General features: G+C 36.5%; 1 pseudogene; it reads left to right on the top strand.

The window, feature by feature from the left end:
- The first annotated feature begins 32209 nt into the window (after nucleotides 1-32209).
- Nucleotides 32210-60685, top strand: LOC123953928 (annotated as a pseudogene).
- The last annotated feature ends 11404 nt before the right edge of the window (nucleotides 60686-72089 follow it).

The raw sequence follows: 72089 nt of genomic DNA, 5'->3' as shown, positions 1-72089 counted from the left end.
TTTGTTGATGTTGTGTGTTGTATTTTCTGATTTTCAACATTCAGCCAGATTTGCCTTTTTAGCAAAGTAAACCTGCATGGTCATGGTGTATAATTCTTTTTTATACATTGTTTTTGCTATTGCTTGCTTTACACATTGGTTTGCTGATGTTATGTTTAAGGAATTTTGTATGCACATTCATGAGAGTATTGGTTGGTAGCTTTCCTTTCTTTTGATGTTTTAATTTGGTTTGGGTCTTAGGGAAATATTGGCCTCAGAGAATGAGCATATAGTGTTTGAATGGCTGCTTTTTTTTTTTTTTTTTTTTTACAGAGAGATCACAAGTAGGCAGAGAGGCAGGCAGAGAGAGAGAGAGAGGAAGAAGCAGGCTCCCCGCTGAGCAGAGAGCGGGACACGGGGCTCGATCCCAGGACCCTGGGATCATGACCTGAGCCAAAGGCAGAGGCTTTAACCCACTGAGCCACCCAGGCGTCCCTGAGCATATAGTGTTAAGAAGAGTTCTTCTTAGGGTGCCTAGGTAGCCCAGTTAATAGAACATGTGACTCTTGATCTTAAGGTTGTGAGAGAGGGAGAAGCAGGCTCTCCAATGAGCAGGGAGCCTGACGTGGGACTCAATCCCACGACCTTGGGATCATCATCTGAGATGAAGACAGACGCTTGACCAACTGAGACACAGGTGCTCCCAAAAGACTTCCTTTTGCTTCTACTTTTTTTTTTTAGAAGAGATAATAGAGAATTGGTATCATTTCTTTCTTAAATGTTTGATAAAATTCATATATGAAATAATCTGGTCTTGGTGTTTTCCTTTTTGTAAGATTTCTTGGGCGAGTTTGGCAGTTTGTGTCACAATGAATCAGCCTGTTTTTATCTAATTTATCAGATTTGTGGTCAGAGTTGTTCACAGTGTTCACTTGTCACCCTCTTAATGTTCATAAATTAATATTGATAACCCCCCTTTATTTCCAATAGTTATAATTAGTGTTTCCACTGTTTTCCCCCTCTTGGTTGTCCTGCTTAACTTGTATTAATTGTATTGATCCTTTTAATAAATCACCTTTTGGTCTTATTGAGTTTGTCAATTGCTTTTATGGTTTTTTTCAATTCCATTTATTTTTTTTTACTTGATTTTATGATCTGTTCTCCTTTGCTTGCTTTTGTCTTAAATTGTCCTTTCTCTAGTTTTCTAAGATGGAAACTTAGATTATAGTTTTTAGATCATGTTTTTTATAACACTTTAACTTAAATTTAAATTTAATTAAAATTGTGACTTTATTTCACTTGCTTTAATTTTTAAATTTTTTTAAGATTTATTCTCAAAATAAATCTTGTCCCATTTATTACTTAGAAGTGTGTTCTATGGCCTCCAAATATTTGAGGATTTTTCAGGTATCTTTCATTTATACTTCTCTTTTAATTCCATTTTGGTAAGAAAATATAGTTTGTGGGATTTCTATTCCTTAAAACTTGTCAAGGCATACTGATCACTGGGACTGTTGTCTGTCTTAATGAGTGTTCCATGGGAGTTTGAGAAGAATATGTATTCTACTGTTGTTGGATGGAATATTCTATAAATGTCAATTTGATTGAAAGATAGTGCTGGTCAGGCCAACTATATCATTTCTGATTTACTGCCTGTTTGAACTGTCAATTACTGAAAGAGGGTGTTGAAACCTCGAACTAAATAATGGACTTCTCCATTTATTCTCTAAGTTCTATAAGCTTTTTCCCCCTCATATGTTCGTGCTTTTTTGTTAGATCCACACACATTAAAAATTATGTTTTCATGGGGAATTCATTACATTACCAATCTATCTATAGATGTAAAGATTTTATATAGATTTATAGATTTGATACATAAAAATATAGATATAAAGATTTATCACTATCTATATATAGACATGCTGATAAATGGGCGGATACATATATAGATATATATCACTATCTATGGATATAGACATATTTATCTGTATCTCCCTCTGTACACCTGATGCTTTCCCCTATTCTAAAATCCACTTCTTCTGAAATTTATGTACTGATTAAAAAGTTTTTTTATTATTAATATTAACATGGTACATCTTTCCCAGCCTTTACTTTTAATTTGAGTCTTTACACTTAGCTATATAGTGAATTATTTTTATATCCACTCTTACAATGTTTTAATGATTATACTTATACAATCACATTTAAAGTGATTAATGGGTATATATGAATAATAGCTATCATGTTAGTCATTGGTTTCTATTTATCGCTTCAAATTCCTCTACTGTCCTTTTTGTCGCCGTGCATAGAGCCCATGCTTTGTGATTATTTCATCTATAATGCACTTTCATTTCCTGGAGCTTTGGTGATGTGGTGGTAAGGTGTGAAGGGCCAGGGGAAGCGTTCTATAATCTTGTGATTCAATTCCAGTGTATGATTAATCTCTTTTCATGACCCTGTGTTCCTATTCTTTGACCTTCACAAATATTTCTTAGCTCCTCTCTCCCCTCAGGTGAGAGAGAAACCTGGTGGGAGCTAGAGTGACAGAAACGCCCTTGTCTCCAGGTGGGTGTGTCTCTGGTAAGGTCAGCTCCCCTAGAGAGTAAACATGGAGGCAGGCCGTTCTATGGGCCCACAGAGAACATTCTGGGTATCTGTTCACATTTCCTACTGCCAGAAATACAAGAAAACTTTTTTTTCTTTTTTTCTTCCCCCCCCTCTTCCTTTCCTCTTCTCGTGCTTTGGCCCTTTACCATGAGAACCTCCTGGGATTCCAGAAAGCAAATTCACTAAAGAATGCGGCTCCCAGGGCTTTGTCTCTGTTCAGCAATTCTTCCACTTACCTAGTCAGTCCTCCAGGCAAGCAGGTCAAGCTGTGACTGACTGGAATCACCTGTCTGCGGATTCTCAGCGTGGCCGTCTGTCCTGCAATATTCCCGACAATGTGGTCAGTTCTCTGTGTTGAAGAGAACTCAGTGATTTTTAATTTGTTCCGCTTTTGTTGCTATTATTGTAAGAGTAGGAGTGATAGCTTTCAAACTCTTTATACTATATACTATACCCCCCACCCCGCCTCCAATTTTTAGCAAGGCAGAGGGGGAGCATAAAATTGGCACCAGCTGGAAAGAAGAAGAAAGAAAAAATGGTGGTGCCCACCAACCTCTCTCTTTGGAGCAGATCCACAGGCCCTGACCCTCAAGCCAACGCTTTAAGGTTAGCAAATGGGTTTCTTTCATGTAAATTCTGGGTGATTTTCAAAGGACTGTCTGGCTGGGCCTTGGGGCATCTGGACCCTTTACGAGAAGTTTCTCAGTTCACTGCTATTTTGTGGGTCTTAAGGTGGTTCAAACAAAGTTGATGTTTGGGGCTTATCTCTCAGGAGCGGATCTTAAACGTTGGGGTGCTCAATATGCAGTTTAAGCCATTCACTGTTCAGGGAGAAGCTTTGGGTTTTGAGCTCCTTCCTGATTATGAGTTTCTGCTTTTCACTGCTGTTGTGTTGTAATTTGAGATTGTCTGTGGCTCTTGTAGTCCTAGGCACTGGTCAGCAAATCGTTCCTTAAAGGACCCAGGAGTAAACACAGCAGGCTTGCTGTCCATATGGTTTCTATTGCTACTTTTCAACATTCGCTTTCATAGAGTACAACAGTCATAGACAATACATAAATTAGTAGGTATTGCTATACTCTAAAAAAACCCTATTTAGGGAAGTCTGGGTGGCTCAGTGGTTAAGCGTCTGCCTTCAGCTCAAGTCATGATCCCAGGGTCCTGGGATTGCATCAGGCTCTGTGCTCTGCTTCGGGAAGCCTGCTTCTCCCACTCCCACTTCCCCTGCTTGTGTTCCCTCTCCCATTGTGCTTCTCTCTGTCAAATAAATAAATAAATATTGGGGGAAAAAAAAAACAGAAAACAGAAAACGTTATTTGTAAAATCAGTTACCTGGCCCTCAGGCCAAAGTTTTCCAGCTTCTGTTTTCAGGTAGTCTTTTGAAACCCACCAGGCTTTAAGCTATTATTAATACTTGACTGCTTTATGTAGGGTAGTGATTTCTTTTCAATGTCCTAACAGTTAAACAATATGTGGAATTTGCCTGGATTATGATGGGAGAACAGGGTTTGCATGGGTTCTATCATGTATGAACAGGTAATTTAAATTAAATTAAATTAAATTCTTAATTTAAATTCTCAGTTTATTCATGTGCAAAATCGAGTACAGTCCTATCTATCTGAGAATGATAGAATGAAGAAAAACAAATTCGATCGTCATAAGTTTTCTGTGCCAGTTCCAGTTCTTTGTAGGAATTCATTAAACACCTCTGCTTTACATAGTTGGTTATTTTAAGATCAAATCAGAAAATGTGTCAGAAAATATACTGTAATTATAAGATCCTGGATACTTGAGATTTATTATAATTATAACTAGCAAACAGAGTCTGTCCTTTATATCCAGGTGAGTATCATCTAAGCTTGGAATTGGACATATTCAAAGGGCTTGATGCACTACTTGGTCCATTTATTGATCAACAATTACTTTTTATTGTTGGTTCTCTGGTATTTTCATCCCTTCATGGAGATGCTCTTAGAGCACTGGCTTCATTGGTCAGCTTTGCTTTAACTTGGCTTGGTTCAAAGAAGATTGTATGACTTTGAAATAACCTACATTTTCACATAGAACTCCACATTTCATTGATAATTTCTCCCAATACAGCCATTCTTTTGAATGGACACTTTTGGTAGAGTGATTATCATATACAGCACTTCCCATAAGAAAGTGATCTTCTTTAAGTCGTGGCCATCCCTGTCATTTCTTTAAGGCAAAAGCCGGTAGATCATTTTGTTCTTTTATAATTTAACAGTGAAGTGAGTTTAATGCTTTACTAAAGAATTATGGAAACTTTTCTAAAACATGAATTTGTCAGGATAGAGCTACAGTATATTTATGGGCAATTTTATTTTGAAGCATAGTCCGGGGTGAATCAGCCTTCTTGATTTCAGAATTAATACCAGTGGACCATATTCCGAAACGGTTTTAAAACCCTGTTTCCATCCACATTCACTTTTTGAGAAACTTGGAAATGCGTAGAGAGTACATTTAGAAAAGGGATTAAATGCAAGTCACTTCATTTGCAAAGTCCCCTAGCGACACTTCTCAGGACATAGGAAGATATAGTGGTTACTTATCTTTTTATTTCTAGTTCACTTAGAGTTTTTTATTCATATCTGTTACTCCTTTCTGAATTGATCCTAATTTATCACACCAAAAAGTTATCTCTTTAGTAATCACGGGGCAGAGTACAGAGTTGAGTGCTTAATAGGTCATCAATGAAATCATAAATTAGGCTCTTAGGATAGGTATAAATTATCCTTACAAAATTCACTTATTCGAGAGGAAGAATGGTTAAAGCCGGGCTGAGAGAGATGATTGCTCTTTTTGGGTCATAGATGCCTCCTATTTCAAGTTAATAAGAATTAAATGAACTGCTGCAGCCCGAATGCTCTCATGCATTTATATTACATGGATTTACACCAATATTATTTTTATATAGTCTTATGTCAGACATAAGAAAAGTGCCAAGCAGGTGAAAGATCTCCTGTGACTTCTTGTAAATTAAAGTTTTGCATTTGACAAGTGTCAAAATAAACATAAGTAGTAAACTGGCTAAAATCACAAGGCAAAGACAATTTTTAACAGTATACAATTTATTCCTTCAGACTCTCAGTTTTATGTCATCTGATGATGTTTTAAAAAAATATCTTCTACCTTTTATTCAAAGTCCTGGGCAAACATTTTAAAAGTTTCAGGTTCAATGGTAATCTATGAAAAATCACTAATATCATACCTTAAGGTCTCAACTTGTGAATTCCATTTAGATACTCTCCTTAACAGGTAAACAAACATCTACAAACAAAGACACAGCACCCATATCATTCAGAGGAACCCATAAGACTATCATAAGGAACACCACCGTCAAGTTTGTGGTTGTTTTTTTGCTAATACCCAGATGGTTATTTACTGACTCTATGTCCTAATCTTGCGATTGTTAAATACAAGTTATAGGACTAGGTGATGAGTCTATGGAGGTTTCATTTGTATCACTCTGAGTAAGTTGAAGAGAGAGAAAAAAGAAAAGAAATCATTCTTTTCTGTAGATGAGTGTTTAGAACAGAGAATGTCATTCTTAAAATTCCTTTGGAGTGCCAGGGAGGACAAGGCCTGGAAAAGCATTCCTGACTCTCAATTTCCGTCTAACTTTTTAGAAAAATCAGTAACTTGCAGAAATGCAAGGAAACTTGTGACAATAATAGTAATTGCCGATAGCAGCATGCAGGGGAATTTTTAGGGGAACACCAGAAGAGCTTTGCAAATTATGCTTGCCAAAGCCCTGGCTTATGCCTGAGACCACTAGGGGAGAAATATGGATTTTAATCATCTTTTGCCTTCCAAATTGGCTTTGCTTTTCTGCCTTTCGAAGTTTCTCATTGGCAAAACCTCAAACCAGAATTGCGCTGTCAGTGATTTCAGTCCTAATTCGGGGAGCGACGGAAGATGATGAGGGTTATTGTTAGTTGTAATATATCCTCTTTCCCATTTCTCACTCATCCACAATGGGCCATCATCAAGTTCTGTTGATTCTACTTCTTAAACAGATCTCAAATGTATTCACTGATCTCCACATTTATCATTATCGTCCCGTTACCAGCCATTGTTCTTACCTGGACCGTTACGACTATTCTTAGCTAGTCTCTATACACTTCGAATACAGACTCTGTCTCCTTCAAATCTGCTCAGCTGGCAGAGTCCTTGTCCTCAAGTGCTTATCGCCTTATGTCCCACCACTACTGAAAGTAGTTCATGTCTGCCTTTGCATTTCAAGTATAAAATCGAACTCCTTAAAAAAGTGCCAGTAATAAGAACATTTGTTAAATTTTTATTATGTGCCATATTTGATATATTTATTTTATAACCATATGTACCTTCTAGAGCCACCATTTCAGCTGTAGAGAGTGTGCTGTGTTTTTGTAGGGGACAGACCTAGAGATGAGTTAGTTTGAGAATCTCTTGGGAAATAGGTGTCCGTATTCACCGCAAGGAGGCTTCATGGTGGTATTCAGAAAATGAGATATATAAATTTCCTTTTTTTCACAGGGGAAATAATTACTTATTAGTGACAGTCTTCAGGGTATGATCCCGAGAGTGGGCAGGTAAAGTGGAGAGAATAAATCATCTGTATTAAGATTTTAGACATTGATAATGAAGGTAAGATTTGGGTAGAGAGAGAGAGAGATGCAATGAAAAATGGGGGGACATGACCACGCTTGGTAGACAACAGTGAAAAAAAGGTGTGAGAGGTAAATAAGTCAAATCTCCACTCCAGAGAAGAACCTGGTACAAGAACAGAGTGAGAAAAAAAAAAAACAACACACACACACATACAACGGCAGGAAAAGAGATGACAATACGGCCATTGCAGGGGACACCCACAGAAGAACCATCCTTGGGCAGAAGTCAGATCTCAGTGACATTCAGGAAGAGAGACGCAAGTATTTCTGAGCAGCCTGGTAGCAGAGTTGATGTTTCTATGACACACAGACTAAAAGGAGACTGTGGACTCTCCCTGGATGATTTAAATATACCACAAATGGTCCGTCATCATGGATAACATGGATGTGAGCTTTAAAATCGGTGTGGAATAAATGCTGGATAAATAATCAATAAACTTACAGTGCAGCAAGGTTTTCCCCTTTAACCCAGTAATTTAGATTTATTCCTTTTCTTCTCAAAATTGTATGAGGTTAGCTCCATGAGAGTTGAACACTCTTTCTATATTTTATTAAGTATTACCATTGCACACATAGCTGAAAGCGTTGGGAAGTGGCCTGACTTTGGAAAGCTTCTAAAAGTGCTACCTGGTTTGTACAGTAGTAATGTTGACGATTCGTATTTAAATCGGGATTTCAATTTGAAGTTTGAAGTTTATCAAAAGTATGATATGCAAATTAATGAAAATTTTGTGACTTATTTAGCAGGATGAGCACATTCCTCATACCATAATATGTTATGGATATTGAAATGATTTACATTAGTGAATAGTTTTTCATATTTGCAGTGAAATGGAAAAACAGTTGAAACTTGGAGTCGATCTTTATTGAATTTCTTTTTTTCTTTATTGAATTTATTGAATTTCTCACATTCAAAACTTTAATGCACATGAGTTGCTATTTTAATCACATAAAAGGTATTGCAGAAAATGCAAAGTCAACAAACATATTTCTTAATTTCAACAAGAAGCATTCTACAAGATGCAAATTGGAAATACTTTCTAGGGCATTTGTGAAACCTCATAGCCTGAGTGTGAACCCAGCGCAACTATTTCTGGCTTCAGAGATTCTGAGCTTCTCTGTGTCCCGGTTTTCTCTATGTAGGAGGGAACTAATAATAAATCTGCAATCATTTAGTGACTTAATATATGCAAAACAAATAGTTCCTGGGGCTCAAACAATGTTTTATGAGCCTTGGTTATTTGATGTAGTCTTGAAAATGATTTATGTTCAAATTCACCTATATTATTGTTTTATTTGTGTACATTGTTTGAATATTATACATAAGGGACTATACTCCAAATTTATTCAGTAATGGAGCATATTTCATAAACATGATTGGACCATGTTGATTTAAACTAAATATTCATAGAGACTAACAGCTTGAAAGAACACTCAGTTTTAATTATCTGTGATACTTACCAAAATATGTAAGCCCACATGAAAATTAATCAGAACAACTTTTCTAGTGAAAATAATATTAAAAGTGAGAGATGTACACATAAATAGGGGAAGAGGGAACTAGAAAAACATGGGGATGGAATCTGAGTGTTTTTCAGATCTTACGCTATTTCTTTCAGTGATATAGAATATTTAATATAAAAGTTTCTTAGGTTTGTAGAAAAAATTATAATAAAGACAAAAAAAACTTTTAAAGTTGTATTATTTATTTCATATAAAAATTTAATTGAGGTCTGTTCTGAAAATACTGTCTAAATAGGCACACATTCCCTTCCTCTGAATGTGATAAATTTTGATAGTGTTATTCAAGTATTTCTAATAAAAACTGGTAAATAATTCATGGTATAAACCCTGCCAACTTCCAGTAATTGTCCTTTATCTCGAATTTATTTGCCAAGATGCTGAAAAGTTTGAAAAATTCTACCTCTGCCAAATACAAATTCAAGACAACAACATTAATGATTATCTTTCTTCTAATCATGAAGAATAGAGCCAAAATATTGTCACCAGTACCAACACATGAAGTTTGGATTTGGGACTTTCAGGAACAAGAGAGTAATCAGACAAATGTCACCATGTTAAAACTTCGAAGGCCAACTGAGTTAATAAAACCCAGTACCACCTGATTTACTTAAAGGCACATTAAGGCAAGCAGGTGGGCTGGGGTAGATCTTTTGTATGTGATCGCCCTTCAGACATGTAGATGCCACGGCTCTCGTACGCGATTTTCTCTTCAGATCAAGTTTTCTTTCCTGCTAATTAAGTGGGTCCCTTTCTCCAATCGTTTCTCACAGACGAGTGTTTTGATATCCCTCTGACTCTTGTAAATGAGCCGTGATCCTCTTTCTCTACAGCGGATCGTAAAAAATGAAACATGCAGCATAGGTATCATCTCATGTGTGGAAGGAGAAATGGCTGTGGCTTCATTCTATTACAAAAATGAAGGCAGACAAAAATCATTTTACTTTTCAGAGTCAGAGCTTATTGTCAGTTATTTTGTTGTGCATTGCAAGGAAAAGCACTATCTATTATTCCTGGGATCACACCTAAAACACATGTCACATTTAGTTGTAGGATGGTAATTGAAGGGAGTTAGAGTCATTTCTATTAATATTCTTAATACCCTTAAATATAATCCCTTTCTTATTATTTTATTCAATATATTTTTAAATCCCTTCAGATACCTTGTCCTCTGGAAATTTTCAGTTTCTTCCTTTTTAGATGATACATGAAAATGAAAATGAAGGCAGTCATCATAAAACTGTTCGTATTTGCAAATGGTGTGGCATTTTATATGGAAAAACCTATGAAATCTACAAAAAAAGCTACTGAAACTGAGTTAGGTAAAGCTGTAGAATATAAGATTAGTACACATAATCAGCTATATTCTATATATAGCCATGAAGAAACAGAAATTGTTACTAAATCAAAATAATTTATGATATCAAAAATCAAATTTGTAGGAAAAGTCTGACAAGAGTGAACTCTAGTGCTGAGAAATACTGAAGATGATCTGTGTAATTTAAGCCGATGTGTCCTATTAATGGATCGAAAGATCAAGTGCTATTAAGGTGTCAAATACGTAACAATTAAAATGAGATATATGTTGGTATCTTAGTCTGTTCAGGCTGCTATAACAAAATATCACAGTTGACATGACTTACAAATGATAAAAACTTATTTCTCTCAGCTCTGGAGGTTTGGGAAGTCCAAGATCAAGGTGCTGGCAGATTCAATGTCTGATCGGCGCTCCTTCATAGATAGCTGTCTTACTATACCCTCAGGTGGCAGAAGGGGCAAGCCAGCTCTCAGCAGTCTTGTAAGGTCCCTAATCCCAATAATGAGGGCTCCACAAAGGCTCTAATCACCTCCCCAAAGACTCTACATCTTAATAGCATCACCTTAGGAGTTAGGGTTTTAACATAAGGATTTTATGAGGATATGAACCCTCAGTCCTTGGCAGATGGAAATATATGTCATTTCTTCGGTCTTGTATCCAGGGATCAGATTGTCTCGCCATTATGTATCAATAAAATAATTTTTAATTTTGATAAAATTAGTGATGAAGAAATGTATGGCCACCAAAATTTTGAATAACAGATTTTGGAATGTTGAACTTTGAAGACAAGTTCAGGGATCAAATATTGTTCTGTACCTCCATTGCCCATTCTTGTTTGACATTTATTATTATCATCATCATTTTTTTTAAAGATTTTATTTATTTGACAGACAGAGATCACAAGTAGACAGAGAGGCAGGCAGAGAGAGAAGAGGAAGCAGGCTCCCTGCTGAGCAGAGAGCCTGATGCGGGGCTGGATCCCAGGACCTGAGCCGAAGGCGGAGGCTCTGTTAGGTGAAAGGAGATTTCGTAAACCTTGAAGGGCTTGCTCTCCTGGTGTTAGATAGTCCAGGAAGAGAATCTGCTTTAATTTGGCATGGTATGTGTAATCTCTTTTCTTCTTTCTGCTTTCATTCCTTCATTTCTTCCTTCCTAATGTGGGATCCAACTTTCTCTCTCCCTTTGAAAAAAATGTAAAAAATTGCATTTCTTTCTCCTAAAGGAGTAATATGCTTTGTGTGTGTTTGTGATTCATCCATATTGCTACGGTTTTTAGAAAATCAAGCAGTGGGGCGCCTGGGTGGCTCAATGAGTTAAAGCCTCTGCTTTCGGCTCTGGTCATGATCCCAGGGTCCTGGGATCGAGCTTGCTTCCCCCTCTCTCTCTGCCTACTTGTGATCTCTGTCTGTCAAATAAATAAATAAAATCTTAAAAAAAAAAAAATCAAGCAATACTGAGGAGGTGAGCTACGTCCTGAATGCCCCCGAGTAGGAGTGACATACCCCAGATAGGATGCCTTTTCCTCTGAAATGTTCCAAGGAGAAATGATCATCTTAGAAATGGGAGTAGCATTTGGAGAAACTGTTAAATAGTCCATTTTATGCTTATGGCTAAAAAATGACGACTAAAACTGAGCATTTAAGTTCACATAATAATGCCTTCAAATTGGAATGTAGTTGAAATGACAGTGTTTTTAAAGAGATTGGTATGTTTTGTGTAAAAAGAAGGAAATCACTGAGAAATAACAAAGGAAATAGTTTTGTCTTCATGTTTGTTGTTATTGTTTGTATTTTAACACAACAGTAAGCCTGAGTGTATGGAAGTAATACGTATATCATTGTTTCATGGAAATATTCCTTGTTGGTCTAATTTCCCCCCCTTATTTAGCACCATTCTTGTCTATAATTTAATCTCTGTCAAGGATTTTCTTCTGGGAGACAGTACCATGAATTAACAGAAACATGTCTCATTCTAAATTAAGAAATTAATCTTCCTTGAAATAAAAAAAAAAATCTTGGGATTTGGGTTCAATATGTTAGTCTTTTTAAACACTATCTAGATAAAATGGGGTAAATGAAACCATATACATGTGGATAACACTTGATTTGGTTTTGCCCCAGCATATGTATTCCTAAATTTTTAATAAAATCTGCCTAAGGGACCCAGCTTTTCTCTATGTGTTTTGATATCCCTTTAATTCCAACAACGTGTAATGATGTAAATTATAGATATCCAGAGATTTCTCCATATTGCTTCATTCTCATACTCCTGAGTTTATATTTGAGCTTCCTTCTCTTCCTCAGAATTAACTCATTCTGTATTTGTGTATGTGTGTGTGGTGGGGGTGGGGGAGTGAGTATGTGTGAATCTGATAGTGTGTATAAGGAAAAATAGTTACAAAGTTTTATTTCTTCTCCAAGTTGGGTAACCTTGTTTCAATGACATAGAGGTCATCTTTACCTTCAGTAGAAACAAAAATGATTCCCTATCTCGGCAGGTCATAGAACAGACATTTCAATGTATTACCGTGTGGGATAAGGTGGTGAAATTATAGTGCTTTTCGGGTACACTTAGTTTCTTTTACCCAGAATTCTGATGCTGACCCTTAGTTCATAATTAAATTCTGTTTTTCCCCATATTATATTGCCTCCTTCATAGCAACAAAAACCTTTTAGCTAATTGCAAGAAAATTACCAGGTAATTACTAACACTAGTTCCTTAATACACCTATTTGATTCCATCCCATATGATAAACAAATGAAAAGCTTAAAGAAATGTTTACATACTAGTAAAAAATTGTATAATTTTTAGTCATGGGGTTCGTTATTTGTAAATGAGGTTTTATGTTATTCAGCAGGGTAAATAGTTCCAAATGATGAAATTTGAATTGACTTACAGATCCTAACTCTCTCAGATGAAAACATTAATTACTGAAAGAGTGTATTTTGTCTCTTGAAGATTCAACTTTTATACCTCCTCCCCAAAAAACCAGGTTTGGAAAAGGAACTTTAAAATATTAGTTTAGAACAAGGCAAGTCAATTTCAGTATATTTGAAACCTACCAGTCAATTAGACTTAGGTTTGTTCACTGAGCATAAGTCTAGGGCACCCGTCCCGATGCATCTTTGAACAGTTCATATACCGTGAAGAGAAAATTGACAGTATTGAAAGTGCCAGATGATGTAGGGCTCCATAAATATTTTGGACTTTGTGTGTTCTCTTATTTTTTTTTCTGGCTTTGATAGTATACTTCGATTGAGGTAACACTTACATTATTATTTTCATATGTGTGATTAGTAGAATATGACTGTAGGAGCAAATAGAATGGAAAGAAACATCTTCAAGCACTTTAATATCATCCAGCTTGTATGTGAAATGTCACTTTCTAACAGTGTTCTGCTTTTCTGTCCACCTTCATGATTACCCTTTCTTTTTTTCCTCCTCTAGTATTGAGCACCTCAAGGATATAGATAAATGATAGATAGACGATGCTATAAAAATGCTATTTTCAAAACCCTATGATCATTTCATATAAATCACTGGACTGAATATATGGATTATCTCCCTTGCCTCAGAAAATCCCCTTAATGGGGCACCTGGATAGTGTAGTCAGTTCAGCGTCCCACTCTTGGTTTCAACTCAGGTTATGATCAGGATTGAGATGGAGCCTGAGTAAGGCTCTACTCTCTGCATAGAGTCTGCTTGAGGTTCTCTTCTTCCCTCTCCTCTGCCCTTCCCACTCCTTCTCTCTACCACTCTTAAAATAAATAAATAAACTTTTTAAAAAATCCCCCTTTAAAATGACAATATTGGGGATTTTAAAGAGATGTCTCCACAAATAAATGGAGCATATAAATGAAGAAAACAATAAAATACCCAAAGTTGGGGGATGCCTGGGTGGCTCAGTCAAATGAACATCTGACTCCTGGTTTCAGCTCAGGTCATAGGATCAAGCCCCCATCAAACTCCACACTCAGCACAGAGCTGCTTGGGATTGCTTCTCTCCCTTTGCCCTACCCCTCGCGCTCTCTCTCTCTCTCTAAAAATAAATAAATCTTCTAAAAAATTTCAAAAGTTGGGAGGTAATGTAATATGACAACTAATCTAGCAGATGCAAGAAAGTAGAACCCTAAATTCATAGAGAAAGAAGGTCAAGGTGCTACCTCAGTGAATGAGAAAACTCACAACAGGCTTAGGAATTGGTGGCCTCGGGTTTCCCTATACTTGAGGTTGAAATTGTGCAGAAAGATAAGGCAAATATCTATGAAGGCAGAGTTCAGGGCCTCAGATCCCTTGTCCCATTTGGCACCCTAAGGTCACTTCCCTGTACCCTGAGGACCCACAGGTTTTTCTCACAGAACACAGAAAGCAGTCTCTGGATTGGAGCTCCCAGACATGGTTGAGGGCAGAGTTACCATGCTGTACAGAGGGCAGGGAGTGTGTATCTGTCAGTTCAGATTCTGCAAGATAGGCCAACAGGTTTGAGACCCAGGGAGGAGTTGGTGCTGCCTTCCTAGTCCAAAGGCCGGCCGTCTGCCCATCTGCTAGTAGAATTCTCTCTTCCTCAGGACATCAGTCTTTGTTGTACGGATTGATGAGGTCAACTCATGCTATGGGGGATAATCTACTTCACTCAGAGTCTACTGATTTAAATGTTAACCTTAACTTATTAAAAAAAAAAACTAAATAGAACTATCTAGAATAATGTTTGACCTCAGGTCTGGGTACCATGGTCCGGCCAAACTGACACATAAAATTAACCATTCACATAGGGTAACACTTTCATGTTCAATGTTGTCATATATCATTGGTTTCTTGGGAAATTGTGTGAGGTACTATTCTAAGAAGCATATTTGTTAAAAATGAAAGAAAGCTATAAATATTTAGATTGAGAGATAATTATTTTAGGTTTCTAATAATTGTGTAGCCCATATGCTTCAGGTTGCTTACAGATAGGTACATTGTGAAATTGATGAAATTTATATTTGCCAATATAAATTTAATACATTTACTAACTGGCAGTATAGCGGGATTAAAGTTGATGAAACCTTCCTGGGTACCAATTCATTTAGAAAATTTGAAATAAATATTTAAAGTCTTCATTTTTTCTTGGCATTTTACAAATGGCATTTTGTGTAAAATTTTAATCACTATTATGTATAGCAAAGCCAAGTTTCATAAAAACAGAACAAAATAAACAATGTTAGTTTAGTTTATTTAAGTTACTTGAACACTGATTAATGGTAGGAAAATAAATCCCTAATAAATAAAAGGCAAAATGAAGAAAACATCAATACATCTTAGCCATGACTTTCAGCAGTACTGAGTATGAGAAAATACTGTAACATTTTGTATTTATTTTTATAAATGAATCCATACCTCTAGGCTGTTTTGAATTTGTCAGTAATTATTTATTTTTTCTAAATGAAAGTGTTACATGTATTATGGTACAAATCATTTGAATAAAGAAATACATATTATGTATATGAATATTTCTTGTTCCTGAATATTCCATTAAATATAATCATGAATTAATTATAACTTATAATGGGGTTTGATAAAATACTAGGAACTCATAATCAAAAGTTAATTGCTTAGAAAAGTTTTAGTCCATTTTTTTTTCTGTAGTTTTTAGAATATTATTTTGATACGGAATCTTCCACACCACCATTTCTATCCATTAATTTTAACTCTCCCATCTGGGATTTTATTCTACACATCTAATAACTCTCGCAAGACTACCCTTTTCATTATTTAAAAACAATTGTTGTGGGGTGCCTGGGTGCCTGGCTCTCTGCCTACTTGTGATCTCTGTCTGTCAAATAAATAAATAAAAATCTTTTAAAAAATCTTTAAAAAAATAAAAGCAATTGTTGTGCCCAGCCCCCTAATTTTTCTTCAACAGGCAAAATTCATTGCTCATACATAAACTTTTATTTTTTTCATGATCCCATTCATACTCTTTGCGGCACAAGCTATGTTAGCCTAACAATCATGTCGCAGCCTAAAATTCCAAGAATGAACTGATTCTCGTTTCTGTTCTATCTCTCTTGTACTTTTGAGCAACGCAAGGACTAAGGGCACTAACCCCCTGTGGAGTTGCAGATCCACATAAAAATTCCGACTCCCTCCAAACTTAACTCCTAACAGCCTACTTTTGACTGGAACCCTTACTGATAGCATTGTGTATTAATACACATTTTGTGTGTTATATGTATTATACACCATGTTCTTACAATAAACTCATCTAGAGAGAAGAAAATGTTATTCAGAAAGTCATAAGGAAGAGAAAATGATGAATAGTACTGTACTATATTTAAAAAAATCTGCATGAGTGGACCCATGCAATTCAAACCTGTGTATATGTATATGAATATATGTGCACATAGATACCCATTACAGATACATATATTACGATATAGTGTATATATTATATACTCTCACTCTCTCTATATTAAAAAAATTATTCCCATAGTTCATATCCAGAAGTTGAGGCAATGTATTCTTTTTATTAATTAGTAGAAACATTTTTGAAATTATTTAAATATCATTTCCCTTTGAAAAATTGTCTAGAAAGCTAGCATTTAGGTTGATACAGACCTTACATTGAAGTTCACCTTTTTAGTAAAAGTACTTAAATATTTACATTGGCTTTGGTCCCTTGATCTAGAATATTAAGATTCCCACCTGTGCTATAGGTGTCATTATCCTACAACAAAGAGAATGCAGCGATGTTGTCTCTGAGACACTCAAAATTTATTTTATGACACCTTCAAATGACTGGGGATTGATTGACTGATCATTTTTTGTGAGAGCATTTAAGCTCTACTCTCTTAGCAAATTTCAATCATACAATGTTGTCAACTATAGTTATTATGTTATACATTAGCTCCTCCAACTTAATTCATTTTATAGCAGGAAGTTTGTACCCTTTTACCAATTTTACCAATTTTCCCCATTCCCCCTACCTCCCATACTCTGGCCTGCTCTCTCTTTCTGTAAGGTGATTGATTTTATTTTTAGATTCTACATATAAATGATCCTATGTGGTGTATGTGGTATTTGTCTCTCTCTGTCTTATTTCACTTAGCATTATTTAGCATACTGTCTTCAAGTTCTGTCCATGTTGTTGCAAATGGCAGGATTTAGGGTTTTTTTTTTTTTTTCAATGGCTAAACAACATTCCATTGTATATGTATACCACATATTCTTTATCTGTTTATCCATAGATGGGCACTTACGTCGTTTCCGTATCTTGGCTACTACTCACGACTCACTACGACTACTACGACTCACTACTGTGAGTCGTGCTGCAATGAAGACAGAATGCTGACAGTTCTTGAGAGTACTGATTTCATTTCCTTTGGCTCCCCAGAAGTGAGGTTACTGAATAATATAGTTCTCTTTTTAATTTCCCAAGGAACCTCCAGACTCTTTTTCATAGTGGCTGTGTCAGTTTACATTCCCACCAACAGTACAAAGTGCTCTCTTTTTGAACTACCTCACCAGCATTCATAACTCTTACCTTTTTGATAACAACCGTTCTTAACCAGTATGGCGTGATGTCTTACTGTGGATTTTTATTGGTGTTTCCCTGATGATTAGGGATGTTGAGCTAGGTGTTTTAGAAGCCTGTCCCTTCAGTGGGAATCATAAGAGTTGAAACACAGATGCGGGATTCAAGCTCTCTACTCCTCAGGGAGAAGCTCAGAGCCGGGGGTTCCTCCTAAGGGCACAGTGCTGAGTCAGCACACACAAAGTGTGTGTCCTCAGCTTTTCCTACTTTTCCTGCTTCCTAGATGAGGGTTTATAGGAGTGGCTCCCTTCAGAGGAAATTGCTCCTCATGTGGCTATACATTTGATATGTTCCTGGGAGGAAGGGAACGAAGAGTGTTCTGTCACAATCTTGGTTGCCTCTGTGTTATATCTAAGAACGTACTTATTTAAATTGAACAAAGAAGTTCCGATTAAAAAGTGTATATTTTCTTTAAAGGTACGGAAACAACAATACATGTCTCTTTGAGACCACTTTCATATTCTCACATAATCCTTTATTTTCCCCCATAAGATAATTGGTCATTATCATGTCAATGATTTTGGCTGGCCACAGTTCTTCATACCATAACCAAGGTGTCGAACGCATTCATAGTCTGCTCCAGACCTGTGCTACCTGCTGAGATCACAGGCACAATCTGTCCTCTGGGAGTCGGGAGGTGAGCACAGAATGAGCACATGAATGAGTAACATCTCTATCACTTCATTTTGACATGAATGTATTAAGTAATTAATGCAATGAAATACACTGGGATGGTATTTTCCCTTTCTAAGAAATTCCACTAATACGTGAAATACCAAACGAAAACATTTGTCACAGTAAAAATTAAGAAAATTAATGGAGTGGTAGAGACTGTTAGCTGTCTGTCAACATTCTTCACCCACTCCCTTCATAATGGGCATGGAGTTGGATTTCATTCCTCAGACACCCTGTCATGCAGGTATGACTGTTGGAGAAGGACACAGAGTGTGGGCAGAAGTGTTTGTTTCTGACCGAAGACTTTTACCTCAGAGGCATGCTACCTCCTCATCATTTCCATTTGGCCTCCTGCAGCCTAGAGAAGGCAACCAGGTCTTAACCATATCAATAGTGAGTAAGCCCTAGGAGAGTATGGAGTAACCATAGAAAGGTCCCGAGTCTTCATCTGCAAATGAGAAGGAATTGCCCACTGGCAGAGACCATTCACCCTGAGGCATTATGTGTAAGAGAAATGAACGGCTATTTTTTTTTTTTTAAGATTCTTATTTATTTATTTACTTGACAGAGATCACAAGTAGGCAGAGAAGCAGGTAGAGAGGGAGGGGGAAGCAGGCTCCCCGCTGAGCAGAGAGCCCGATGTGGGGCTCGATCCGAGGACCCTGAGAGCATGACCCGAACCACAGGCAGAGGCTTTAACCCACTAAGCCACCCAGGCGCCCCTGAAATGAATGGCTATTAAGCCACTAAGTTGTTTGAGTATCTCATGTCAAATTAGCTTAGCACTCCTTCACTAATATAACATAAAAACAGCAGATTATAGGATAAACAAATAGTAAATTATATGATATGATTGTATATCAAACAATAGTTTCATCACTGGATTCTTGGATCAGTGGGTGACGTTAGCATTAGATGAAAGAACTGATTAATTGTAAGCGTGCACCAAGTACAGTTTCTCTACCTCAGGGCCACATTTCTTTTTATTTATTTATTTATTTATTTGACAGACAGAGATCACAAGTAGGCAGAGAGGCAAGCACAGAGAGAGGGGAAGCAGGCTTCCTGCCAAGCAGAGAGCCCGATGCGGGACTCGATCCCAGGACCCTGAGATCATGACCTGAGTCAGGGCCACATTTCTTAACGCGAACTTGATCATATGCACACATCTTGATTTTGGATGTGTGCCCAAAATGTCCTATAGGAACACTACGGATATTAAAACATGGGGAGTCCCATTTAGCCCAGAGTGAACAATGAAAGCCAGAGTTTGATATGGCAACCAAAGTGAAAATATGTAGCATTACACTTGGAAATAAACTAAAAATAGGAGTCCTCACAGTCCTCAGTGGGAAAAGAAATTCAACACACGAATATCATTAAAGTTCACACTAGGAAATCCCAATACAAAAATCTTTCTTAAGAAGTTTTTGATTACAACATGGTTTTCATCCATTAATTGTCAGTATATTTTTTTCATAGTTCTCCTAAGAAGATTTTCTTGTTAATGCTGTTTGAGGGACTGGATCCTAGAACAACCTTAAAGTAATTTTACTATAATTGTTCCCTTTATCTCTTATAAGATTCAATTTCATGTTTCATCTGCTTCCTCAATTTCCTGTTGTTAAATAGAAAAATGTATTCGGATCTTCTGAAAAAATGCATGGAAATGGACTTCACCAAATGGATAGTTTTGCTTAATAATCCACTTATTAAGGAAAAAAAATTAAAAAGCTGAAGATGTTAGTAGAAGTTTTTTAACTGCAGTGCTTTGTATCAGTTTAAAGCAACTTAGACAGTTGAATAAATAAGTCTATCTTATGTTGCTTCCTATGTTATATGCTGACGTGAACTATTTTGTAAACTTTTTATCTGGTAACTGACCCTACTGGTAATTTCTTCTAAAATTTTAAGGCTAGTTATTAATATTTATGTTCAATTATTTATATTCAACAATTCATGATAATAATAGAGAGATACTTTCATTCCAGGTGCACTCATAGCCATTTAGCACTTAGCACTCAGGCATCCCTGTCATAGATGTGACGGAAAGTTTAAAAAACTTACCCAACTTCACACAGTTAATAAAAGGCAGATTCAGACTTCAAGACCAAGAGATTTGACTCGTGAGCTCCTAGTTTTAAACTCCCCCATGAAGTTTCCCTAAACTGATTTAGGGCAAGGCAAATAATTTTTTTTTAAAGATTTTATTTATTTTATTTATTTGACAGAGAGAGAGATCACAAGTAGACAGAGAGGCAGGCAGAGAGAGAGGAGGAAGCAGGCTCCCTGCTGAGCAGAGAGGCCGATTCGGGGTTCATGACCTGAGCCGAAGGCAGAGGCTTAACCCACTGAGCCACCCAGGTGGCCCAAGGCAAATAATTTTACACAAAAGGAAATTAAGGCTCAAAAATGAAATATGACTTAGCCAAAAATAAGGAACAATTAAATAACAGTTTCTTTCTTTCTCAGGGCATTTCAACAGGTCTCAGGATCCTGTAATATAATTTTAAAATTCAGTATCCCTTTATTTGAGAAAATATTTTGATAATAATAAACAAAATGCTCGTTAACATCTGCTGAGGGAAATGCAGTATGAGAGATGGGATTGAAGTGTAAGTATGATGTAATAACAATATTCGCACTAAAGAACATGTAGTTTACCGTAAAATATGCAGTGGATGTGTCATAAGTGAAAGGGATTTAACTAGCAATAGGTGTATGAATTTCTCTTTTCATGTATATTCGTGTTATTAAAAGCTGAATACATAAGATTGTCCTAAGAGGCTAAGCAGTAAATGACTTAAGGTGTCTCATTAGAGAGCAGTAAGGTCTCACTAGAGGGTAACAGAAATCATTCTAATGGATTAAGAAACAATATATTGCATTACTCAACCAATGATAACATAATTGGATTTTTTAAAACAATTTTTTTAAGATTTTGTTTATTTGACAGAGCACACATAGGCAGAGCAGCAGGCAGACGGAGAGGGAGAGGCTGGATCCCTGATGAGCAGGGAGCCCGAGGAGAAGACTGATCGATCCTAGGGTCCAGGGATCATGGCCTGAGTCAGGGTGGATGCTTTACCGACTGAGCCACCCAGGTGCCCCTTAAAAACAATTTCTTCAAACAATTATGACTTCCTAATTTCAGAGTTTTTTGAGTCTTTTAAAAATTGGTAGTGAGCTGGTTTACTTAGTCTGGAGGGACTTAGAGATTTTCAAAGAATACAAAATATTTTTTCATTAGAATTGTTAAAGTTTGGGGATGCCTGGGTGGCTCAGTTGGTTGGGCATCTGCCTTGGGCTCAGGTCATAGTCTCAGGGTCCTAGGGTTGAGTAATGCATCGGGCTCCTTGCTCAGTGGGGAGCCTACGTTTCTCCCTCTGCCTGCCGCTCCTCCTGGTTGTGCTCACTCTCTGATAACTAAATAAATAAAATCTTAAAAAAAAAAAAGGTTTAAATTTGAATCATTCAGATTGAGTCTCCTAAAGATCCTTCCCAAGGTGATTAAAAATTATTCTCAGACATTCATTTTGATTGTTAGAAGTGGAAATACTTAAAGAATCTTATTGATAAGTTTTGCCTACTTCTATGTAAATAGGAGTGCCTATGGTTTTATTTTCTTTGCTCTTGTTTCCGTTTATACTGTGCACTTTTGTAAATAAATACGCTTTTTGAAAAAAAAAAAAATCTAGCAATTCACGTTTCACACAGTGAGTGCATGGGAAAGACTTCATTGTAAGATGGCATTCCACATCATCGATGACTAGACACTACATCGTGTCCAGACTCGTGCTCAGTATTTTCATTCATAAATGACCAACACAAGACTTTGATAGAAACAAATAGAAAATATTATTTCCACAAAAAATACATGAAATTTCTTGGCATTGATATAATATTTCCTTTGTCAGTGTCTCTTTTCCTACCTAGAACGTTCGAGAGACATGGGTCCAGTGCTTAAACATCTTGCTGGAGATGAACAGACAATCCCTGTGTTGGAAGTATATCACTATCTACACAATTCTATTTTAACCTGACCTGTTGGAACATTCCACTTCCACTCAACAGGAGAACAGTTTGGAAAAGTTGCAATATCTCAACTTTCCCAAAATGTACACTTCTAATTCTGTTGATATATTTGTCCAGTCACTTCCCTCTACAAACTAACTGCTCATGTGCATGGGTCCGGGGGAAGAACTGCACAATGGACATCTGACCGAGGTTATGGTTGGAGTAGGAGAGGTAAATGGCCTGCCAGTTAATAACCTTGGAAAACATTTTAACTATTTGCAACTCTGTTTAGGATGTACGATTATTAATGTTGTTGTTGTTATTTTTGGCAGAGTCAAGCATCCCCTCTGCTCATGACCAAAGCCATACAAACATTTACTCTCAATAACCTTCATTTTATAAGGTATGACAAAACATCTTGTTTGAAGTGTTTTCTAAGATCAATACTGAAGCCACTATAGTATTGGGGAGGGCCCCTGGTAATGATATATAAAAGATGCCAGGCGGGGGTGGGGGGGTTGCCTGGGTGGCTCAGTCAGTTAAGCTTCTGACTTCTGCTCAGGTCATGGTCTCAGAATCCTGGGATCCAGCCCACACGGGACTCCCTGCTCAGCAGGAGTCTGCTTGCTTGCCCCTCCCCCCATTCACACTCACTCACTCTCTCAAATAAATAAAATCTTAAATAAATAAATGAAAAATATATATATATATACTCAGGGTCTCAGGTACTTGGCTAGATGGGCTTTTCTCTGGCTGGGGCTCTGCGACCAGGAGGCTTCAGGGAAGCCCACCAGAGCCTTTCTTGTTAACGTACCACCTGCCTCTTTATTTTCACTGTCTAAAAATGAAATCGGGGAAGGAGCGAATTCATAACGTTAAAATTGATTCCACCCACATCGTCTCCCCAAGACGTCATCGCGTCCATCCCAGCATGTCTTCCAAATCATCCTGCTCAGTCACGGCCCAGGCTGAAGCGTCTCCGGGCTGTCATCGTCGGATGAACGTGTTCGCCCGTGTTGTCAGGGGACACATCAATCGGACCCCATCCCCAGTGGCTCTCTGACCTTCCAAAATCCTCCGCGGTCACGCTCACAGTCACAGTCTCTCATTTGCAAAATTAGCTACTCCCTGTGAATATTACTTCTTTCTCATAGCCCTAAAAATGCCTTTTTTCCCCCTTGTGTTACATCCTCTGCATCAGGTACCACAGGACATGGGATAAACGTCCTACTTGTTCTTCTGTGGGGTTCCAGGTGACCCTGTGTATTCCCTTCTCTCTCTCTCTCTCTCTCTCACACACACACGCACACACACACACACGCACACACACCTGTGTTACAGGCGACACCTCCTAGGAAGGACGATGTTTGCTCTGTTAGAGATGGTAATTTTGTGTGTTGGGAATTGACTTGATTTTTTAAAAACCTTCTTTTGTCTTTTTCTACATTCCTGAGTTCTTCAACTTCCTAATCATCAACTCTTTTCTCTTACAAAATCCAGGTCTCTGTATTCTTTCAAAAACCGACGGAGTACAAACAAGCTCAATGACTAACTAGATCGTCCTTCTCTGTGCTCGTGGGGGTCACCGGGTGCGATTTTTCATTCTGTGAGGGATCTTTTTTCCTTTTTTCCGTTCTGCGAGTTTTGAACAAATGAATGTTAATAGGCACAACGAAAATGAAGATTAATTATCTTAAAACTTACCGAATCTTCAGAGAATTCACTAGTCCCGTTGATTTATCCTTTGTGCTCTTCCATAATTTCAGAATGTAATAGAGCCTGCCATATTTGCAAACTTCTCTTTTTTCCAATCCCATCCATAATGGGTCTATGGCATGTTTCTATGTCACCGTTGAACTACAAAAGGTCACATACGTTAAAACAATTTTTTAAAATTTTGATGTGCCTTACGTAGGAATATTCATACTCCAGAGGCGCTCACGTTGGCTGCACGTGCACTAAATATTCAAGCGTGGACGACGGCAGGGCTGTGATCCGCACATGCCCGAGTTAAAGTGTGGGACCAGAGGCTGAACGTCTCCTGTGCTTGGCACATGGCATAAACATGTTTCACAACCACTGGAAGAGACTCTGACTCTTGCACCCACACTGACTGGGATAAATGCACAGCTCCCAACTGCTTTGCCTCTGAAGCCATCAAGCAATTTTAAAATCAATTTGGTATTTGACAGGGAGCCATTGCGGTTCCCATAGGAAAGCAGTGACATGCTGAGGCCATTTAGTGTGAATAAAATTCTGACAGCAGCTTTTTGCTGAAGTTGAGCTTTTGTGGCATTTTTTCCCCCTAAAAGATCATTTAAAAAAGGGCATGGTGATGGTGTAACTTAGAGGTTAAAACAGCAGAATCTATTGTCTCAACATCAGCAGGAAGACAGTTGGTGGATGTTTTCTATGTTTTAAGGCAATGATAAAATTAAATTCTTGTCTGAGATCTGAAATTGTGATTCAGAGGCAAAGGTTGATTCCAAATTAGATGTCAAATATTTGGCATAAGCACAATGACCACTGCTTTTAAATTTAGCAAAGACAGGAAGCTTCAGGAAATGACATATATTAGGCAGCAATTTTAATTTAACCCTTCAGACATCACCGTCTATTTCATTTAATATATATTAGTGATAATACTACATCAATGTATTTCATTTTACCTATAATTTTAAAAATCCATATAAATTTTATTTGCATTTAAACCGCGAGCTATATATTTCATAATCAATATTATCTGTTAAAACATTAATCCTACTGAATGCTGGAAATTAACCTGACCTACCCTAACCTTTGTAGTTCCAGCATATATTGGATACCCTTTCTTTACCACTTCTGAGAGGACCATTGTATTTCATCATAGATGAATGCAGTAAAACGACAACAGTAAAACCTTTTTTTCTATGGCTTTATAACCTTTGATTTTCATCCTCAATATTCTAAAACATTTTAAGATATAATTTTCTTTTGCAAACAATTTCTGATTTTGAATACAAATTGTGTTTTCACTACGCCAAACTAATGTTAATAAGTAGAATGCGATAAAGGGGTGTGTGTGTGTGTGTGTGTGTGGAGAGAGAGAGAGAGAGACAGAGAGACAGAAAGGAGAGGTGGGGAAGTAATTAGAAGTGTCTTTTAGCTTAAAAAACTCACAAGTCAAAAAACATCTCAGAATGGTTTCAATTTAGCTAATGTATATATTCTACACATAAATGATTTATTTTCTAACATTTCGGTCTCGATGAAGCAAATGGGCCCTGGTGGGGAAAATTCAGTGAAAATAATGTCTCTCTCTTTTTTTCTGTTTCTGCAAGTAAATAGCAGTAACATGATAGGGGAAGTAGCTGTGGGTAGTCACATGGTTGAATAAAAATGCATGCAGGTGAAATCAAGCTAATATGGGTTGCTGTCAGTATTCCTAATTAGAAGCCTACTCAATTTAGGGGCGCCTGGGTGGCTCAGGTGGTTAAGCGTCTGCCTTCAGCTCAGGTCATGATCTCAGGGCCCTGGGACTGAGCCTTCCATCAGGCTCCCTGCTCAGTGGACAGGCCTGCTTCTGCCTCTCACTCTCCCTCTTCTGATCCCCTTGCTTGTGCTTGCTCTCTCTCAAATAAATAAATAAATAAATAAAATGTAAAACAACAAAAAAGAAGCCTCCTCTATTTAAAACAGCCGGTGCATGATGTTTGTTATCACTCATATCCACTCTGAAGGGTCTGATTGCTTCCAAATTGCTTAGTTAATTTTGGAAGTTAAATATATTAGTTTGATTTTTTTTATTGACACTGATTTATATAAGTAATATTTTACACTTAAAAACAACCATTTCAAAGTGTAAATTTCAGTGGCAGTAATTCACTGGATTGTGTAAGACTCCTACATCAAGTTTCAAAACATTTCATCAATCCCCCAAATTCCCATAACCACTAAGCAGCCATTCTATGTTTCAAGCCTTTCTGAGCTCAGACAATCACCAGTCCCCTTTCTGTCTCTATTGCTTTATCTATTCTTAGTACTCATATAAATAGAATGATATGTGACATTTTTGTGTCTAGATTATTTCACACAGTATAATGCTTTTGAGGTCTAGCCATACTGTAGCATATATAGTACTTAATTCATTTTATGACTGAATAGTATTTCATTACATGGATGTAACGGTGTGTTTATCCATTCATCTGTTGATGAATATTTGGGTTTTTCCCCACCTTTTGGTTGCAGTCAGTAGTGCCAAATAAACATTTACGTACAAAGTGTTTGAGCTGTTTTCAGTTCATGTGTTGTGTGATCATTTGTATATCTTTTTTGGAGAAATGTCTACTCAAGTCCCTTGCCTATTTTTTTTAAAAGATTTTATTTATTTGTTTGACAGACAGAGATTACAAGTAGGCAGAGAGGCAGGCAGAGAGAAAAGGAAGCAGGCTCCCTGCTGAGCAGAGAGCCCGATGTGGGGCTCGATCCCACGACCCTGAGATCATGACCCGAGCTGAAGGCAGAGGCTTTACCCCATTGAGCCACCCAGGCGCCCGCCTTGCCTATTTTTTAATTGGATTGTTTATCTTTTGGATGTTGAGTTTTATGTGTTCTTATATATTCTAGATACTAAACCCTTCTCAGATCTCTGGCAAATATTTTTTTCCCATTTTATAAATTGTCCTTTCACTTTATTAATAATATCCTTTGATATGCAAACTTTTAATTTTATTATTTTTTAATAAGACATAGTTTCTCTATGTTTTCTTTGTGGCATATGTTTTTGTTGTAATATCTAAAATCCATTGCTAAAGCTAAGGTCATAAGGATTTACATCTATGTTTTCTTCTAAGAATTGCATGGTTTTAGCTCTTTGGTTTAGGTCTTTGATCCATTTTGAAGTAACTTTTGTTTGTTGTATGAGGTATGGGTCCAGAGTCATTCACTGGCAGGTCAAAACCGAGTTGATTCAGCACATACGTTGATGAGACCATATTTATTTGTTCAATTGTCTTGGATCCCTTTTGAAAATGAATTGGCCATATATATATATATATATATATATATATATATATATACACACACACACACGCATATATATATGTGTGTGTGTGTGTGTGTTTATTTCTGGACTATCAATTCTATTCCATTAGTCTAGTTGTCTATCCTTATGCTAGCACCATTTTATTTTGATTATGATAACTTTGTAGCAAGTTTTGAAATTAGAAGCTGTGAGTCCCCCAAATGTGTTCTTGTTTTTCAAGATTGGTTATTTAGAGCTCCTTGAAATAGCATATGAATTAGGAATTGACTTTTTCATTTCTATAAAAGGTCACTAGAATTTTTTTTTTTTAATTTACTTATTTATTTGAGAGAGAGACAGAGGGGTAGAGGGAGAGAGAGAATTGTAAGTATACTCCGCACTGAGAGCAGAGCCCAATGCAGGGCTCAACCTCACAGCCCTGAGATCACGAACTAAGCGGAAACCAAGGGTCAGACACTCAACTGACCATGCCACCTAGGCTCCCTATAGTCACAAGAATTTGGATAGGGATTTCATTGAATCTAGATCCTTCTAGGTATTACTGTCATCTTAATAATATTGTCTTTCAATTCATGAACATGGGATATCCTTCCACTTATTTGAATATTTTAAAATCTCTTTCAGCAATGTTTTGTAGATTTCAGTGTACAAATCTATTACTTCCTTGGTGAAGTTTATTCCTAGGTATTTTATCTTTTGGGTGTTACTGCAAATGAAATTATTTTCTTAGTTTCCTTTTCAGATAATTTATTGCTAATGCACTGCAACACAATAGGCTTTTCTATATTATTTTTTTTTAATCCTGCTACTCTACTAAACTAATTTTAGCTCTAATGTTTGTTGGTGGTTTCTTTAGAAATATATATATATATATGTAATCATGTTGCCTGCAAACAGTAACCCATAGACAGGTTAAAACAGACAAACACAATTATTTGAGAATAAGGTCTGTTCTGCTTCTTTCAGAATAAGGACCAGGGTCACACCCTGGATATATAGACTGATTTCTTCAATATCATTGCAAAGACTAGGAGAGTGTTTGGCAGGGGCAAATAAACACACCATTAAGTTCCCTTACCTTTTTAAGTGCTTTATTGTTGTCCAGTGTACATATATATGCTGTAAATGTTTGAATACTTTTTAATAAATCTTCCAAAGTTTGATACTGACAGTTTTAGCTCGAACTTGTGATAATGTCTCTGGGAAGTAGTGGTCCTTAGACTACCTACCTTTGTTTGATTTTTTTTTTTTTCCTGACAATCCAGTTAAATTTGGATAATAGAAAGCAAAATCAGGTATTTTCTAGAGTATCCTTTGGTTAATCAAAGGAGTTATTCTGTGAAAAAAAATGGCCCCACTAATTATCACAGAGAGGGAGAGCAAGTAGCTCTGGGAATCTGAAAAGCTGAAACAGGATTCATCAGGAGGGTGTTGCAATCATAATAATTCAGAACCAACTTCTTTACATCGAAGTATGTCGTTGCAATATTTAAATTCTAAGCATTAAGGATCTTTTTCAACTCATTCCTCAGGGGTTTTGGGGTAGTATTGAATGATTGATTCTCAGAGTAATTACATGGACTAGAAGAAAGAAAGTTGTCTGTAGGAAAGGATGTTGCTCAGAATTTTTTTTTTTTTTTCAAAAAAGTGAAATGGTCCCCAAAATATAAAGGATTAGGGATAGGGAAATATAGGCTGCACATAAATCCCCATTTCAACCAGGAATCTTCTGAATACATGGGTACAGTAACATTTTTCCAGTGAGTAGAGAACTGTTTAGAACCTTCTTCGGGAGCCCAGGAAGTGAAGGCTACCATCCCATTAGATTCTGAAGACAATAATCTTGTTGTTCTGAGACTCAGTGAGTGCCTCAAAGCTCACAGCAAGCTCACGGAGTGATGGTTAGACTGGCAACATTTTCCTAGTCTGCCCTAAAAACATCGTGTGTGTGTGTGTGTGTGTGTGTGTGTGTGTGTGTGTGTACCTAACAGAATCCTATCTGTACCATCCTGAAAAGATTGTTTTATTTTAAATTTTAATCCCTGAATTTTATTTCAAAAGTCTGCATGTTAATGTCAACTGTTTTTGTTATCAAATATAAACCCATGGTGTTAGTGTAAAGTAGAAAATAAACAAGAAAATATAGTCTTATAAAATGACTGAGAGAGAAGGATGAAGTGTCAACCTTTACTTTTAATTTTCCTTCAGAATATCCAGAATTATCATTTAAAATGTGTTGAATTATTCATGCTGTTCTCATGCTACTTATTTATTATTCCAGTATTTCTTCATTATAATACATTATTTTGGAGATGTTACTATGTCTGCACATGGGGCCTTGTAGATGTATTTTTCTTCATCTTTAGTACTTTTCTATTAATGCTTACAACAATTCCAAAGAAAATGTTTTTCTTTGTCATAGAGAATAAATAAAAAATTTCAGTTTCTATGTGTGCTAGCTACAGATTTATTATAGGAAAGAAAATACATTAGTTTCATGATGTTTGCCTTCAATATTTCATGTGTGTACCGTCCCACCTTGGATATTCATAATCACATAATTCAAAATATAATGAGAGAAAATGATCTTATATTTGGTTTTACTCTGAATGTATATTTTACCACACTCTTTGTACTTAGAACCATACCCACCAACATCTATCACCAATCATGATTATTGGAAAGATAATACAACCGGTATCAGTTATTTAAGAATTAAAATATATCAGACATACTAAGCAGTTCTAGTAAATAATAAACTGTTTCTTAAAAGACAAATTATGACTTTTATTTATGCTTAATTTACTCATGTCATAGATATTTTTATCTACTTAATGCAATTGAAATACAAGTATTTACCTAGGGTAATACTTTAAGAAACTAATATTAGAAGCTAATCCCTGAAAAAAATGCAAATCTAGGAGTAAGCTAATTAAGCTTCTCTACAACATAGAAATTAAATGCTACATATTTCATGTGTGTTACTGTCTAGTATAATTGGCCTCCTATTAAAGGACAGAATGTATTCTCTTCTGGTCAGCTCTTAAGTTGAGTATCTCAGGGATGTAGGAAAGATGTTGGTGTTTGGAGCTGATGGCTAAGAAAAAAATTCTTGAGTTGTCTTTGATGCAAAAAGAAGTTTTATTAAAGCACAGGGACAGGACGCTTGGGGAGAAAGGGTTAGATTTTGACTCTAAGGAGTGACCAGTCATTTGGGTTTTCTATCCTACAGAAGGGAAGATGATTTTGGCGCTCCAGGAAATTGGATCTGAAGGCTCCTAGAAGTCTGATTATTACTAAGATTGTGTTTTTCTTGTAAATCATTAAGACAGTTACAAACTATAGTGGAGTTTCATGTCCTGCATGACTGGGAGCTTTGTCAATTGACAATTTGTTTCTCCCCTGCCACTGTTCTTACGCAATCACTAGTTCCTGAGGAACGTTACACATATCCCACCTTAAGGGGGTGGTTTGTGGGGTGTCAGCTCGAGTTTTGCCCTCACCTTGCCTTTTGCTTTCTCATCAATTAGCAAAGGTCAATAAATCTTAAAAAAAAAAATTGTAAACTGAAGGTGATATAAATTACTAGAATAAATGCCAAAAAAGGAGAGTAGAAAGCATCTAGAACTATTTTGATAAAATAAAAGGACATCCATGGCAATAAAGAGAAGTCAATAGATACTGAAAGAGAAAACTAAAGATAAAAGGTGACAGCTGGACACAGACTTTCAACTGGATACAAGGAGACAATGAAGTCAATTTTTGAAGTGTTAAGGAAAACAAATTTAATTCTATAATTTTGTAGCCATTATAACATTCCGAGGAGCAAGCGCAGCCAAGATCTCTCTAGGCATATAAAGTTTCTTAACAGGAAGACCAGCTGAAAACACCCTTTGATGAAGCAATCCAATAATAACAAATGGAACGCTCAAGAATGCAATCGTGTATATTGGTTGTAAAGGGTGATTAAATGATCTAGTTGTTCAATAAAAAAAGCAAGGGCCACAAAAGGAAAACGATGACACCATCATACAAAAAAGTTGGGGGACCAGAAGAAGGAAGACATCCAAGGTGTGCTATGGGTACTTGCTTCTTTTGGGATAGCTGAGTGTCTTCGGTGGACTGTAGGTACAATAGCAGAAGACTGAGTTGAGGAATATGAATTGCCCATGTGAGACCACCTGCAGGTACAGGCATCACTGAGCAGGAGGAGGGTTTAGAATTAAAAGTGGAGGAGAGGCTGAGTGACAATAGATGACCATGACCAACCAGCAGTGAGGGTTGCAGCTTGGTCTCAATGATCTATCTCTTCTGAGTCTCCCCTCAGAAAGAGAGGTCCACCAGAGACTTGGAAGACCTCCTCCCTGTGCTGGAAAGAAGATCCATAGATTGCAGCCAGAATTTTCCGACAGGAAATAACTTGTCAATCAGTTGTGATGAGTGCAGTTAGCCTACAGCCTCTGGCTGAGGAGCTTTTATTTCCCATCGCAGCATTTGATCCTAGATCTTTGTAGAGAGCAGCATGGGGTCTCTCATGTCAAGCAGGAGCCCGTGTTAAGCAACGATATGAGTAGTTAAGGTCCTGCAGCTAGGAGATACTGCCGGGACCAACATCAGCCGACACCCCAGAACTGATAACAAGCAGAACCAGAGGAGGTCTGCAGGGACCCCAAACCAATTAAATCCCTTTAAAAAGGGAAGGACTTTGGCAACAAACTGTCAGACCTCCAGACATGACCCCTGCATGTCTGACCACTTTAAAGAGGCAACTGCACCCTGATTAATCTCCGAACAGAACCGAGATCCTTCCCTGCTTGAACATGAGAAGCAATGAGTGCCGAGAGCTGACCCGGACCAGACCTCGGCTTTATCTCAACCGTGCATGCACAAATGTACTTCGTGTTGGGTTTGTTACATTCCTGCACCCTTCTGCTCCCTGTTCGTTGTGTGGTTTGTCTTCTGTCTGCCATGTAGGAAGCCAACTTTAATCACATGGTGGAATGTCATTGAGTTTGGAATCCTGAACTGCTTTAAACTTGTGATTTAACTTTGCTTTATGATTGAGTAAAGCTGACACCATGGAAAGTCACAACTCCTCTGTGCGCCTTTGTAGTATGCTCGTGACAGTCTTCCTTTTCCCAGTGAACTTCAGCCACTGCCTGAGCAGGGCCAAGTACTGAAGTTTTAGACACATACCTAATGGTGTGGTCCACACCCTTACTCTTCAGAGATCTGCTTGCCTGGTCACCAGACCTTTCTTACATTAGGATTGCTGTACCTCCAATCACTTTGGGGCCAGGGAGGATTAGAGATGGCTAAGAGGTTCATCTGTATTCCACATACAGTCCTCACCGCCTTCATATGTAGCAGCAACACTAGCTTTTTCCTGGTGATCAGAGTTACCCTTGCTAGGATGGTGAATCCTTCCCATGTCTGCTGGTCCCAGGATGCCAGGAATCTAAAGGATTATTCAGCTGATGCTTGGTGGATGTCCACGTCTCCTTGGATATAGAAAGAACCTTTATTTATTATTATTATTATTAATTTTATTTTTAAAATTATTTTTATTTTTTTTGAGTGGGATTCACACGGAGTTCAATGTGAGGCTTGAACTCACAAGCCGGAGATCAAGACCTGAGCAGAGATCAAGAGGAGGTCAGTTAACTCACTGAGCAGCCCAGGAGCTCTATTCTTAAATGTGAAGTGTGTGTTGTCTCCATAACAAAAGAGGCTTAATAGATGTCATCATCTGTCTTTCCATGTGATAACGAATGTAAAAAGCAGGGGGGAGGACATCCCAGTATTCACCTGAATCCTAAAGATATTCCTAAAATGGATGGTCCCTGTATATTGATAGGGGCACAGTCACATTTTTATTTCTTTCACTTTTTTTTTTAAGATTTTATTTATTTATTTGACAGAGAGAGTTCACAAGTAGGCAGAGAGGCAGGCACAGAGAGAGAGAGAGAGAGAGGGAAGCAGGCTCCCCGCTGAGCAGAGAGCCCGATGCGGGACTCAATAGGTCTCCAGAAAGCTCGTCACCTCTTTGTCACCCTGCTCAATTAAAAAGACGCTTTCAATATAATGAATCAATACAATGTTATGAGTAATATCCTGATACTCATGACCTGTCCAGCAATCATGACAGAGAGTTGGAGAGTTAAAGCAGCATCAGACAGAACCGTAAGTGTGTATTTTGTGTATTCCTTGAGAGTGCAAACTGTTCTGGTTTTCTTTTCACATTGGGATAGGAAAAAATACATTTGCCCAATCAAGTGATCACAAACCTGAAGCCATATTAATCTGGTCTAACAAAGATTCCACGTTCAATGCTGCAGCTGCAATTCCCAGTTTTTGGTTGAACTTGAGGTAGATTACAGCCATTCTTCAGGATCCAGGAGCCAACTGGTTGATTAAATGGAGATATAATAGGGATCATTACCTTTGCTCCTTTTTCCCCCCTTCTTTTCTGTAGTGTCTGGTTTGCACTGTGACTGGAGGCTTTCCCTGATTGCTACTACTCCTGCTTCCCTCTACCATTCAGAGGAGTTAATACCAATACATTTGTTACAAGTCCACCTGGGTTTGACACATGCATTCCAGAGGACACAGCTGACATGGCTGGCACTAATGAGGTTCAGCCCTGAAGCACTAATGTGAGACATTACGACGAGTTCACTCACTTCCCATCTAGTTAGGTGAATCCTGTTGAGTGGTGTGTGGAAAGTTAATATCCCAGAATGCAGCATTACGTGTGGCAAACTCCTTGAGCTTGGTGTTTGGACCCTAAAAGGCTGCCACTTGGATAGCTAATAATCCTGAATTAAACCATTTTTCAGAGGAAGTGACTCAAAACTTTAAGTCATCTGACTGTAAAATTCTGAATCATGGATATTGGGTTCATATAATTATGTATGGTTCTATTTTTCTTTCAAACACAATATCCAGGAAAATCTCAAAAGTAATGATAGAATGGTAGAGAAGGACATGAAGACAGTATTTTTTTTCTTGTGCTGGATGGTAAATGAATGGATATTATTATAATTTATTAAGCTATATATCTGTTTCCCATATTGTATTGCATTTCTCAGTACAATGTTTTCAAGTAATAATAAATAAGAAATGTAGAAGAAAACAATATACATCTTTCCAAATGCCCATGTCTGAGTCATGAAGATAAATTGTATATTTGCTCACTAGAAAATTCTCAGTAAGTCCCCCAAACTAGAAATGACTATTTTTGCATTCAAAGAAAGAAAGAGTTGAAACTGAAACATAAATTTAGAAGCAACAGGTAATTTCATTGTGAAATTTAAAAGCTCTGCATAAAGTAAACAAAGCAGAAAAATCTCAGGTCTATGGGGAAATACAAACTGAGAAGCATGATTTCAAAAATTTAAAAAAAATAATGAAAAGATCTCGTATTAGAATTTCTCAGTAGAGCTAAAGCAGTAAGTGGCTTGAAACATGCCATTATGCATGTGTTTGTTTGTGTGTTTATAGCTTTAAACACTTCTTAAATGAAATACATGAATTATTTACCCAAAGCTAGAACATATTTAAGAAAGCTGTTCAAAAGTAGAAGTAAATAAGAAGCAAAGATAAAAAAGTTATTAATGGGGGCACCTGGATAACTCAGTTGGGTGTCTATCTGTCTCTTGATTTCCATTCAGGTCATGATCTCAAGGTTATGGGATCCAGGCCTGCATTGGGCTCTGTGCTCAGTGTGGAGTCTACTTGTCCCTCTCCTTCCCCCCGCTTGTGCTCTGTCTCACTCTCAAATAAATAAATAAATAAATAAAATATTTTAAAAATAATTAATGAGTTAGAAAGCAGGAAAACTGTTGATATACATATAAATGTGAAAGTTTGCCTTTAAGGAAAAGTCAGTATAAGAAATGTAATTCTCAATGACCTAATCTGGAGACACAATAAGAAATACAAACATACAAAATAAGAAGTAGCAAAGGAGAAATGAACATCAAAATAGATGAAACTTTAAACAAAAATTCAACTTTTCACTGGTCCCTGCAAATGTGTACAAAAACCCAGCTTACATGTAATTTACCAAAACTAATCTCAGATGAAGTAGAAAAGTTCAAGTAGATAATCTCCATTCATAGGATAGAGAAAGTTTTCTAACACATCCCAAAATACTAAGCTCAAACAGTTCCTCGGGGGAGTTTTCCAAAAACCCTAAAAAAAAAAAAAAAATTCAAAATTCATAAAGTTATTTCATATCATACAAAAATAAGAAAAATTTGATTTTAATTAAGTAATTATAACATTGATACTAATTATTTGAAATTTATATTAAGAAGTGTCTAATCAATCATGCTTAGAGATATTAAGGAAATATCAAATGCATAAATATTATTGCAGAAATCCTAAGAAAGTATTTGTAGATAGAATCCAATGTCATCATCAAAAAGTAATACATCAGACTCAATTAGAACTATTTGTAAGGATGTGTATATTATAAAAATTTGGCAACTATTAATATAATGAATCATTTTATTATTTTTAAGGGGACATGTATCTCCATATATGACGAGAACAGTGAATAACAGGAATGGAAGAATGGTTAGTTTAATAGTTTTTTATGAATATAAATATATAGAAATACATATAAACACCCCAAATTCTCCATCTTCTCTGTATGGGAATCAGTAAACACATTCTTTGTATGATTAAGAACAAGAAGTCATGCTTATGACCATCACTTATATTTATACTTAAGTATTTATACTTAATTATTTATACTTAATCACTTACACATCAGTAGATAGGAATTTGAAAACAAATAGCAGATATAATGGCCAATTGGAAAACTATTGCAAACAATAGGAACATTCTTAACTTATAAGAGATAATATTAATGTACAGACCTAGACTTTATTTCTACCAACAAAAGACAGAACACATAAAATGCTAAAGAATTACTTTAACAAATGCCTAAAATGTAATAAGAAATCTCAAGGTACTTGTGAAAGGCTTAAAAGTAAACTAGAACAAATAGGAAATTATATTGTGTTCTTGAAGTGAGGAACTCAACATCATAACAATATCTCCAAGTTAAATGTATTAATTTAAAGCAACTCAAATAAAGATACAGTCTGGTTTTACTTTCCTGGAATCATATAAGTTTCTAAGGTCTAACTATAAATATTAATGAACATTAATAACTAGGAACATTCTAAAAACAGAACAGTTGAGTCTAGACCATCAGATAAAAACTGTTCTAAAACTCTAATAATTAAAACAATATGGTATTGGATTATAAAAAGTAGAGCACAAAGTAAACAATTCTGAAAAAACCCCACATATACAGAAATTTAACACATGGTAAATGTGATGTCTATAATCTGACGTATGTAAAATGGGCTTTTGATCAACAGTAAAGCAAGCAGAGGAATCATTTCAAAATAAACGTTGCATCCATCCCATACATGAGGCCACAATAAACTCCAAATGCATTAACGATTGAAATGTAGAAAGGATTTTCTAAGTATTCCAGAAGAAAATATTAGTTAATTTGAAAGTAAACTTGAAGTTAAGAAAACTGATTTTTGATTTAAAGTATTTGAAGGAAAAAGATCTGAACCATATGTTTTATATATATATATATGTTATAGTCTTATCCATAGTGTTCCAAAAACATGTCACAAATCATCTGGGGATACACGTAAATAGGTCAAAAGAGAAATCCCATGTGGGGCTGCAAACATATGTTTAACAAAATCCACAGGGCCATTTAACATGAGTCTTACACAATACATAATGACCCAGGTAGAGCAACGAAATAGAAAATCAAACTTTCCCTACTTTGTGAGTTATAATCTACAATATCAAAAATTTATGACTTTAAAAAATTCTTTTATCCATACGTTCAAAAAAAAAAAAAATTCTGTTATCCATGTGACCCTAGAAGAACATGAGTTAGAAATGCCTGGGTCGTCTACGGCCATACCACCCTGAACGCGCCCGATCTCGTCTGATCTCAGAAGCTAAGCAGGGTCGGGCCTGGTTAGTACTTGGATGGGAGAAATGCCTGGGTCTACTTATAGACAGACTTTTTCAATAAACAGAGTGTTGCTGATAACCTGTCTTTTCTCTTCCTTATGACTTTCTTAATAATGTTTTCTTTTCTCTTCCTCCCTTTATCATAAAAATACAGTATATGACACATACAACATACAAAATAGGTGTTAATCTAATGTTTATGCTATTGGTAAGACTTCTGGTCAACAGTAGGCTAGGAGTAGTTGTTTTGGAGAGTCAAAACTTTTCAGTTTTTCAGTTGCCTGGGGTATTGGCAGCCCTTAATCCCTGCATTGTTCAAGGGTCAAATATATATTTTTGTCATTTCATTTAGAGGCAGCTTTCTCTATTCCTAATCACACTCTATATTAAAATTATTCTCAGATATTTGTAATTTATATACTAATTATTTATACTTTTATTCAAAACTAAAGTTTGCCATATATGAGTTCCGATAAGAGAAGGCAACTATGCTGTAGAAAAAAAATACCTGGCTGATAATGAAGTCTTGGAGGATTTTCAAATACATGTGAAATAATGTATATCAGGGTAAAAATATGTGAGAGCATAAAAGTATCAATACCAGTATTCTTCAAGGGATCCACCTATCTCCAGAGAATGGGTTTTCATTTTAATTTCAGCATATAATGTTGCAGTAAGTAGAGAAGAAAACTTGGTCTGGCTCGAATACTCAGTCTGACAGTGTCTGGGCTGTCAGGCTGGGGCGGAGGAGAGGAGAGGAGAGGAGAGGAGAGGAGAGGAGAGGAGAGGAGAAAGCAGACTGGAACAGGACATTGCCTAAGTGACTCAGCAGCTGCTGGAAAATCCGGGACCAGTCAGTAGCTGGGAAATCATCCCTGGGTATCACTACCACATGCTTAATCACCAGCCCTATTCACGGGACTCTTAAACTATGATTCCAAATCCAGAGTCCGTTGATGAATCTGTGACCTTAAAACAAAATAAAGCAGATCTATAAGACTCACTACCTTGGAAGTTCAAATGTTCAAAAAAGAAAATATGGACAAAATATTTGTGGTTCATGTCACAATGGCTTAGTGTGTGTGTATATATACACACACACACATGCACATACATATATATGCACACACACACACACACACACACACACACACAGGGCCGTCTGGCTGGCTCAGTCAGAAAAGTGTGCAACTATTGATCTCAGGGTCTTGAGTTCAAGTCCCATGTTGGGCATAGAGATGACTTAAATAAAAAAAACCCCAAAACCCTTACATACACACACAGAGACATGGATAGAGATGTAAAGATATGATATACATATGTGTATACATATACAGCTAACACAGGTTGTTCCTAGTCATTGAGAAGAAATCGTTTAATGCAAATATGGTACATGTACAAAATGACTCATTTATCCATGATTATAAAAGTCAGAGATTGGAAATAACTTCACATAAAAAAACTGAATGAAAGGGGCACCTGGGTGGCTCAGATGGTTGGGTATCTGCCTTCGGCTCAGGTCATGATCCTATGGTCCTGGGATTGAGTCCTGCATCGGGCTCACTGCTTGGGAGGGGAGTCTGCTTCCCCTTTTCTCTCTCCATTGGCCCCCCCTGCTCTCTCGATCTCTCTGTCAGATAAATAAATAAAATCTAAAAAAAAAACACAAACAAACAAACAAAAAACTGAATGAAATTTGTAATTTTGTACATTTGGAGAAAAAAGGCAGTTCTGAATATACAGAAATGCTGACACCTTTAGCTTGTATTGATAGGTGACCAAAGTAAGGTGTCGCAGAATGCATGTAGGATACTACTATGTGTGTAAAGACTGACAGCTTGATTAGACAAAGTTTTGGTAATGAGACATCTTATACATACTTTGTCCTAACCTTTCAATTTTTGGAAATTGAAATATGTTATCGATAGATAGAAAAGAAGAAGAAGAGAAAGGAGAAAAGTGGGAAAATATAAAATTTTAGATGAATACAGTACATAAAATAGGTATGTAGAAACAATGACCACCATGAACTACTGTTTACCAATAAATCAGGAAATTTAAAAGTGCTGGAAAGTACTGAAAATTTTCTGGAAAATCCTGAATCATTGATAATAATGAAAAACACATAAATGATAAAACACAAGCATTATTAACTAACCCATATCAAATACACCCTGTGTGTGTATGTGTGTGACATATGGCTTTATGGGTAAGTTATACAAATATGTCCAGAAAGCAAAAAATTCTCTTGTAGGAAAGTTTTCTTCAAAATAATAAAAAAGGAATGAGATGACCAATCCATTTCATGTATCAAAAAAATAAACCTGATGTAGTAGTTAATTTTATGGGTCAACTCATCTGTATGACAAGGTGCCCAGATACTTGGTTAAACATTATTTCTGGGTATGTGAGGATGTTTCTGGAAAAAATTAACATTTGAACCAGTGGACTCAGTAAATCAGTTTGCCATCTCCTGTGCGGGTGGGTCTGGTCCAACCCACTGAGGGCCTAAATAGAAGAAAATGTCTGCGAAAGGAAGAATTTGGCCTTAATGACTGACACCAATCTTCTGTTCTCCACATTACTAGTTCTCAGGCCTTCAGCCTTGGATTAGATCTACATCAGCCTCTCCCTTGGCTCTTTGGCCTTTCAGTGCAGACTGAATCACACCGTCCACTTTTCTGGAATCTCCAGCTGGCAGGCAACAGATGAGGAGACTTCTTAGCCTCCATAATATGAGCCAATTCTTCCTGATAAATCTCTTCTTATATACACATACCCATCTTAGTGGTTCTATTTCTCTGGAGACCCCTAATACATTTGATTTCCAGAATGAGTAACAACAGTATGAGAAAAGAAATATATAACTTTTTTTAAATTAATTAATTTATTTTTTCAGCAAAACAATATTCATTGTTTTTGCACAACACCCAGTGCTCCATGCAATACGTGCCCTCCCTATTACCCACCACCTGGTTCCTCAACCTCCCACCCCCACCCCTTCAAAACCCTCAGGTTGTGTTTCAGAGTCCATAGTCTCTTATGATTCGCCTCCCCTTCCAATTTCCCTCAACTTCCTTTTCCTCTCCATCTCCCCATGTCCTCCATGTCATTTGTGATGCTCCGCAAATAAGTGAGACCATATGATACTTGACTCTCTCTGCTTGACTTATTTCACTCAGCATAATCACTTCCAGTCCCGTCCATGTTGCTACAAAAGTTGGGTATTCATCCTTTCTTTCTTTCTTTTTTTTTTTTATAAACATATAATGTATTTTTATCCCCAGGGGTACAGGTCTGTGAATCACTAGGTTTACACACTTCACAGCACTCACCATAGCACATACTCTCGGAGTTGGGAGAGGGGGAGGGGGTTATGGAAATATATGACTTTTAATTATAGCTGTTGACATATCTCGAAGAAAGTAGTAGATGCATGTGTGTGTCCGCATATACAGACGTTGCCGTAACCGAGTGTAGTATTTCCTAGGAAGGCAGAAGAGCCCGATCAGAAAATCTGTCCAAGTAATTCATGATCTGTGTCAGTTAAACCTGAGAGTAGACAAAGCTTTCTAGTTTGTTTATGAAAACATATGTTTAGTTCAGTGAATTACGGGGTAGCTTGCTTTAGGTGGGGGTTCCAAGAATAATTGTCAGAGCGACATCCTGGAATTAGTCCTCTGAGGAAACTGTTCCTTCTGCCATAATTGTGAGACTGGAGATCCAGAAAGTCTAGCTGGTGTCAGAATGCTCCTGCCTTGCTGGCCATGTGGAGTGAAAGAATGGCGTGGCCACAATACCTCCTCTCTGATCCAGGCACAAAGATTACACGCGCAGGCCTTGCTGCCCGACAGCCACAACATTAGGAAATAAATACATTTGCCGACCCCTGCGGCAGGAAAGCCACCTCTCAGCCTCACTCCTTTTCCAAATCCCGTTCTATGAATCATCTGGTTGGAACCCAGTGGCACGCGTGACACAAACCATGAGCTACGTTGCAAGCAATCGGTGGACCGGACTGGAGTTGAGGAACCAATACTTTTTATATGCCCTCAGCCTGCCTTTAACTAGTCAATCTGTATAAACAAAATCACATCGTGTACTGAATCTTCACCTAATATGATTTAACTACCCATTTATCAAAAAACAAGCACATGAATGAAACACGGTTTCTAGTGCTTCCCTAAAGGAGAGTCACGCAACCTCACTAATCAACGGTGTCCATTTCTATATAAAATCCTTTTCTTTTCAAGTAGAGGAATTTGAGAATTCTTTCTGAGGCCTACGGGGTCAGTTGGTTCCAATCTTGGCAGCTGCCGGATATAACATTCATACATGTTCAAACAGGCTGATTTTGTTTACATTGCTTTGAATATGCACATGTTTATGCATGAAGAAGGATTGATTATAACAAAAGCTCCTTTGGTGAATTATAACACATGTCTCTTTTTAAGTTTTTGTGATTATTCTTTCTAATGTCCAGACGGTTGAAGTTTCCCCCTGCTGTCTGCAGAGAAATAGATCTACTACTCAGAGTTCTTAAAGTGGATTTTTTCCAATTCAATTATTTTTTATTCTGACTCGTGATTCTCTTTGCTTCATGGGAGCCTGAGTTTCAATTACCATGACTATTATTTTCCTTTTTTTGTTGAAGATTATATCCCTAAACGTCATAGGAAGTCATGCTAGATATTTTCTTCTATTATATTTTTCATAGTACAGGGTGTTTTGCTGTCCAAGGAAGGCTTTATAAGCCTAGTTTCCAGTATTTAAATTTGCTATGGTAGCTTAGATCATTGTTCTTTATTTATTCCCTCCTAGCTTGTTACACTGCAAAGTAAGAAATTATGCAGAATGTACTTCCCCATACATTTGGCTCAGCAATGGGATTTTTTGGGTCAATGGAATTGGTAAAGAAATTGCAGTCTTACTAGTTCTGAGCTAAGACTTCAAGAGGTTACCCATGCTTCTGCCTTGTCTCCTGGTCTCCTGTGCCCCATGATGAGAGAAATGTACACAAACTAGCTGCTGATCCAGAAATGATGTGGAGCCAATACGGAGCTGATCTAAATGGATCTAAATGGAATTTAGAGCCTAAAGTCAAGGCCAACAGACTGCAGGCCTGAAACAAATCTTCTCTATTCAATCCACAGAAAAGTGAAAGGAAAAAAAAAAAAAACACAACAAAACGCTTTCAGGGTGTTTAGTTATGCAGCATGGATTTAGCAAAAACCGAGTTGTAGAGTTGGATAAACAAAACCATGTATTGGTTCTTCATTTGGAAATTTAGGCAGGAACAACCGTTTTAGGTGAAATTTTACACTCAGTTGTGATAATAAATGGCCTAGGAGCTATGTTGTCAGACGTAGTTGATGTTTTGGGAATCACAAATCTTAGCAACGTAAGTCAAATTGTAGGAGAAATAATTTGAAAGAAAGTTGTTCAAAATCACATCATTTTGTCTATATGACTGGGTCACTTTCCCAGAAACATGACACACAATGATTATGCACAAACTAGGAGTAACTGTCTTTCTGCCACTGGTGATATTCTGCTATTTCAAAGGCTCTTAGTGAACTAAGATCAAAAACCAGATCATGAACCAGCAAAAATGAGCTTATTCCTAAAGAAATGGGAGATGGACTTTTTTTTTTTTTTTTTTCATAAAGTCTGGTTTGTCACAAAGATGCAATTTATTTGTATTTTTAAGGTGGAGATGGTCTTGGTCAAGCTGGGAAATATTCTTGAAAGGTTTTCAATTTAATTTGTTCATTCGATAATTTTTTCTGGTAAGAATTTCCTTATGGTCTGATCAATTCATCTAGAAATTTTAATTATCACAGAGCAGTGTACAATTTACTCAGGGAGTGGACATTCTCTGAAGGGTAGGTGATCTGATTTAGTAAAGCGATACTTGCTAAGATTTTAGGGAACTCATTGAGATGGTAAATGCTAAGGAAAAATTAAACTGCTGATGACAGGTGGGCAGGCTAACATTCTTGGTACTACTTAGCTTTGCAATACAATGTATGTAAAATGTCAATGCTTGGCATCCTCAGTGTGGCCAGCCAGAGGATTTGGTGCAAGTCAGATATTTGCATTCAGGGCCCATCACTTAACTGAAAGAATGTGTATCTAGGTAAACAGAGCACTGGGAAAGAAATGTAGGCAGTAGAAAACGATCAAACAGGTATGTTTATAAAGGCACTCATAGAGCACAGAAAAATCATTTGGCAAACTCCCATTTCATCAGAAAAGAATGAGTCTGTGAATTGGGAATCCAGAATCTCAAAGAAAAATAGTCAAACAGAAAGTCACTACTTATTAGGAGGAGGATGAGTTCAGTTTCGTTTTGTTTATTTAATGCTACACAATATCTTTGCTATGTTTCACCTGGACCCAGTTGGCCAGAGTAGCTGGTAGCCAAGGGTAGTAAGGGGTCTGGAAATATTTTTCCGATATATGAATAATAAGATTTTACATTGTATGCAAGTTATAAGAACTTACAACATACTTATCATAATTTAAGATATTACATAGAATGAGAATTGATGAAAATAATCTGCTGGATTTTCCTACTCATGACTTTGTGTGGCTCAAATGAGTACTTCCTGTTATGAGTTTGCTCTCATTCTCCTCAGGGCAAAGGAGATTGCCTCGGGTAACTAAATGGCATATTCTTTACCTAACATATATTATAATTTAATTTCTTATTCTTATGCATCTGGACTCTGTGATGATAGAAAGACTGAACAGATTTGAATCCATAAGAATTTGGTGCCTTATAAATTTTACATTGAAATGTATCTAAAATGTCTTATATAAGAGATAATGTTCCCTTTCTACAAAGAGCTTAGACAGTTTGGGGGTGGAGGTAGGGGGGATTGAACTTGAAAGCAGATAATTTTCTTTTTTCACAACATAGATTAATTAGCCTAATGTCCATCTGCTTGATACGATTTTCACACCGGAGCAAGGAGATCTAAGTTCTAGAAACAGAGATGGAAATGAGTTTAAGATGGATTCTCTTTTTAGACTGTGCTCAAGTATTCAAACTTGACAAGTCCTTCATGGTTTTTTTTTTTTCCCCCACAGAACAGCTTTTGGAAGTGTTTGACAAAAATCATTTAAAACACTGGGTTTTCTAGTGTCTCTACTGCTTACTGTATTATTAGACACACCAAAAAGTAAAATCCCATGAACTAGTTTTGACTTTCTTATACTGACAGTTCCTCCCTTGATCCTGATGGTCCCACATTTTTTTTTCTTTATAATTTAGGAATGCTAAATTGAGGGCCATAAATTTTGAGTCTGTATCATCCCCATTTTTTGACTGACAACTTACCCAGTGATCAGTCATGTGTCTCAGTTCGTGCAGAATCTCTGCATCTCAGCTCTGCTCACTAAAGTGATTTAAAATTGCTTTTGAACTTCGGGGTGGAGGCCATGGACAAATATGGCCCCGAAGAGCATTTTCTGTGGTTTCAATTCCCAAATGACATTCAAATATGTTAGTCATTCTCCGAAGCCACTCACCTACTCTTTCACCTTTGCTCAGTTTACGAAAGTTTATTTTTCTCAGTCTGACCTACTGGGCAAAATGCAGAAACTGCCTCTACCAATTTTTCTGAGACGGTCCTTACAAATTTCTATTTTCTAGAAAACTCGGTGTACCTATGCAGTCGGCTAGTGCATGTAGACAGCCGGGGCATGCAGTAGGCTTGTGCGTGCCGTTTACAGAGTTTATCTGCTGGGAAGCCCAACCAGAAAAACAGGTTGAAATCCTGCCAGTCGTGTTTATAACAGTTATAAGCATGGAAAATATATCAGAGAATCACTAGGACTTCCCACTGGAAGGAATCTGACCTGGGACTCCTGACAGTTTTTGCTTGAGTGGTTTATGCCCATTTGTGAGCTGATGGCTAACACCCCTGCCATGTTTTCAGGATCTGCTGGGCATTCCCATCTAAGATGAAACTAGGATTTGGGGTCCCCTTTCTCAGAGTTTGTGTTTGCAGGGATGAATGTGCAGTAGAGTCCCATGACCAAATACTGAAAGGTGGGATTTGAGGGCTTTACACATAGAATTCAGCCTTGACTCAGTTTACAATTCTTCTGCAAGATCTAGGGCTTAGATTTGTAGTTGAAGATTAAGAAAGTTGGGGGCACCTGGGTGGCTCAGTTGTTAAGTGTCTGTCTTTAGGTCAAGTGTGATCTCAGTCTCCTGGGATTTAGCTGCGCATTGGGCTTCTGCTCTATGGGAAGCCTGCTTCTCCGTCTCCCATTTCCTCTCCTTGTGTTACCTCTCTTGCTGTCTCTGTGTCAATTAAATAAATAAATAAAATATTTAAAAAAAAAAAAAGATTAAAATGGAGAAATTATGGCTACTATATACTAACAAGTGCCTTTTTTTAGGTATAATAATTCTAGCTTCTATGAATCTTTAATATTTCTAAATTACGATTCTGTATGTTTTTCACTATGAAATGGGAGTCCAGCGGTACAGCAGCCAACCAAAATTTTATTTTATTTTTAAGATTTTCTTAAATCTTACTGAAGAAGGAAAGGGCGGAGGGAGAGGGAGGGAGAGAGAGAAGCAGACTCCCTGCTGGGCAGGGAGTCCATCACGATGTGAGGCTCAATCCCAGGACCCCAAGATCATGACCTGAGCCCGAAGGCATATGCTTAACACCTGAGCTACCCAGGTGTCCCCAACCAAAATTTTATATCCAGGGCTTTTACAAAGCCCTAGAAGCCCTAGAAGTAAGTGTGCTGACTTAAAGCAAGTGTGCCAATCAGTACAAACAACTATTTTGTTTTCTTCTTATTATGCCAGGTATCACATTTTTTATTACATTTATATGTACCTTTTCTGTAACTCTGTAAGAAATCAGCAGGTATTGTAGAAAAAAAATGGATGACACTTATTAAAGATGTGAGGAAGAATTTATTCAGAACTATTGTGATAGGTATAGGGGCCCTGCAGTACAGTTTTCCAGTGGGGAAGAGAGACTGGGCTCCGCTCCAAACACAGCATGGGCAAGTGGGAATTTATAGCCAAGAGTAAGGTGGAATCAGTGCATAGAATATTACTAAGGGGAAACTTCCATGGTGGATTCCGGTTAAACTGACTGAGCAGGGTACTTACTAAAACTGGGTTTTATAAGAAAGTGCAGAGGTGGGCTCCAGAGAACTTTCCAGGGGCCTGACTAAAGTTTGAGTTTTCGCCAGTCTTCCCTTCCACAGAATTGTAATGCCTTGCGATTTATTCTGCATTTCCTGTATGTTTTAATTTATGTGGTTGTCATTATATATAAACAATTCAGATTTATTTTAGAGCTTTAACCTGACGTCATTCTCTGCAGAAAGAGAAGTTGACTTTACACCCAAGTATGATAACAATACCTCATCAGAGACTGGTACCTACTTTTGAATTTTTCTACTCTCAATCATGAGGATTTAAAAACAATCACTTAATGACTTGTTGGCTTCCCAACCTAAAAACAGTTGTCAAATATGCTATTTCTCAGTGGCTTTTACAAACTATTTTACTATCCCAAGGAACTTTCTATTTATAAAATCCCCCTGAATCTGACTGATTTTACAAGACAAACACGCTGGGCAAATTCATAAACCTTTATTTAAAAGAGAACCACATGGTACCTTGGAAGTGGTGTCTTATACAAAGTACCGTTCATCAAAGTGGCACCCCATCGCAGTGAGAGTCCTTTTCCTTCTTTGAACTTGTACTTAGAATTTCTCTCTCTCTTTTTTAAAGGTTTAATTTATTTATTTGACAGAGAGAGAGATCACAAGTAGGTAGAGAGGCAGGCAGAGAGAGAGGAGGAAGCAGGCTCCCTGCGGAGCAGAGAGCCCGATGCGGGGCTCGGTCCCAGGACCCTGAGATCATGACCTGAGCCGAAGGCAGCGGCTTAATCCACTGAGCCACCCAGGCGCCCCGTACTTAGAATTTCTGAAGAAAGTTGGTAGTCCATTTTTTTGCTAGCAGTGGACACTTACCATATGAGATCATGGATCAATTAATTATGGAGACACAACTGAAGAACTTGCCTGCTCAGTTAAGCTGTCTGAAGTCCTGCCATTTATTGCCACGGTATTGCCAAGAGTCAATCAACTGTGTCCCCAGGGTCCCAAATGCATGGCGCACTACTGTCTGCAGGCAGCCTTACAAATTTAGATTTCACATCATAGACACAAGAAAATATGCACACTAAAATTTCATTTTCACATAATATACCACCAATATCCAAAATACACAGAAATACTCTCTGCAAAATCAATATTTTCCACGATTTCATTGAAGAAGAGGGAGCATCTGACTGGTCGGTTTCTTAAAATATTTTAAACTTGTCTCTCCAAAGTTACAGCATATCACACTGAAGTCAAGATGCATATTTTCCACAAATTTGCCTATCAGTAATCCCAAAATATTTCACAATCAACAATTTACAACCATAATTTCCTTTCACGTATTAGTACAAATTACCTGTTAAGTGGTAACTTGGAGTTGATAAAACATGGCATATGAATAATATTTAAATTGTTGCACAAATAAATTGTCAACCAAAGGTCTCTGATATGGAATATATGGTATGCTGGCCAGGGAATGCTAAAAGTAGATGAAAGGAAACTTCTTGGGAATTCTGAAATTTTTAATGGACATTAAAAGCATCATTGCTGTAGAATACAGGGGTCTCTCAGATTCTTAAATCCATCCATTTTAGCAGTATATATTTTGCTCAAGCATGATATACATGGCAAACTGTGAGTCATAAAGCCTGGCATATCAATCATAATACCTATTAGCATAAAGGTTTTTTTTTTTTTTTTGGCTGAATCATTCATCTCAGTAAACTAAATAAGCTTCTCCAGGATTTCAAAATAATAAGCAGAAATATGATCTTTGGATTATATAGATATGTCTTCCTTGCCATTGACAGAAGCATTTTAGAGACACATAAATTCAGGAGGTAGTCTCATATGCCTAAGGACTTTAGGGTCCCAGCTAGAGTGAAGAAAGGCCTTTGTTAGAAAAAAAATCAAAAGCTAATGCTATAAAATTCTGTATTTGTATCAATTTTCAGGAGAGACCCAGGGAAAATCATGACCTGGAGTAACAGAATATAGGTGTAGAAAAAAAAGACCTGACTCTGAGTATAGCTAACATAACAGAATCCTGCAAATTATAAAATCGTCTCGTACAAGGCTTCGGGTATGTTTCATCGAATAAGATGTTGCATCTGATTGAAGCCCCAATAGGAGTAACACAAACACACACAGTAACACAAACACACACACACACACACACACACCCAGCAACAAAAGAATGTTGCTTTCATTCATATATTATAATGGAACATTGTCACCAACAAAATAAATTTTTCAGGAAAAAGAATTATAAAACATAACACACAAAAAGGCAAAAAAGAAAAATAGCATCTCTCTATGCATGTATGTATATATGTATGTGACTTTAAATTGTGATGGAGTAGATGGAAACAGATTAGAGAAACTCTTTCTTCTTTATATCATGTAGTTCTTTTAATAACTGCCTGATGGAGCTCTTCTCTCCTAGTATTTGTTTGCTTTTAACTGAGTAGTTATATATTTTTACTCTATTGTTCGATGGGTTGATTCTTCCTTTCTTTAATCAAATAATATAGAAAGATTGCCCATTCTCATAAACGGTGCTAATGCTCTGTTCTGCCTGGGATGGCTAGACTGAGACCAGCCTTTTACTTGGGTGAGGCCCAGGGGCTGGTGTTTATTAATGGAATGTGGACAGAAGTGGGTCAGTGAAGAGTGGGGGTAAGAACTCACTTGCCCTTCCCGCATCTACTCTCTAGACACAGAGGTTCCCCTGGGCAACTCTGAGTCCATAGGGTTTTGGGAAGAACACCCGTGGAAGGAACCAAGGTCTCTGACCCAAGTTATCTGCTGAATGTTTGCACTGGAATTTATTAGGGGGGAAAAAATAAAGGCTGATTTATTTTAGATCACTGGGAGATTTTTGGTAGCTTAACCCAACTAATACAAACATTAACTTCAAGTAAGGCAAAAAATGCTATTAGTTTACAGATTGGTACTTTAGAGAAAACATATATTTTCTGACTGGCAGCCTTTTAAGATTTTCTTTTCAATATTAGTTTTCTGATGTTACAGTGAAATAGAACTAGGCCTGGAAGAACTTTGGGATTCTTCTAGTGACTTGAAATTGAATCAAAGCAGAAATCTTTATAGACTTTTGGACTACAACAACTCAGAAGATTACATATCATTGTTTTGCACAGTTTTCTGAATTAATGCGCAGTTCCTTCCTCCCAAACTCACAAATATACGTTGCAAAGGTACAAAAAACAGGATAACTATGTGAGGTGATGGATGTATGAATTGACTTGATTGTGGTAATCATTTCAAAATATAAGCCATTCCACTGTACACCTTAAATATATACCATTTTGTTTGTCAATATTACCTCAATAAAGCTGGAAAAAAGCTAAGTCAGTGAAGGAGTTTAAAGTCAGATAACTGTGTTCTAAATCCAATGCTTTTATTTTTTTCAGCTTTATTTATGTTGTTTTCTCACCTTGACTCTTATGAATAAAGCCACAATAAATGTGGCAGGGCAACTATGCCTCTAAGATAGTGATTTTGGTTTTCTAGGTATGCCTTGAAGTGGGATTGCAGGGTCACGTTTTAGTTCTACTTGTAATTTTTTAAGGAAACTCTATCGTTTGCCGTAGTGGCTGTACCAGTTTCCATTCCCATCAGCAGTGAGCAAGGGTTCCCTTTGCTCCACATCCTTGCCAGCATTATCTATTTCTTTCCTGTTTGACAGTTTACATCCTAGTAGGAGTCAAGTGATATCCTGTCATAGTGTAAATTGGCATTCCCCAATGATTAGTAATGTCCAGCAAATTTTCATGTATCAATTGTTCATTTCTATGTGTTCTTTGGAAAGATGTATATTTAGATCATTTGCCCAATTTTTAAATGGGTTATTTGTGGTTTTGCTATTTGGTTGTTTGAGCTCTTTGTGTATTTTGGATATTAACCATTTAATGGATATGTGGTTTGCAAATATTTTCTCCTATTTTGTACGTTTCCTTTGCATTTAGTTGATGGTTTTGTTTTCTGTGCAGATTTTTAGTTTGATATAACCTCGCTTGTTTATTTTGTTTTGTTTGTCTTTGCTTTTGGTATCAAATTAAAAAAAATAATAATTGCCAAGACCAAGGTCAGGGAACGTACTTGCTAAGTTTTCTTCCAGGAGTTTAATGGCTTCAGGTCTTAGGATCAAGTCTGTCATGGATTTTGAGTTGATTTTTGTGTATGGTATGAGATGAGATCAGTTTCACTCTTTTTATATTATTGTTCATTTTTCCCAGCACCATTTTCTGAAGATACTATCTTTTCATATTGTATATTTTTGACTCCTTCATCATAATTTGATTATATAAGCCTGGGTTTTCTTGTGGACTCTTTATTCTGTTTCATTAATCTGTATGCCTTTTGGTATGTATGTGTCCTAATTCCATACTTTCTTTATTATTATAACTTATAATACAGTTTGAAATCAGAAAGTTAAATATCCAGATTTGTTCTTCTCTCTCAAGATTACCTTTTATTTGGGGATTTTAATGGTTTTGTATGTATTTTAGGATTTTATTTTTTATTCTTATGGAAAATGCCATTGGAATTTGATGGAAATTGTGTTGAATCTGTAGATTGCTTTGAGTAATATCATAAATTTTGGAAATTTTTAACAATATTAATTCTATCATTTCATGAGCATATAATATGTTTCCATTTGTTTATTTTTCCTTTAATTTCTTTCACCAATATTTTATAGTTTTTAGTGTATAGAACTTTCACTTCCTTGGTTACATTTATACCTAAGTGTTGTTTTTTTTTTTTTAAAGATTTTATTTATTCATTTGACAGACAGAGATCCCAAGTAGGCAGAAAGGCAGGCAGAGAGAGAGAGAGAGAGAGAAGGAAGCAGGCTCCCCGCCGAGCTGAGAGCCTCATGCGGTGCCCGATCCCAGGACTCCTGGACCATGACCGGAGCCAAAGGCAGAGGCTTTAACCCACTGAGCCACCCAGGCACCCCATATCTAAGTGTTTTATTCTTTTGGATTCTATTAGAAATGGGATTGTTTCCTTAATTTTGTCAGTATAAAAATAAAAGAGGTATTTTTTGTATGTTGATTTTGTATCTTGCAATTTCACTGACATTATTAGTACTAATAGTTTTTTGAACGAGTCTCCAGTGTTTCTACATATAAGTTCAGGTCATCTGGAAGCCCCTTTTCTATTGAGATGTCTTTTATTTATTTATTTATTGCCTAATTGCTGTGTCAGGAATTCTACTACTATGTTGAATAAAAGTGATAAGAGTGGGCAGTCTGGTATTTTTCCTGATCTTAGAGCAAGAGCTTTACTTCTTACCATATAGTATAACATTAGTTTATCATACATGGTTATACTGAGGTACATCCCATATATACTTAATTTGTTGAAAATTTTATCATGAAAGGAAGTTATGTTTTATTAAATGCTTTTTCTGTACCTGTCGAAATTATATGATTCTTATCCCTCATTTTATTAATGTGGTATATCAGATGTGGTATTTGCAGATGCTGAACCATTTCAGAATCCCTAAAATAAATCCCACTGATTGTGGTATAAAGTCCTTTCATTGTACTATGGAATTTTATTTGTAATATTTTGTGAAGGAGTTTTATATTTTTATCTGTTTTCTTATTACTAATTTTTATCCTTCTATTTCTTCTTGGAAAACTCCTCTCATCATTTTTTGTAAGACTGGTCTAAGTGATGATAAACTCCTTCAGTTTTGTTTCATTTTTTGTTTTTGTTTTTGTTTTTGTTTTGACTAGGAAACTATCTCTCCTTCTACCCTGAAGGGTAACTTTGCCTGGTAGAGTATTCTTGGTTGGCAGGTTTTTTTGTTTTTTTTTTTTTTTCCTTCAGTACTTTGAATATATTTCCCTATTCCCTTCTGGTCCACAAGGTTTCTGCTGAATAATTCTCTGATAGTCCTATGGGTAAACCATTAATCTATTACATAAATATTAGATCTGAAGGTTTTTTCATGTTATTTTTTTGGTAACAAATTTCCTTTTTTTTTTTTTTTAAACTTTCTCTGCTGGTTTCTGAACATTACACAGAATACCCACCTCTCTCAATCTTGACAGATTATTCTTATCATCTACTTGGTCCTGGCTCCTGATTATCTCCCAAATCTTTTTGATTATTCATGCTTCCATCTGTTCTTAGTAGCTCACAGTGGTAGAGTGTGCCAAAACCTGTCAGTTTTCCCAAGGGAAAGATTATAATCTGCACCCTGTATGAAGGCTAATTAGAAGCTGGACCCTTAAGCAGCACATGGGAAAGTAAGCACTCAAACTCCTTCCAGGGAAAGCTTGGAAGGTGGGCATTTTGGCCTGTTTCCTTTTCCTCTGTGCTAAGCCCTGCACATTTAGCCATTGAATGCTTCTGTGCCCACTAAGAACTGTTTCTTTATATGCTGTAGTGCCTGTGGGATTCCTGAAGCCAGCCCCACCAGCTCTCAGATCTAGGTGATTTTGGGGGCCCATCCTTCAGGTGGCAACCTTAAAAGTTGGGTGCCAGATGTGTGGTCCAAGCTCGTTGTTCCTCAGGAAGAAGCTCAGAGATGATGGTTCCCTCTGATCTGATGATATTGAGTGTGGGGTCTCTGGCTGGTATTTTGTCAGTCACCTAATATGTAGTATTCCCTTAGCTACTTTCTGAATTTCTTTCAGAGAGAATTGATCCACGTGTAGCTGTACTTCAATGCACCCACAAAGGAGGGAAATTCAAGAGCTTCCTGTGTTGATTGTAGTCTAGGCCCCCAAATGGTCATTAACACTGTGGCAGGGTGCTTCCATTTCCCAGTCTGTAATATAAGATAGTTGAAGTATAGAAAGTTGTTCTGAGGTGAAATAAGATAATGCACATAAAATGGAAAGTACCATGTAAGTACCAGTAAGTAGATTTTATTTGTGTCTACTTGACTTGAAACATAGTCTCTCTCAAAGAATGTCACAATTAAACATATAAAAACAATGTTTTAAACTCTAATAATGTAGTCCATTTTTTTGAGTAACAGTTTTAGAATTTATCCAGTCTTAATGCTGTCAGTTATAATTAATATCATCTGACTTTATTTATGTCAGTGACCTTCCTAATTTGGAGAGACATGGAGACACAATTGCTTTCAACATCTGTCCAAGCAAGAGAAAGAAGACCCAAAGTGTCTGGACACTGTGAATATTTTGTAGCAGAAAAAAGATAATACTTCTGGTTTTGACCTTCCAAAGTCTGGCATTTGCTCCTCAATCCATGTTTAAACAATGCCTCCTACCTATTATGTAATTTATAATTAAGAGAATTTCGATATTTTACATCTCACATATCATCATATAGTCTTTTTCTTTTTTTAAAAAATATTTTATTTATTTATTTGACAGACAGAGATCACAAGTAGGCAGAGAGGCAGGCAGAGAGGTGGTGGGGGGAAGCAGGCTCCCCATTGAGCAGAGAGCCTGATGCGGGGCTCCATCCCCAGACCTCGGGATCATGACCCGAGCTGAAGGCAGAGTCTTTAACCCACTGAGCCACCCAGGTGCCCCCATATAGTCTTTTTTTCCTCCTCTGCAGACTCTCCTGTCTTTCAAGCTATCTTTCCTATTGCTGTAAGAAATATCCACTAATCTCTGTTTAAGATGGTATTAGCATTTTTTTTTTAAGTCATGGATCTGTTTTTATGCTTGTGTTTTGATCTTCCAGCATATTCAAATGATTTCTAGTTGTCTTAGCTTAGTGGAAAATGCTATTCATAATCTGGTGTTAATTTGTTGTCAACAAACTAAAGTCAGTTTCTTGGTTACTTGAAGCATGATTGGTTCTTTTAAAGGTTTGATATCTACCAAAATATACTGGATCATTTAAGGGCAAAATGTTAAAAGAAACTACAGAACATGATTCTTGAGAAGGGTCCAGGAATAAGACTTTGGGATTCCTGGAATTTGACAATAAGAAAAGTGATATGAGTGAAAAAGAATCTAAGAAGGCAAGGTAGGATGTGTGGGAAGAATTTTAGTGAGGGACCAGCATTAATGTATCAGGACATATCACATTTCTTGGACATTTTGGACATTTTTATAATCCAAAAAGCCACTAAATCTATCCCCAAAATTGATGAGTATTCTGTCCTTGCCAGCTCTCTAGAAATAGTAAGGCATTGAATAAGTATTTGTCAGAATTTGCTTCAGGAAACATTCTTCTTCCACCGGCTTTTTTCTTGACTCTAGAACGCTGGGTATAGAACCGTGCTGTTCTCCAGTACTTTTTAACCGTTCCCATGTTATAATAATTCAACGATACATGTAATAAATAACTTATCTATTCTACAGTGTGACCATAGGTCAGTTGGTCACTCATCTGAATGCCTGAGACGTAAAATTAAAAGACACACAGGGCAATAGGGAAAAAAAAAGAGACTCATACTGAAGAGAATAATAAATGTATTGAAATCATCCCACAACTGACTCAATTTCAGAACTAGCAGACAGGGACATTAAATTTTGTTATAAATTTAGTGCAAATTTATGAAGATATTTGTTACATAAAGGATAATTTGCTGAAAAGGGAAGTAGAACAATTGAGAATTCAAAAGAAGAAGAAGAAACAGATTTCAAACTAGCTCCTGATCAATAGTAGACGTAACTATAAAATATAATTCTGTAAATACTCTAAAAGAAAAATGGTAAAGGGATAGAAAGGATAAAATTATTGTGATCTTAAGCTCTGCAAAATTATTTTAGATGTAATACTAAAAGCAATCATAGTTACTGGCATCCAGTTGGAATCCACTAGGATATTAAAAAAAGGCAGGATAATGAAAACTATAATTAGAATATAAAATAATAAGTTAAAATCAATTTAGAACAAGTACAGATGTTAGAATCAGTAGTAAAGAAACTTTAAAAACTTACTATAAATATGTTCCAGATATCCAAATAAGCAAAGACCCAGTAAATATAAAAAGTTATAGAAATCAAACTTTTAGAAGATGAAAAATAAGATGTTTCAGATGAAAATTTCACTAGATATGGTCAATAGGAAATTCAATGTTTTAATTAGGAAATCAAAATAAGAATTAGAAATTATTTTAAACTGAAGGATCATAAAGCAGAATATGTCTGATTTTGATATTAAAAATGTTAGAAAAAAAAGCATTCCTCAATTAAATTTGACCTCAATTTCCTCCTTAGCAAACTAGAAAAGAATATTAAATCTGAAATAAATACAAGAGCCAAAAGTCGATGAATAGAAAACAGAAAAAATATAGAAAATATCAGTGAAATCAAAGGTTGGTTCTTTGAAATCATTAAAATTGATAAACTTCTATCCAGACTACTAGGAAAAAGGAAAGATTACACAAATAACCATTATTAATAATGAGAGAAATAGAATCAGTACAGGTTCTAGAGATATTAAAATGAAAATAAGAATATATTATAAATAATGTTATGCCTACAAATATATAACTTAGATAAAATTGGAAGATTTCTCAAAAGACAAAAGGACCAGTACTCAGTGAAGAGATAACCCGACTCATCCTATATGTGTGGGGGGTTTAGATTAGTCACTTTCCCTGACAGCTCCTCCTGCAGGTCTGAAATAAACATATTAATATAGACAAGTGAATAGTAACAAATAATTGAATAATGCCATTACATCAATTATTTTCTGCAATTTCAAACACTGTCTTTCCCATCAGAGAAAATACAGCGTGTTTTGACTGTATTGTTTACATAGGGAGCCACAAAAGAATTTCAGGTAATATAGATATTAATTCTGTATCGTAAACATTGCTTCTGACACATTTTTTGCAGAGATGTGAACCCAAGAATAAGACTTTGTTACTATGAATAAAACATTCCTGAGAGAAAGGGCTAGCAGAAGACACATTACAGCAGTTTGATAGTTTATTATGTGTAACTGCTCGAAATATTTCATGAATATGTTTCAAACCCCTATAGATGATCATGATCAATAAGTGAATTTCAATTTGAGGAGTAGTCACAAAGGAAAAGTAATTGAAACATCTCTGTCAAGAAGTACAGGTCAACCTGTCAAAATGGGCCAGGAGATGTTTTATTTCTATACCTAATGCTTGGTGGATGTGAGAGCATGGGCAAATTCCAGTTACTGTATGATGCTAATACTAATTGACAGAAGGAATATTCACAACTGAAGCAGCAACCTGAAGGTCAAATTGACTTGTGGGACTCAGACTGCACATACCTAGAAGAAAACATACCTATTAAAGTCTTCATTATTAAAGGAAAGTTATATATTTCATATCTTACTACTTAAAATTTTATGATAGTGTGTGTGGTAAGAGACAGGGTGATACTTCCTTTAATTTCCAATGAGTAATACAAGAATGATGATTCAAAATCTCTCTCTCTCTCTCTCTCATGAGGCTACCTAAAGTCAATAGTGCTGTGGAATTCACACACAGAAATTGTATTTTTCTAACACAACGTGAAATTGATGTATCATTTATATTAGAATAAAATACAAATAAACTTATAAATTGTGCCTTATATAACTCTGTTTCAATTACTCATGTACCATTTGACTCAGAATTTTCAATTTATAAATACATACCTCTCCTTAAAGCTCAATGAAACAGATTTTATATATATATATATATATATATATATATATATTACTGATTACTGTTCACATAGGTAGTTCCTTGTTCTAACTCTAAAGTGGATATGCTTTTTTATTTATTGTTTAAAAGATTTTATTTTATTTATTTGTCAGAGAGAGATATAGCAAGAGAGGGAACACAGCAGGGGGAATGGGAGAGGGAGGAGCAGGCTTCCCACTGAGCAGGGAGCCTAATGCAAGGCTCGATCCCAGGGCCCTGGGATCATGACCTGAGCCAAATGCAGACACTTAACCAACTGACACACCCAGGTGCCTGGATATGGTTATTTTATTTCATCGTTGGTAATGGTTAATATTTTATTACAAAGTCTAACTTAGTAGAAAATAATTTACAAAAAAATAATTCACAATTTATATTTAACTCTGCAAATATTTTGGCTTTCTTTATCAAATTTATTTTTCATGGCATTATTAATAAAGACTTTCTTTCTCTTATAAAAGTTTTCATTATTTTTGTAACTAAAGGAAACCAAAAAATATTTAAAATATATAGAAAACCATAGAAATGAATGTAGTGGACCTTAGTAAATATTAATATTATGTTTATTTCAACTATTTTTAAAATTTATATCACTAGTGGTATAAGCAATCTCCAAACCCTTTTACTTTCATTCCTTTCAACAAACCTCGGGATAACATGTGTCTTGTGTTATGTATAATTATTCTTTTGCATTAGATCTGGCACTAGAATCATAAGGTATTTTCCTTTGGGACCCTACATTAATTCCTTAATTTATAATACTGCCTTCATTAATACTACATATAGATATAGCTCTTTATTTCTTTGTTAAATTTAATTGCTTTTCAATTAAAGGGAATCACAAATCCTACATTTGTGAGAATTATCTGAACAAATTTTACAAAAAAATTTGCCTTTGCATTACAAATGTTCAAAGTGTCTTCTTGGGTAAGTACCATTGTCCTATGTCAAATTTAATAGATTTTTCTCATTACCCCCTGGTGAATGTTTAGATGAGACAACTCTTCTTCCAGCTGTTAATCCAACTCTGATGAAAACTCAAACGAAATTGACAACCTAATAGAAACAGAGATAGATGGTGAAACTCTAGTGATTTCTTCCCCTGAAAAAGTGACTGATAAAAAAAAAAATATAGGCTTCCTTTGGAGTTAAAGGAGAAATGATTTGGTGTTTTATTTCCCAGGGGTCAATATGTTATGGGCTGGTTTCTTTCCCCTTTGAGAAACTATATTCTATTTATGAATAATATCTTTTGAAACCCTAGCATTCATTTGATATAAGAAATAAAGGCAGCGCATTTACAGAAAGGTTATGAGTGTGTCACAGAAATCTGCTGGCCTATATTCCATCCGTTTAAAATCGGCTCTAGTTGAATGAACATCACTCATCCAAGTAAGAACTTTATCCCCACTACAAATGTGCTTAAGAGCTTATTACCAAGCAGAATTCCCAATTCCCAGCTATATTTTGAGCATCAGAAAAGGCAGAGTCTTGTCACAGTTAGTAGCTTCATTTCCCCTAAACTTTTGGAATACTAAACACTGACGATTGTTTTCCTTTCTCCCCAGCGATACACGATGTTTCCTTGCCTACTTAATGACTTGTGTTTTTCTATCACGCCTGGAAAAATGATTTTTTAAAAACTATCAACCCCAGAATATTTTGAGACTACAGTAACATCCTTTAACACATGATTACCATCTATAACTTAAGGTTTCTTTCAAAGATCCTTTAGCAATTAGGCTTAACTTGAAAAATTAATGCCGAGATTCATTGTACATTTTTCCCAATATGAAATCGTTTTAATATGATTTTTGGGCTTCCAAGTTTTTTTTTTATCAACCTACATTAAAATGTCTTCAGTCATTGTAGCAAAGTTCTTTACTTCTTGAGAAATATAAGATCGTAACATAAATGTCAGATCAGGAAAAGATGAAAAATAAAGCTAATCATATTTAAATTAAGATGTAAGACTTACTACCTAATTGAGGTTCAGAAGCAAACAACAATGGATATACTTGAGAAATGCATTTCAGGCTGTAATTGAGATAATCAGACTTACCAAGGGGCGCCTGGGTGGCTCAGTCAGTTAAGCATCTGCCTTCAGCTCAGGTACTGATCTCAGGGATTGAGCCCCACGTTAGGCTCTCTGCTCAGTGAAGAGTCTGTTTCTAACCCCTCTTTCTCTTTCCCTTTTGTGTTTTTTTTCTCTCTCTCTCTCTCTCAAAGAAATAAAATCTTTAAAGAAAAATAATAAGTCAAACTGACCAAACCTCAGCTCCTATAAGAAAGATCTACGTGTGTGTAGAATAAAGACATAAAGTTAATTCAATAGCAGGAAAGAAGAAGACTTGGTGGAACAAAAGGAGTGGGAGGAAGTAGTGGGGCAGGTGATGAGATTAACACCCACACTATTGATTAAAAGAAAGACTTTCACAGAGCTCTGTGCATTGTAAGATTCAGTTCCAAATGAACATCCTTCTCCACTGTGATTTCAAAACATTTTGAGCATCTATTTTCACACTCTTTACATTATATCCTGGCTATGTATGGCTTAATACCACATTGATATCTTACTTATTTCTATTTGCAGTCAAAGCTTATGTAAGGAAGAGCCAGATGAGCAACTAGCTCAGGCATCCACTGTTAAGGTATACCAAACAGTTTCTGGAATAAGTTAGAATTATTACTCCAGCTAACTCACCTAATTCATATGTCACCCTCTGCAATAGTGAAATGTGTATTGGTTCTACTCCTTTGGGGTCTTTGAGGAGCCAAACCATTTCTTTTTGAATTTTGCAGCAAACAATAATTAAAGGGTGTGGGCATAGCCAGGACCACCAAAATCTAAATCTGTCAGTCACTTGTAGTAACAGGTGTAGTAACAGTAACTTCTAACAGGAATCAGCTCTCTTTTCTGTATCCACTGCAAGAACGAAGACCATTCTCAGCAACGGGACCATGGACATTCCAGAAAATATTAACATCATTCTAAAGGGATACACAGTCATTGTGAAGGCCTCCAGAGAATTTTAACTACATCAATTAGAATTCAGTCACCTTGGGAAGAAAAAGGCTTCAGACTGACAAAATTGGGGACATAGGAAGGAATAGACTGCAGTTCTACTTGTCATCATGGGAACAACATGATCGAGGTCACATCGGGCTTCCTTTACACGATAATATCAGCATAGGCTCACTTCCTCATCAACATTGTTGTTCAGAAGAATGAGTCTCTTGTTCAAATCTGTAATTTCTTGGGTGAAAAAATAGGGTTCTGATCAGACCAGCCATTGCTTGTTCAGTTTCTCAAGCCTCACAAAGATGAGTTAATTCTCATAGGAAACAGCACTGAATATATATCAAGTTCAGGTGCTTTCATTTACCAGGCCAAAATAGTTAAAAAGAAGGATTATTGAAATATTTGGATAGTACCTATGTCTCTGGAAAAGGAACAGTTCAGCAGGCCAATGAATAGAATCTAAGGAATGATGGCCTATAAAAAAAGCAAGATTCTAGATAATTCTTTTTTTAAAAAAATATTTATGTATTTATTTTAAAGAGAGCATGAACAGGAGAGGGGAGAGGGAAGGGAGAGGGAAGAAGAATGGAAGGAAGAGGGAAAGGGAGAGAATTCCAAGCAGACTGCATTGAACATGAAGCCTGAAACAGGGCTCAATCTCATAACCCTGAGATCATGACATGAGCCGAAACTAAGAGTCCAATGCTTAACTGACTGAGTCACCCAGGTGCCCCATGATGCTACACAGTTCTTAAGATCGATCTGTGTTATGTAAAGATGTAATAAACCCCCCCTACGGAAAAGTTTAAAAAGGAATTAGTGTTTGTTACAATGTTACTTATCAAAATATGTTACTAGTTAAGTTAAAGCATGTATGTGCTTGTTCCTTCGTTTACTCATCAAATATTATTGAACACTTACTATTCTGAACCCTTTTCAAGAATCCGGAGATGTCGGGAAACAAGACATAGCAAATGAAACTAATTGAAAGCAAACATATGAGGAGCCTATGAAATATTTGAGAGCTTATTAGGTATTTGTACCATCTTGGGGACATGCTTCTCTGAGACTGTCTCCTGGTATGTCGGGGTGGGGGCAGCTTACAGAGATGAACTCCATCTTGGACCTTGAATACTTCTCTTAAAAACAAGAACAAACTGGGGCCAAAGTTTGAGAACATCTCCCACCCAGGGTACCCTTACGAAAATGATAATTGATGTCCATAGAAAAGTATGAGCTAAAAAGAAGAAATAACAGAGAAAATGAGAGCATAACTACTGTGAAATAAGTAACACAAATTAAACCAAATAATCTACATCATAATAGAATTTGATGATCAAAAATGGATCAAAGATGTCAAGTTAAATATGTAAACATTCTGGTGAGATCAGATAAAATATATATATTAATAATGGAAAAACTAGGTAGAAATACATAGTTTGAAAATAGACTGATATGGAAGATTCAATACATCATAAGAAGTGTGCCAACAGAAAAGTAATGAAGAACTGAAAAATTGGGCCAAAGCAACAGGAAGGAGAGAAGTAATAGAAAATAGTAGAGACAAGAAAAAAATAGAGACAATTTTGAAGTCATTGGAAAAATTAAAACATCCATAACTGTATGATAAGGGTAAAAATTGTGAATGGGGTAAGCATTTAAATAAATATACTAACAGCATCTAAAAATTTGAAGAAGAAACTTTTAAAAGTTAAAAATAGAACTACCTTATACCAACAATGGCATTACCAGGTATTTACACAAAGGATACAAAAATACTGATTCAAAGGAACACATGAACCCTGATGTTTATAGCAGCATTATCAGCAATAGCCAAATTATGGAAAGAGCCCAAACGTCCATTGACTGATGAAGATATAAAAATGATGTGGCATATTCATATGTAAGGGAATATTACTCAACCATCAAAAGAGCAAAGTCCTGCCATTTGCAATAACATGGATGGAGTTAGAGTGTATTATGCTAAGCAAAACAAGTCAAAGAAAGACAAATACCATATTATAGCATTCATACATAAATTTAAGAAACAAAACACATGAATATACAAGAAGGGGAGGGAAGAGAGGGACACAAACCATGACGACTCTTAACTGTAGAGAACAAATTGAGGGCGAAGGAGGAGAGGTGGGCGGGGGATGGGCGAAATGGATGATGGGTATTAAAGAGGGCACTTGTGATAAGCACTGGGTGTTATATGTTCCTGATGAATCACTGAATTCTACTTCTGAAACAAATGTTGTACTATATGTTTATGAACTAGAATTTAAGTAAAAACTTTAAAAAATTAAAAAAATAATAAAATAAAAGCAGCTAAAAAGAGAGAGAGAGAGAGGAGAAAAAAACTATTCCAGAGAATAAGGTCTTTTATATGACTGATGAATTGAATGAATGCAAAGCATTGCAACAGTGATGACTTTTCAGCCTTTTGGATAATTAATGTGCATTTAAGTATAAATCAAGCATTTTATTCCTTCACAGAAGTTCTATTTCAGAGAGTAAGAAATGAAATTACAGTGACAGACATAGCCCATGCATGTTCTGATTATTATTTGTATATGATTTCTCTGATATTAGGAATAATTCAGCTTGGCTTACATTCATTTTTGTCCAAAATAATTGATCAAGGGCACCTGGGTGGCTCAGTTGGCTGAGCATCTGGCTCTTGATTTTGGTTCAGTCGTTATCTCGGGATCCTGAGATCTACCCCTGTGTTGGACTCTGCACTGTCTTTGGAGCCTGCTTGGGATTCTCTCTCTCCCTCTCCCTCTGCCCCTTAGCCTGCACACACAGACCCTCTCTCTCTCAAAATCAATCAATAAAAATTGACCAGATGCTAGAGGGGGAATAACTCATCATTTTAGGGAGTTTTCTTTTAAGTTGGTGCCAGTTGGCTTTGAATGAGCCTGCACTAAAAAACACATAAGAGATTCATTTTTTTTTTTTTTTAAGGTTTTATTTATTTACCTGACAGGGAGAGCCAGAGCACAAGCAGGGGGAGCAGTAGAGGGAAAGGGAGAAGCAGACTCTCTGCTGAGCAGGGAATCCAAAGTGGAGCTCGATCCCAGGACCCTGAGATCATGACCTGAGCTGAAGGCAGAGGCTTAACCAACTGAGTCACCCAGGTGCCCCATAAGAGTTTCCTATGTTAAGCCATATTCAGAAAGAAGAAAAGCGAGAGGAGTTTTGAAGACTTCTAAGGTTGAATTCCAAGGTTAATACTGATAAAACCTTCTAAAAATGTCATATCTCATGATATTTGATGCCTACGAGAATTTCTTGGTAATAAATTTCAAGATGATTACTAGTATATAGTGTGAAGTAGAAGCAAAGGTTTTTGTTTACGTGTTTGTTTGGTTTTGTTTTTAAAGAATCATGCCACATTCATCTTGTGTTGGTTTATTTCTTTCAAAGTTGTTTAGCAGTTTTTCCCATACAGATCACACACACACACACACACACACACACACACACACACACACGGAGTTTAGATTTCAGTAGAAGTAATTGATGTTTTTGGTGTTATTGTGGGTGTTTTTTTGTTTTTGTTTTTTATAGCTTCAAGTATCTATTTAAATTTCAGTTCATTAACAAACAGTGTAATATTTAGTTTCAGGAGTATAATGTAGTGATTCATCACTTACACACAGTACCCTGTGATTCAATGGCCTTTTTTTTGTTTGTTTAACTTTGTATTTCTAATTGTCTGTTTCTAGCTTATAGAAACACAATAGGTGTTGCTTATCGACATTGTAGTCTGGGAAAATGCTCAATTTATTTATTTGATTTAGTAACATTTTAATAGATTACTTGAGATTTTCCATATAGAAAGATCATATGGTCTGTGAACGGGAAGAATTTTATTTTTCCTTTACAATCTTCACATGATTATTTTCCCCTATTATTATGATGAGTTTTCTAAGAATGATGTGGGGTCAGTAAAATATTGGTGTTATAAATTTAGATGGGAAGTTTCTCTTCTATTTTTGAAATTTGTGTTAACAGATATTTTTTGTTTGAAAACTTGAAACTATTCGCTAGAAAATTCTCTGGACTTTGAGCTTCTCTTTTTAGATACTACAGACATTTTCCTCTTTGAATATTCCTTAGAGTCTACCTTTTCTGATTGAAAAAAACCTCCTTTTATTAGTGTTGCATAATATATATTTTCAATAATTTTATTTTTACATGCAGTGTATGTAATTTTATTTAAAGTACGATTCCTGTAGACAGAATATAGCCAGGACCTATTTTCATTTGTAATTTAATATGAATAGACCACTTGCACTTAGTGCAGTTTTGAAACTGGTTAGATTAAATGTCTATCTTGATAGACATTTAGACATTGATTTATTCCAGTTTTTCTTTTTTCCTTCTTTTTATGGATTTGTCTTTATCTTTATATTCCCTTCATTTAGTATTTACAACACAGTTATGCAACTTATCACAGTTGATTAAAATAGTACATATCTTCAAATGTAATATATATCTCTTACAATAGTATTTTCCTAATTTTTTGGCATCTTTGTATTATTATTGCTATTACACACTTGATTTTTCATACATTTCAAACAATATGTTGCTACTTTTTTTGGCTTTAGACATGCACTTTTCATCTAGAGAGATAAAAAAAATATGTTATATCTACCTTCATTTTAATCATTTATATTGATGATCGTTTCTTTTTAAAGATTCGCATTTCTGTTTAGTACGTCATTCCTTCCACCAAATGACTTTGGAACATTTTTGTAGTACATATCACTTGGTAATAAACTTGCTCAGTTTTAGTCAGTTTAGTCAGTTTAGTCCTTTTTAGAAAAAAATGTCCTTTTCTACATTTTTAGTGAAATACACCTTCACTCTATTTAAAATTCTGTGTTGGCAGTGATTTGCTGTGATTTCATTACTTTGGAGATGTCAATCCATTATCTTATAACGTAAACATTATTCCTTTCAATGTAATATATGTTTTATTCTCAACTTCGTTAACTTTTTATCATTAATATGCAGTAACGTGAATATGGTGTATATGTGTATGTGTCTATGTTGACATTTATCCTCTCTAATTCACTTCGCTTCCTGGACTTATGGTTTAATTTCCTTCATTATTTTGGGGGAATATCTTGACCCTCTGTCCTCTATTTTCTACTATGTTCTCTCTTTTGCTTGTAGGATTCCACTTATGAGTATGTTAAATGGCTGGAATATTTTCTACAGTTCTGAAAGTTCTGAAAGATGCTGATTTTGTTTGTTTCCATTTTTGTACACTGTTTTTTCTCCTAGTGTTTGATTATGGGTAATTTCTATTTACATCTTTTCACGGATTCTCTTTTTCGGCTGTGTCTGGTCTGCTGATCAGCCCATCAAAGGCATTTTTCGTTTCTGCTGTGATTCTTTCCCCCTTTCCATTTGAGTCTTCTTATACTTTCTATTTTACTAATAAATCCCCCCAACTGCTCTTGCATGCTGGACACCTTGTCTACTACAGCCCTTACCGCATTAATCATAGTTATTTTAAATTTCCTGTCTGTTCCATCAGCTAGATCGTATCTGAGTGTCGAATTTTTACTTTGTATTTATAACTGCAAGTATGTTTGTATATTCCGCTAGCATGTTAGTGGGCAGAGTTGAGTTAATTTATTCAAGCATTGAATTCATGTGAGTTTTATTGTTTCAATGTACTTGGGCTTCAGATTCTTCCACTGGTACCTTGTTCTTAGGGTGGCGGTTGGTTTGTTGAATGACTTAATGATTGTCCTAATGTCTCTTCCCTGCTTTAGACCTTCTCTGCACACCTGTACCTCAAAATGCATCTTTCTCTATGCAGTTCTTTCTCTGAGCAGCAGACTGTTGGTGCTTGTTACACCGTTTTTGCTTGCCTGGTTATAGGGAAGGACATTTCTCTGTTACCCTCTCTCCTAGGCAGCTACTGTGTTTCTGGGTCTCAGGACTGGACTGAAGGATTTACCTCCTTTACCAGTGAGAGGAAAACTGTAAGAGAGAAAAGCGTGTTTTCTCCTGTCCCTTTCCCGAGCTGTACTAGGTCTTCATATGTGCCTTGCAGGCAGTAGAGCCTGCTGCCCATCCCCTGACCCCTGACGGCTTAATGCTCCTTTCCCTTCCACCAGGTCTACATCAAATAGAATGCTTTGTCCTGTCTTAAGTACCATCCCTAATGGTTCCCATGATCATCCCGCAAAGAGCCTGTGAAAAGGTACAACACCCCTTGTGTGTATATAGATCCGAGGAGTTCTAAGCTTTCACTGTGATCCACACTCAGCATTTGCCACTTTGGGAACAAATTTTACTGTCACATTACTCACTCCACCCACATTCCATGTTTTCTGGGAACTTACCCCATACCGAACAGGAGGCTAGGCGTGGGGGTTTCAGCCATAAGTAACATAGAAGCTTCCCATGCTAGTACCACGTTTTTCCTCAACTGTGTCTGCATATTAGAGTTTTCATGTCTCTAGATATCACCAAGTAGCATCCAAGATAAATTAAACCAGGTTCTCTGGCAAGGGGATCCATCCACATAATTGTATCTTGTGAAGTTCCACCAGATGATAACAGAATGCACCCAAATCAAACCACTAGTCTCTCTGCCCTCCTGCCTCCTGTTATTTCTGGGTCTCTTCAATTTGGCACTGAGGGCCTTATCAAAATATGGTTTACTGTGTAATAGGACAGCTGCTTTAGGCATCTGCTAAATTGCAAATGGAAGGCAAACTTTTACAAGTAATTACTTCTTTTGTCCAACTATGGTTCTGTGATATTTACCTGATGGGTCCATTTTTATTACCGGTTTTCTATTTATTTCAAATTAGGGAAATCTCTGCTTCATGTTTGGAATCAATGGGGTGATATTTATGGGACAGAGCATGATAAACAAATTACAGACATGATCCCTGATTTCCCAAGGTAAGGTCTAGACATTTCCTATGAGGTGGGTTTTAAAATGTATTGCATCTACTTATTTGGAGACAAAAAAGTAAAAGTTGGAATCACAAGATTTCCAATACTGTGAATCCTGTGTTTGAGCAGCGGAATTATTTCCCTGGAGGACTTTGAGATAACACAGGTTTCAAAGACAAAAGAAAGCACAGTACTGTTGTACTTGCAAAGATATTGGCCTACAAATTCAAGGTAAAATTTTAATGAGATGTGAAACCATTCCTTTGTACTCTACCTGATTAGACCAAATTGACTAAAAAGAACAGCATTTTGAGTGCATTGTTTTGTCTGCATTAATGTCTCTCTGGCTTTACCATTCAAAGAGGCTGCAGCCAAGGCCTGAGGTGGTGGTGGGGGAGGGACAGCAAAGGAAATGAGAACCAGAGATCTTACTGTCCCAACACGGACGCATCATTCATGACCTCTGGCCTGCTTTTCTCTTCTTTTTAAAAAAAAAATTGTTTAATATTTCTTTTTATTTTTTAAAGATTTTTATTTATTTATTTGACAGAGAGAGACACACACACATACAGTGAGGAGGGAACACAAGAAGGGGTAGTGGAGAGGGAGAAGCAGGCTTCCGGCTTGAGCAGGAAGACCCTGTGGGGCTGGATCCCAGGACCCTGACGACAGCACCGAGGCACCCCTTCTTTTCTCTTCCTGACTACTCTTTACCACTCAAAACACAGAGGCATGAACACATTCTATATTTTGTACATTTCAGGAAACTGGACTTTTTAATTATTCAGATTTACACATGCAAACAGGGCACACGGGATCAGAAAGTTCCAGTCATTGAGCAAGAATGAAGGGAATTTTGATGGCGAAATTTCAAAGGGAAGCTCACGTATAAACCCAGTTATAGCTGGATGACCAGAGAGCCCTCTCCCGTCTGTCTGAATCTCCTAATTTTGAGGGAATGATCCTTCTTGGAGAGCAAACCCCAGCGTAAGATTAGATAACTTCACCGTCTGAAGGATACGAGGCATAGGCGCACAGTCACCCGAAACAGAAAACGGACCTTTAATTCCTGCCCTAACCCAGTCCCCATGTCCTCTAGGAAGTCAACTTTATACAGGAAAGGTTATGAAGGTCTCAAAGTGAGATTCTTTTGCAGAATTAAAAAGATGCAAGATTAACTTCTGTAAATTAAGTTTACCAATATTATGGAGGTAAAATAATCCGATCAATCTTCCCACTTAAATAAAAATCAATAAAGTAAGATCTTTTTTAAAGATAAATATCTTAATTCGTTGTTGAGCTGGCAAGGAAAAAATCCTCAGAGATCAAAACCAGTAAAAGTAGAGTTCTTATCAGTTAAGGAAGGGGCTATTAAAAATAGCCAAACATGTTTTGAGACACACCTAAATAGACCTTTTAGGAATAAATACGTTATGGTTGAAATGTAAAGTTAACTGGGTTATTTAATAACAAATTAATTGCAAACACAACTAAACAATGAACTGAAAGTAAAGCTAAAGATTTTTCTAGAGGCAGAGAGAAAAAGCCATAGTAAATAGGGATTTAAAAAAATGGAAAAAATAGTAATTCAAATGATAAGACTTTTTTAAAATCAGTTTTGAATTCCAGATGAGAAAAGAGAATGAAACAGAATATTTTACAGAATGATGAAAGATAATTCAAGAATTAGTATTAAAAAAAATTCATGCTCATATGAACAAAGCTCAACAAGTTACTATTAGGTGTACGAAAAGCAAACATCCCTAGCCTTCCACCACCAACAGAAACACCCAGGAATATCAGTTATCTCAGATTACAAAACCCAGAGGAGATGTTAATAGCAGCTAGTAATTTCAGAGAGATGATTTATTAAAAATAATAATAATATGTACATTAACAGCAGAGTTTCACACAGGAATATGGAAGCCAGATATGGAGAGAATCTTTTCTCAATGTGCTCATTAAAAAATTATGCCAGACTGACATCACTACCCTCGCTCTCTTTGTGTTTCCACTTGCACAGATATCTTTCTCCATTCCTTCCCTTTGAACCTATAAACCTTTGACCTTAAGGCTGAAGTAAATTTTTTGTAGGCAGCATATAGCTAGATTTTGTTTGCTTGTTTGTATGTATGTATGCTTGTATATATGTATGTATATATTTCCGGTCAGCCACTCCATGCCTTGACTGGATAATTTAACCCATTTAAATTTACAGTGATTATTGATAAGTAAGGACTTACTAATGCCATCTAATTAATTGTTTCCTGGCTATTTTATAGATTTTTTTGTTCCTCTCTTCCTCTTTTGCCATCTCCTTTGTGAATTGGCAATTTTCTATAGTGATATACTTCAATTTCTCTTTCTCTTCTGTGTATCAGGTGTAGGTTTGTGTACTGGAAATTTTGCTAAGAGAGAAAACCTTAAACAATCTCACCAGACACACAGAAACAAACAAACAAACCGGTAGTTATGTGTGATGGTGGATGCATTAACTAACTTGATGGTGGTAATTATTTCACACAGTGTATGTAGGTCAAAACATCACACTGCATGATTTACAAGTATACAACGTTATTTGTCAAAAATCCCTCCATAAGTTGAGAAAACCCATACACCAAGAATTTCTTTCTTTTTTTTAATACATCAGCCTGACAGGGACACACAGTGAAATTATTTTTCAATGAAAAAGAAAAATAAAGATATTTTTAGATCAACAAAGGTTGAGCTAGCATTTATCAGCATTAGGTAATTACTAAGGTAGAGCAGCCCCCTGGGTAAGCCTGAGCTCCTGGGGCCTCATGGCTCTTGAGGGTCTGGAAAGAAATGTAACTTCTCCATGACTGTGATCAGGGGATGGCAGATGAGCTGAGGCGAGGACAAATCTGGCCTGCTGCATAGCAAGTCCCCTGGTTCAAAACATTCAGACATTAAGAAGGGTGTACACTGTCGGCTGGCGCAAACAGTTGGGGAAACAAACAGAAACTGCTTTTACTCTGAGAGGCTCATTGTGAGAGTTGAAAAATGCTGGAGACAGTAGTGGTTGAGCCTACACTAAGACCAGCCTATAAACGCATGCTACTTTCGTCAGACTAATCCAGATAAAGAGCTTAGATACCAATCCTCCCCAATTCCCCAAACCAGTTGTGCCTGCTTCAGCTGTAGGAGGCATCTCTGGCAGAAAGAAAATGGATTTTTGACCCAGATTGTGACTGAAATAGTAATCCTAAATTACCAGCTGACGACTGCATTTCACTGAACACAGCAGAATCCACCTCGATTAATTTGTACACCGTAAAGAGGTCAGAGTCTTTTTGAAAGGTATTTTTGCTGTGAAGTTTTAAGTGTTACATTTATGATGCTGGGACTTTACATTTTGCAACTGTTATTATGTTATAAAGATACGTTCTATCAGAAAAGTGAAGGTATGGGCTTTTGTGCTAAGATCACCGAGGAAGCCTAAGGGATGGCGATGAAGGAGAGTAGACCTGGCCTTTACTTACCAAGGTGGCAGTTATCAAAGTTAGAGTCAGATTCAAACTCGACTCAGGCCTTCCTAGCCCTCATGCATATATGTCACAATGCTTTGCCCATTACCGGCGATCCAAAATGTCGAGGTGGTGGTCGAATCTCAGAGTTGTAAGGATATATAAAAAGTGAAAAAAAAAAAGGGGGTGTTGTTTGATAAAATTTTTAGAAATTTTAATGAAAAAAGGTATCAACCAAGGTTGAGGCACACAGAATAATGTCTAGACATTTGTAATGGGCTCTGAATTATTACTTTGTATGACTCTTTCTCCTCCCAAAAGCTGAAAGTGAGGAAATAAAGCGAACCAGGTGAACCCTGGAAATAAATTGAACCCACCAAATATTAGGTTGGTGGTGCAGTATATTTTTATTTCAAAGTTATTTTGATAAAATATGGACAGCGATCAACAATTTATGAACTCTTATTTTACTTAGGATTTACTATAACAGAATTGGCTGGGTTTTTTTGTTGTTATAAATGGAGAGCATATTAAATAAGTACATAAGTACATTCTGCCTTTAAAATTCAATGATTGGGGTGCCTGGGTGGCTCAGTTGGTTGAGCGACTGCCTTCGGCTCAGGTCATGATCCCAGACTTCCAGGATCGAGTCCCGCATCGGGCTCCCAGCTCCTTGGGGAGTCTGCTTCTCCCTCTGATCTTCTCCTCTCTCATGCTCTCTCTCACTCATTCTCTCTCAAATAAATAAATAAAATCTTTAAACAAAAATTCAACATGATTTTACTTAATAATGATTCAGTTCACTACTCAAAATCTCTATTGGTGCATGTTACACTGAACATCCAAAAATTCTAAAATATCTCTAAATTATTAGTCAAGTACATATGCCAAGACTGCAAACACTTTCGTACTTACATTTCTAAATACTAGTAGTATTGCACAACATAGAAACTTTTCTTAAGCCAATTAGGAAACCACCAAATGGAAAACATATATTCATTAGATTTTCTAGGAATTCCAGGAATTATTTCCAAAAAAATAAGTTCTCATTCTGTGATAACCCAAGCATTGATATCACTTGCTTTGCCGAAGAGAGTAACAAAACTTTTTTCTGTGTGTATTTTTAGCCAAATCTGTTGGTCCTTTTATAGGATTATTCTGATTGTGTCCATGCAAAATCTAGTGAGGGGGGAAAAACTTGCTTAAATTCAGGATAATATTTTTATGCCCTTTTGCTTTACTCTGAACACACAGCTTTCAAAGAAGCAGTGGTCTTTGGTTAAAACAAACAAAAGCCAAAGAAAACATTCAGTGTCGGCTGACTGAGGCTCTTGATACACTGAGGCTCTTGATACACATATACACTGCAAGATAGGACAACATAGCCAGGGGGAGTTAGATGATTCTCTAAAGGGTGGAGGCGTATCATCAACAGA

This window comes from Meles meles, chromosome 12 (assembly GCF_922984935.1).
Source record: "Meles meles chromosome 12, mMelMel3.1 paternal haplotype, whole genome shotgun sequence".
NCBI classification, from domain to species: Eukaryota; Metazoa; Chordata; class Mammalia; order Carnivora; family Mustelidae; genus Meles; species Meles meles.
This window is presented reverse-complemented; position numbering and strand designations above follow the sequence as displayed.